Source organism: Telopea speciosissima, chromosome 6, assembly GCF_018873765.1.
Source record: "Telopea speciosissima isolate NSW1024214 ecotype Mountain lineage chromosome 6, Tspe_v1, whole genome shotgun sequence".
NCBI lineage: Eukaryota > Viridiplantae > Streptophyta > Magnoliopsida > Proteales > Proteaceae > Telopea > Telopea speciosissima.
The window spans coordinates 7719739-7791827 of NC_057921.1; the positions used below are offsets into that span (position 1 = coordinate 7719739).

The window sequence follows — 72089 nt, forward strand, 5'->3', positions numbered from 1 at the left end:
GTTACTATACATACTTAATTAAAAGAATTAAGTACATGTCTACAGGAATCTAAGTGACTACAATCAATAAAGATATAAATGGGTTGGCTCGAGGCATCTTAGCATCTAGGGTTTCAATAAAGATATGAACCAAGTGGTGTGATGTTATGCAAAATTGAACATAGATATTAAGTATGTTGTATTATGTATTTATGACATGTAGAGAATGTAGAATTACCCTACCTACAGCTAGGTCAACCAAGAATAGGATCTAATATTAGCACATAATAGGTGTTTATGTACACACTACTTTATATAGGCATAGACACATCTATCTATTAATATTTATTCATAAAAAAAAATTGCTAATCCCCAAGCATTTGCTATATTCCCCTAGATAGTTTATTAGGAATTATTTGGATTCATTTAATTAATTAAATTAAATGATCAATTATATATATATTTATATTTTTTTAATTCCTTTATTTGCATATTTTATAAAATTTCATGTTTTTTTTTTAATGTTTGTTGAAGTATTTTTGGCAAAATACTAAAGTTCCATAAGCTGTTATGCAAAAACAGCAGCAAATTAATCTCTGGACGATGTCTCTAGGCATTAGACGCATTGCCCAATGCTATCGCCTACAGAATCGGGGCTCAGATATATCAATCCGAGAGGGCCCCATTTCATTCTATTTTTTTTCCTAAACTCTTCTAAACACCTAGGGCAAACCTTTGGAGAGTAGTGTGACCTTTTCCACACCATTTCCTTGCAATTCCTCGGGTCTTCCGCGATCTTACATCACTTTGGGTAAGATTCTTTAACCTTATTCCCTATTTTAGGTTTTTTTTTTCTTTATTTTTTTCATTTTGGTTAGGGTTTTCCCACTTTCTCATGCCCTAACTATTCCTTTTCCTTTCTCTTTGCAGCCTAATGTCTACTAGGCACCAAACGGCACGAAAATTCGTAGCACGCAAGAGGCTACGGTCCGAGAGTGAACACTCTTTTTCATCTACGGCGCCACCTTCTTCTCCTAGGGATGATTCTTCATCGGAGGAGCCGGAGTTTGACCGGTTTCTTTTCTCTAGGTATGAGCACTCCAGGGATTGGGACAAGTTTAGGTCCCTAAAGATCGTCAATGGCCGGGTAGTACAGGTGGATGACTTCCATCAGTATAGTTTATTCACTAGGTTCAACACCTTGGGTTGGGCCTCTATGTTATCATCCACAGAACCATGTTATCCCAACTTGGTTCGATACTTTTACTGTAACCTGGTGCCATCTGGGGCACAGGAGTTTGGATTAGAGAGCAGAGTGAAGGGAGTGGATATTAGGTTGACCACTGCTACATTAGCAGGGATCCTGGGACTACCCAACACTGGGGTGAGATGTTACTAAAGCCCAGGGTTGACATTTCTGATATGTTCTCTTTGGAGACCAGGAGGAGGGTCTTCAAAGCACCGACGGGTTCTGAGAGCACACCCAGATTTGAGGCTTCCTACAAGCCCAGTGCTTGCATTATTAGTAGGTTTGTGTCTTACCACATCTACCCTAAAGGCGGAAACAAAGGTAGTATTGCCATGATGAGAGCTTATATTACTTATTGCCTACTGGGAGCAGGCAGAGGAGGTCTAGTTATAAACCTCCCATATTTATTACTTTAGGCCATGCTATATCACGCACAGAACCCTTCTGATGGGAACTTTCCATATGGGAAGTTCCTCACTTTGGTTTTCCAGCACTTCAAGGTTCCTCTAGATGGCGAGTACATGGAGAGAGACAGGTCTAGGCCCATCAACAAGACCTCAATTCTGAAGATGAAGGTACCAGGGGAGCTAGGGAGTGACCCAGAGGAGGGTGAGCAGATGGAGATGCAGGGTGATGATGAGTAGGGTGAGGAGCATGGAGAGGAGGGAGACATCCAGGGAGTTGAGCAGGGTGACCTTGAGGGGATAGGCACACAGTTCACAGATTTGCCTGCCTATGAGGCAACAGGTGCCACTAGCTCATATGTGCTAGAGCCATCTGAGTGGTCATAGATGATGTCATAGTTTTAGGGCCTCAGAACTCAGCTCACTGATATGGCGACTAGGATGGATCATGGCTTCTCATCTTTGGAGAGCAGAGTGGTATCTGTAGAGCAGTGCCTGGACTTTTGGGACAGATTCTACCATGTTGACTCTCGCCAGTCTCATCCTCCACCGAGTGACTTGCCATTGACTGAGTAGTACTCCCGACAGCTTCCACATGTGCAGCCTGACTTATTATGTAGTTCAAACCTTTCTTACTTTTTTTTTTTATAGTTTATGTAGTTTCCTTTGGGTGTGGTGAATATATGTTTCCTTTTTTTTTTTTTGTTCTTCTACTGATGTAAACTTGAAGGTAGTACCTTCAGTCAAACAGTTTGTAGTGGCTCGGCCACAGTTATCTTTAAACTAATGGAATTATTGCATCTTTGTCTTTTAATTACTTCTACCTCCCCTATAGCATTTACTTGATTACATGTTTTAATGTTGGTAGCTTATTATTCCTATTCTGCATCCCGTGAATGTAAGAAGAGCCTCTCGCTCTGATACCAAGCTCTGTCACACCCCAAACCACCCCTGGGAGGATTAGGTAGATGACCCAAATTGCATAACAACAATCCACCAAACCCCACGGATCTAGAAGCAGTTAATACATTCACAGTCCCACATTCATCACATTACTACAAGTAAGATCAGAGTACTGTAGATAAACTACATTTATAATGACAAAAGAGAAAGCGTAGCGATACGGGAATGATGGTGATATATATATACATACATATGTTCTGAAACATTCCCCAGTACAACCCACATCTAAAAAGTAAGACTGACATATACATAAGCAAAAGAAAAGTACATATATATACAAGGCAAGATAACTCAACCCCAAAAAGAAAGGAAAAGACTAAGACAGCACCAAGGACGGGGATAAACTCCTATCAAAAACAAAAAGGAGTCCCCAAGATAAAAACATCAAAAGTGCCCCTCACTAGTCTTCATCAATAACCACTGAGAACGTTCACATCATCGGTACGACCTCCATCGGGGTCCACACCAATATAATCATAATAACCAGGGCTCTCCTCCTCGTAATGAGCCGCCATGCCATAACGGCATCCACCTGTAGAATCATCTAGAAGAAAAACATGTATAACAGAGTGTGAGCCCCATCGAGCTCATGAGCAAAACATATCATCATGCATGCATATGCAACTACATTCCACATGATCCTACATGATATGCAAGTCCAGATTATTTATTAGCCACCTAATAATACAACTAAGTCAGGTTAGTGCTACTACAATCCCTAATACATGTATCCCTGGTGTGGGCTTTGTTACCCTTTCCCGTGATACACCCATTGAGTTGTCGGAGAGGACCAGCCGGCTCTAGTATCTCCCTACCCAGGTCAGCCCGATCGGCCCTCTGGATTGAACTAGTGAGGTAACTGACTCAATATCATCATTCCACCTTACCGGTGGATAATCTTTATATGTGGCATATAGCCAAAAAAATTCACCATTCGGTGCTTCCCAAGCTTGTAGCCCGAGGCTTCCCAACATATTTGCCCTAGGGCATCCCAGCTATGCTGAGGCTTCCCGGCGTAAACGCCTCTAGGGTTTTACGGTAGTCCTCACAATCATCGAACACCTTAACCCCTGTTGGCAAGGGTGCGTAGCATGGGTAATGAAACTCTAGTCCCATGTCTATAGAGCATCGTATGAGTCGGGCGGTGTCAACCGTATCCCATACTATGGGCTACCACTGGCCTCATTTCCAAGCCGACTACGACATCTAGTCTAACATTCACAATCATCATGTAAAAATCACAATGTTGATCAACAGACAATCAATGTATAATAATTTTGAGTAATTGAACAGAATTTAAATAACACAGCATTTATAATTTAAGAATTTAATTGCCGGTATAATAATAATACAGTTACACATATATACATGATATTATTTCACTCACCTGGGTCTGGTTCTAGAAATTTAGTTGTAGTTTTAGTTCCGGCTGCAGTCTGGCTGTAGGCCTCGAGCACGGGATCAAATCCTAGATATAAATAAAAAATTTGTCATTTAATATTCCGAACTTTTTTGGATGTCCTAAGGTTGATCTAAGCTCACTGGGTTGACTCAGTGTACAATTGATCATTTCTTGGAATTCTCTAGGCCTTGCACTGGGTCTTAGGCCTATGTCCCGGTGCATCATCCAGAGATAGTGGCCTAGGGCAGATTGGTCATTTTCCATAATGGTACATGCTTCTAGGTTATACTAGCCCATCGTGATGATGATGATGATGATGATGACAGTGATGATGTCTATGTTCCTGATGATATAGAGACTGAGCAAGAGGCTAGGGATTGGAGACGAGCACAGATGATGAGCAGAGCCAGTTATCATAAGGATCAGGAGAGAGTCGAGAGACAGAGAGTAGGTGGTAGTGGAGGAGCTAGTACCTCTAGAGCTGGTGCTAGTGGTAGTGGAGGAGCAGGTACAAGTGGAGGAGGTGGGTTGCCTAATCCCTTTAGGAGATCACAGAGTACGAGGGCAGCTCCCCCTCCGCCTCCACCACCACAAGATGACCCAGCACTTCACCAAGCACCTGGTGTTTATAGAAAGAAAGGCAACAAACAACCAAAAATCAAGGGAGCATGGAAAAATCTGAAGGGGATGGTGAAGGAATCTATAGCTAAGTGGATGTTATACCATACCATCCCAAAGAAACACAAAGACAAGGCCCCTTTTATCGACTATGATAGATTCCATTCCGAGGCTGGCCCAGGGTATAAGGGGCCCACCCCATATGAGATTATGAATGTGTATTTGCCCCAACAGAAGAGAGAGCTTGAAGACTACATCAATGAAATGAGGGGGTTGTGGGAGAACTATGGGGTGACCATAATCTGTGATGGTTGGACTGGTCCTACAAGAAAGTCCATCATCAACTTTATGGTGTATTGTGATGGGAGGACAGTCTTTCTGAAGTCTGTTGATGCATCCAAGGAGAAAAAGGATGCAAAGTATATCTACAAATTGCCGAAGGAAGTGGTAGAAGATGTAGGAGTGGGAACGTTGTCCAAATTGTAACGGACAACGGAAGCAACTACAAGAGTGCCGGTGAGAGGTTGATGCAAAACAATAAGTACCGGTTGTTTTGGACTCCATGTGCTGCCCATTGTATAGACCTCATGTTGAAGGACATGGGAAAGATCAAATTGGTACAACATGTTGTGGAAAAGGCAAGGCAAATGACCAACTTTGTCTACAACCATGGGTTTGCACTAAACCTCTTGAGGGAGAAGTGTGGGGGTGACTTAGTGAGGCCAGGCATAACTAGATTCGCCACCAACTACATTGCACTCAAGAGTATAGAAACCAAAAAGTCTGAACTGAGATCAATGTTTGCTTCTGAAGACTGGTTCAACTGGAATGGGTCCAATACCCATGGTGGTAGGGAAGCACAAGCTACAATTTTATCGAGATGACTTTTGGTCTAAGTTGCATAAAGTGGTACAACTTCCGGACCCGGTGGTCAAGGTTTTGCATATAGTTGATTCTCGCTATCAAGGGACCAACCATGCCACATCTATATGCTGCCATAGACTTGATGAATGAAGGTGTTTACAATGCAAATCCACGAGGTAGCAAACACTTTCTCAAAATTATCAAGGAGCTGGAAAATCAACTTATGCATCCACCTGCATAAGGTGGTGAGTGTACACTCTTTGTTTTTATACAATTACATCTTTTAAAGTTAATTTGAAGGATATATTACTAACTAGTCAATATGTAATGTCAATTTCAGCATATTATTTGAACCCCAAGTACCAATACAGTCATAGGCTTGGGTTGAATAATAGTCTTATTGACGCAGTCAAAGAAGTAGTTGCCAAGTTGGAGCCGAATAGTAAATTACAGGCGATATGCAACAATGAGGTGAGTCTTATAAGTTATAATTCATTTGGAATTACTCAATTCAATACTAAATAGTAACGAGCCATTACTAATTTTAAATATTTTTCAAATGATTATAGTTGAAGACTTTTAGGGATGCATTGGGAAGTTTTGGAACCGAAGCTGCACAGCAAGGCCGGAAATGCGGTGATGCCGGTACTCATTAGTCATTACTTCATTAGTCATTACTCAATTCAATATCTTATTCTTTTGAAATGAAGGTGACATGTTTCTTTTGTTGTAATGCAGCTGAATGGTGGGTGTTGTATGGGGGTTCGGCAAACAATTTAAGAAAAATAGCAATCAAGGTTCTCTCCCAGACATGTTCAGCATCTGGCTGTGAACGGAATTGGAGTACATTTTCTCTCATCCACTCCAAGAGGAGCAATAGATTGGGTTCTGAACGTCTCTCTGACTTAGTGTATGTGCATTATAATTTGAGGTTGAAGATGCAACACATACGCATGGGACAAGAGGGTATCAGGGAAAATATCGATCTCGCCGACATTTTCCAGGTGGAGTCAGATGACAAAGATCCTATTGTTGATTGGGTGAGAGATAGAGGTGAGCCCAGTGTTAGATCGCCCCAGAGGTAGACTCCGACCCATGATAGCCGAACACATAGAAGCCGATGTGGATGACTTCATGGCTACAGAGGGTGAGGTACATGCACGGGACGCGTCACCCATACCGTTCCAGTCTACTGGTGGTGTTGATGAGGAGGATGAAGATTGGTCTATGTCATCTGGTGGAGATGGTGGTGGTGGTCCTGGTGGAGATGGTGATGATGGAGGTGATGATGAAGGTAATGATGGACGTGATGATGATGGTGATGGTGTTCAAGCATATGAGGGAACTCGAGTCCCGTTTGTGGTACAAGAGCAAAGAAGAGGCAATCCGTGCCCCCACTGCCCCACACCGCCCACACGGCCCACATCGTCCACCTCGACCTACTCGAGAAAGTAGCGTGGCCAGTCCCGTCCTAGTGGTCGTCGTAGTGGTACTAGTAGGCAGGCTGAGCTTATGGACATTGATGCCCTATCTGGCTCTGTTGGTGGACTGAGTATTGGCGATAGAGACAGTAGATCGAGTGGGCATTTCCGTGCCCCATCTTTTCATGTAGACAACAGTCCATCTCCAGCACAATCAGAGCATGGTTCATCTCATTCACATCCATGTGGCGAAGGGCATTCTGGGCAAGACCTTGGGGGCAGGACCTATATCTTCTCGTGCATCCATTCCCGTTTTGAGTCTGACTCCCACTCACAAGGATATAGTGGATCGTCTTTTGTGCATGACTTCTTTTCCTACACTGGCTACCCAACCCACCAGCCGCAGCCGTACAACCCGTACATGCTCCCAGAGCCGTCATATGACTCATATCATAGTGGATCAGTGGGTAGTACTTCTTCACAGTTTGGTGACCTATATCCTAGGATAGGTTACCTTCAGCATGTTGATGATGCAGTTTACATGGCCACTGTGGATGACTACACTCGCTTCTTCTCCCAAACTATGACGTGGCATGCATTTGTCCTACAGTCGGAGAGCAATACACGTCGGCTCCAGCGGACCATGAGTGGGGTTGATCCTGGACGGCGGAGTAGTTATTATTAGCAAATTTGTAAACATTTGAGATGAATGATGACTAGTTGACTATTTGACTTATAACCTTGTAGGGGACAATTGGGGAAATTGACATATTGTGATTTGGAATGTTTGATATCATCTTCTTAAATCTTAACTCTTAAGTTGTTATTTGTTAACTTGTTATTGACTTGATGTCTTATGTACTTAATATTATGATTTATGACTTAACTTATGAGTCATTATGTTTCCAACTTAGTTCCAAGTCAATTTACTTGTTTAATGTACAATGTGTATGTGTAAATGTGTAATTAACTAAGTTATACACTTATACATTAGGGTTCGACCGTACGTTGCCAATCAATGGTGCACATTCAAAACACCATTTTGGGTGACTATTTTTGCAATTTGAACATTTAAATGTGTTTATATAGCCTAAAATAGGGTTTCCATGAAGTTTCAGGCCTTAACTTGGCCTAAAACCCACCGAAATGACCTATTGAAACATACCAGAAAAAATACAATATTTCGACCGAAATATCCAAAATTTTGAATATTTCGGTCAGCTCGAAATACCGAAACGAAACGAGTTCTCGAACTATGGGTTCAGCTAAGAACCACTCTACATTAGGATCGATGACAAGTTGCAGCAGAACATCAAAATAGCAATAAAATCAAAATTAGTAACTTAGATAAATAAAACCAAATCAACCAGCAGAACTTCACCAGATTGGGATCGAGTGAAGGAGTTGTGGAGGGTCTTTGCTCCAAATCGTGGCCTATTCTGACGGCTAACAACTGAGATATGAGATGGGGTCAAAATTAGAAGGTTGTAGCAGATCTTGCAAACCAGTGGAAACTGGGTCTTCAAACAATGGATCGAGTGGATCTCCAGTTTGTGTGATTCAACCCTCCAAACCTCTACTGAAACTGAGTTCAGGTTGCAGAGAAATTGAGGCTTGAAGTTTGCTGGAGAAATAAAGCAGAATAGCAAGCCGCAAGGTTGTCCAGGCCTCCTCTGGGATGTATGTCGTAGCAGCAGTGATGCAAATTCATCACCGAAATGGGCTTATTTCTTTAGAAATAAGTCTAGGGTTGGGTTATATGTATGTTGATCCTTTGATCCCATGGGTTTTCTATGTAATAAGCCACTTTTATGGGCCTAAAATATGGGTAATTAGGTTGCATACGGGATTAGCTGTTTTGATTCCTTAGTTTTGATTTTTATGTAATTATTGGTCATGTGATCACTTAAGTGATCATGTGGCTTGTTTAAGTGGTCATGTGACAACTTAAGTGGTCATGTGACGTAAATTGGGCTGGATTAGGATTTTATAAGTTCAGCCAGGTTTTAAGTCTATTTTTTTAAGTATTTTAGTTTCCTAGTCAGTTTAAGTTACCTAATAGGTTAGGGATTGGGTTAGGCCTTTCCTTTTTAAAGTAGAAGTCTATTTTTGAGTCTTTTATATAAGGTTGTAAGGGGGCAAAGCCTTGAACACGAAATTTGATTAATGAAAAGCTTTTGTTTGCTGCCATTGTTGCTGCCCTGCTCTGTTGAGTGTTGCTCCTTATGAGTGTGCATCCTTGTGGATCTCAAGGTGGAAAGGGACTAGTGGAATCTGGTTGACTCCTTACGCCGTGACGGCTGAGAGGATCTTCTTCAATTCGAAGGTGGTTCTATCCTTCACATCTGTTCAAGCTGCTGCCAATGGAATCTCTAGTAAGTTTGACACCCAATTTCTTCTTCTAGCCCTCTAATCCTTTCCCCCAATCGATCCCCTTCATTTTTTGTTTGAATCCCATAAACCCTAACTCCATTAAACCCTAGATCTTGCTGCCCAGTTTTACAGAATTTTCAAAACACTTAAAACTCTATAATACCTACATTATTAGAGTCCTATAAACCTGCCTAGCCATTCCCCCTAAGCCCCCCTTCCATTATCCTAACCTAAGCCCTAGATTTGACCTAAAACTGCAATTCTGTCCTATTGAAACTGCAAAACCAACAGCCCCTTTGTTCCTTGTTATTGGTCCTGGTTTAATTGGCTTCTAGTAGGGCTTTACCCTATCTAGAACTACATTATTTTGGTATCAGAGCTATGGCGGAGGGAAGCCCCAACCAAGCCTCGAAAGACCCACCTCCCTTCGTTTTCAAGACCCGAGTTCGTCTACCCAATGGGAGCACAGCCATATTAGTTGTTGATGAGAGGCGACGTAACAACATTATTTCACAATCGGTGGTGGATATGTTGTCCCAGTCAGGAGAGATTTGCATCATGCCTACAAGTCAAGTCTTCGTTGAATTTGAGTGTTCCTCATACTCTGACGGTGCTTGGTGTAAGCCGGTACCATCTCCAAGGAGCGTTATTGCAGTAGGTTGTAATTGGTTGGACGAGCGACAAGGTTGGATTGAACCTGAAAACAACTTGTGTGTCCTACCTGATCGACACCGTCTATACCATTTGTTTACTCTAAAAGGGTTACAACCAAAGATGACCACATCGACTGTACAGCCACAGGGACTGCCGAACATGTCAACTCAAATGCAAGTGGCATCGACTGTGTTTGAAGCTTCACCAACGGCTGATGCGCCAACAGAAGATTCTACTAAAGCAGTCAATGTTGAAGAAAACAAAGTAGACAAAGCTGAAACAGCAGAAGATGAAGAAGTGGTTGACAGCACTCCACGGGAAATCGTTGGCATTCAAGATGCTGTTCTTGAAGAGGTACAGCTTATGCCTCAACTTTTAGATGATAAGGTTATCAACGTTGAAGACTCTATGAACACGACATACATAGTTGATATTGATTCAAAGGTCGAACACATAGAGTTTGTTATGCCACTATGGGTCTTTGAAGACAAAGCTCCATGCCTTGAAGACTTCATCCCTAATGTTCCTGTATCACCAGAATTTTGTTTGGGAATGGTTGAAGCTGCTACGCATATGTTGTTTCCCCCTCATCACTGCAAAATTCAAAGACGAATTTTTTCAAGTTGGGGAGAGTTGATGCAGATTCATCACCGAAATGGGCTTATTTCTTTAGAAATAAGTCTAGGGTTGGGTTATATGTATGTTGGGCCTTTGATCCCATGGGTTTTCTATGTAATAGGCCACTTTTGTGGGCCTAAAATATGGGTAACTAGGTTGCATACGGGATTAGCTGTTTTAATTCCTTACTTTTGATTTTTATGTAATTAGTGGTCATGTGATCACTTAAGTGATCATGTGATTTGTTTAAGTGGTCATGTGACAGCTTAAGTGGTCATGTGATGTAAGTTGGGCTGGATTAGGATTCTATAAGTCCAGCCAGGTTTTGAGTCTATTTCTTTAAGTATTTTAGTTTCCTAGTCAGTTTAAGTTACCTGATAGGTTAGGGATTGGGTTAGGCCTTTCCTTTTTAAAGTAGGAAGTCTATTTTTGAGTCTTTTATATAAGGTTGTAAGGGGGCAAAGCCTTGAACACGAAATTTGATTAATGAAAAGCTTTTGTTTGCTGCCATTGTTGCTGCCCTGCTCTGTTGAGTGTTGCTCCTTGTGAGTGTGCATCCTTGTGGATCTCAAGGTGGAAAGGGACTGGTGGAATCTGGTTGATTCCTTACGCCGTGACGGCTGGGAGGATCTTCTTCAATTCGAAGGTGGTTCTATCCTTCACATCTGTTCAAGCTGCTGCCAGTGGAATCTCTAGTAAGTTTGACACCCAATTTCTTCTTCTAGCCCTCTAATCCTTTCCCCCAATCGATCCCCTTTATTTTTTGTTTGAATCCCATAAACCCTAACTCCATTAAACCCTAGATCTTGCTGCCCAGTTTTACAAAATTTTCAAAACACTTAAAACTCTATAATTCCTACATTATTAGAGTCCTATAAACCTGCCTAGCCGTACCCCCTAAGCTCCCCTTCCATTATCCTAACCTAAGCCCTAGATTTGACCTAAAACTGCAATTCTGTCCTATTGAAACTGCAGAACCAACAGCCCCTTTGTTCCTTGTTATTGGTCCTGGTTTAATTGGCTTCTAGAAGGGCTTTACCCTATCTAGAACTACATTAAGCAGTCCTTGAGGTGATTGGAGACTGATTCAGGCAGGCCTTCAAGGAGTCTTCACAGCAATTGTATTGAGCAACAGCACAAGGATCGATTGTAAGGGTAGAAAAATGGAAGGTAGGGGATAATTGGATTAGGCTCTCTCAGCCAGGTTCCTAATGGCCCTTCATGTCACTCATAAGGGGCAAGAAAATCTGTGTGTTGAATAATGTACACCAGAATACCCCTACGGTATTCTGGTCTTTTTACAGTTGTAATATTGTGTTTATGAACCTCCTACTTAAGTTAGCCAAACTAGGGGTATTTTAGACATTATGCTGTAATCTCTTTTATTATAAATACAAGGCTTGTTGATCACATTGATCATACAAGCAATACTCTGTAATTCAGATCTGTTAACACTTTGCATTCAAAGCAAACTTTTCATTCAACTCATAAAATCGTTCTAATGCTTATAAAAGCCTTTACCATAAATAAAGGGTTTATACTTGCACCTCAAGAAACTAACTTGGCTGGAAAATAGCAACTAAATTCTTGCAATATAAAAACAGAAACTAATTGAAAATAGCAACTACTAAGGCTTTATAGAATCAGCCCTCTAAACAAGCAAGGAAACAAAAATAGAAACAAAATGAAATTTGAAACTACCTAATATACTTTTTAAAACTGAAAATAGAACCTAAACTATGGCAGCATTAGGATAGAAACTTTCTCCACTTGATTTGGCCCACAGAATCTTCTAAAAAATATTTCCACACAAGGAAAATATGGGCTGTGACACTGTTCATGTGAACAGTAACGTGAACAGTGTTTTGGCCTCTTCTTCATGTGTTGTCATCCTATATCAACTCCCTTCTAATGGGTATCTTAGAATGTGTTGAATTGTAGTATGGGCCAGAATACCGTGGGGGTATTCTGGACATTTTCTTCTTTATATTATGTATACAGCCATGTCGGCTATGATAGGGAGCAAATATGTCCTTGTATTTTTGACTCATTATAAATACATTGCTTGGGGTCTACCTTAGACTAACCAAGCCTTATTCTAATTCTGAATCTGTTAACATGGCATTAGAGCAGGTTTCGAATTAGGGAATTCCCTCCCTTCGATTTTCAGCTTCTTCTTTCTCTTCTCTCTCTCGATCTCCTCTCCTCTTCTCTCTTTTCTTCTTTTGCTTTTTATTCTCCTATAGGGCAGCACTGATGAGGTGATCAATAGATCCAGCTGCTGCCCTTCATCACCTCTTTCAATGCTAAATAATTCTGCTCGATAGGATCCTGCACCCTGGCTGCGATACTTGAAGCTTCAATTTTTTGGATTGATTCCATATCAACTACAAGGAACCAATCTCCATTACTGAAGATCAAGAACTGCAGCAGGCTTTTTTTGGGATAAGATCCTATCTCCAACCTGTTTGAAGAACTCCTTAGATCGATTTCTTCTCCAAAATCAGGGTTTTCTCAAAACCCTGACAAATATCGATCTAGGAGCTACTGATATCTTTTGGTGCTGATATTTGGAAGAGTGCTCAGGCCCTTCTAGAACCACACTCAAGCCAAGTTTCAGCTCCATCCAGTGTTTTTTTTAAGGCTTCTCTCCCTACATCAATCTCAACACAATCAGGGTTTTTTCAAAACCCTGAAAAAATCGATCTAGGGGATTTGATTGTCTACTACTGCTGATTTTTGGGGACACCTATTATTATCATACCAAAGGTCTCTCCACCAATTTCTGGCCATACTATTGAAGTATTTATTGGGTTTCTACTCACAACAGCCCTTCTCTGCGATTTGGGTTTCTCTGTTGAAATATGGATGGCTCTAAAGTTTCTACTGGCACTTCTGCTGCCGATGGGTATGGTAGGAATGATACCCGTGACCTTCTTCCTAATCCTATCAAACTGGATGGAACCAATTATCTGATATGGTCTCGCTCTACATACTTTGCCATTGCTGGCTGTGGCCTTACTGGGCATATCGATGGTAGTGCTATTATGCCCACTGAACCTGGTCCTCTACTGAATAGGTGGATCTCCAATAATGGTGTCCTCATATCCTATTTAATTGGCTCAATGCAATCAGACCTTGCAAGTGATTTTCTTCTCCTTGAAACAGCCCATCAAATATGGTCTACTTGCAAGGAAACTTATGGACAGCTTGGTAATGATGCACAGGTGTATGAACTCCGGAAAAAGGCCAATCATACCACTCAGGGGAGTTGTCTGTCTCCAAGTACTATGCTACCTTGCGCAGCCTCTGGTAGCAATTGGACCATTTTTCTGATTACCACCCCACTACAGCTGCTGATATCACTGCATATAAGAAGCATCTAGACAAAACCCAGGTTTATTATTCTTTTGCTGGTTTGAACATGGAGTATGACCAGATTTGTGTTCAAGTGTTGGGTCATTCCCATTTTCCTACACTTGAACAATCTTACGTTGGCCTCCTTTGAAGAGAACCGTCGGGCTGCTATACTCCACCCTCCTGTTACGGACAGATCAACCCTCTAGATTGCTGCCCAGGCTACTCCTACACCTGTTGGACACGTCTCTCTTGGTGATTCTACTACAGGGACTGTTACTTGTGAGCATTGTCACAAGCCTTACCATACCAAAGAGAAATGCTGGAAGCTTCACAGGAAACCAGCTGACTTTGAGGCCAAACGGGCTGCCAAGAAGAAGAGAAAAATAAGGCAGATAATGGGGGGAGAGGAAAGGAAGAAAGAGAATCCAGGAGGAAATCAGAATTGCAAGGGGAAAAGAGGAGAAACCGTGAGAAGAAGAAGAAGAGGGAAAATCAGAAGAAAAAGCAGTAGAAGAAGAAGAAGAAGAGGGGGGGATCAGAGATCCAGGGAGACAAGAGAAGAAGAAGGAGAGGGGGAAGGAGGGTGCACACGCACACAGCCAGAAACTCAATTCATTCTTTGGTTATTCAATTTTGTTCTCATTCCTCTCAAAATACGTTCTTTTAAAAACTCAAAATCAAAAAAAGAAAAAGAAAATAACTCCCTAACAACTACTTCTACAGCAATAGCTGCCCCCTAATAACTATTTCTATAGCAATAACTGCCAAACAACTCGCAAAATAAAAGATAAAACAAGAATAAACTAAATGCAGGGCTGGTAGATCTTGGGCTTGGGCCTGAGATGGTACCTCTTGGAGTATCCAATTGGGCCTGGGCTAGGGCTAGTAGGAGCAGCTCCCAAATGTCCTGCATCAACTCTCCCTTGCTTTAAAAAAACTCGACCTCGAGTTTGGATAAAGGCAGGAAACCAGTCCATGTGATGCACATCCATGCCATTCAAAAGCTCCGGTAATTCACGAGAAGAGGAGATGAAATCTTGAAACAGCACGTCCTCTCGATATTGTTGAGTGGAATGTCGAAGTCATACGTCATTACTGTTGCAGCATCTCTGGTGTTGTTCTTCATTCCAACTTGGGATAAGATGGAATAATAAGGAACGATTGGTTGTTGCAATCGTGTGGTTAAAGGGGGTCAATGGATGTTATGGTAAAGAAGATAAGGTAGTGTATATGAGTATTTTGGAGTTCTGACTTGGGGTTCCAGAACAGGGAAGGGAACAAGATAAGAGAACTTAGATAGGAGAAGAAAGATAAGAGGGGAAGAGAGACTGAAAGGGAGAAGAATCTGAGAAAGAGAGATTCACCCAGGTTTAGGCTCTGATACCAGATAATGGGGGGAGAGGAAAGGAAGAAAGAGAATCCAGGAGGAAATCAAAATTGCAAGGGGGGGAAGAGAAGAAAAAGCAGTAGAAGAAGAAGAAGAAGAGGGGGGATCAGAGTTGCAGGGAGACAAGAGAAGAAGAAGGGGGGGGAAGGAAGGTGCACACGCACACAACCAGAAACTCAATTCATTCTTTGGTTATTCAATTCTGTTCTCATTCCTCTCAAAATACATTCTTTTAAAAACTCAAAATCAAAAAAAGAAGAAGAAAATAACTCCCTAACAACTACTTCTACAGCAATAACTGCCCCCTAATAACTATTTCTACAGCAATAACTGCCAAATAGCTCTAAAAATAAAAGATAAAACAAGAATAAACTTGTTAAAAAATTATTTATCCACCCGTGTCCCCCTTTGGATAGTCCGCCGTGTTTGAGCTCCTGTATGATATACATATTGTTTCCTCCCATTCCTATAAGGTCGGCCTTTTAGAGAAAGCGGTTTCTACATGGTATCAGAGCAGGCAAGGGTCACGGTATCGAGTCTCCCTGGGAGCGGGCAGGTGTTAAAAAATTATTTATCCACCCTTGTCCCCCTTTGGATAGTCCGCGGTGTTTGAGCTCTTGTATGATATACATATTGTTTCCTCCCTTTCCTACAAGGTCGGCCTTTTAGAGGAAGCGGTTCCTACAAAACTAAATGCAGGGCTGGTAGGTCTTGGGCTTGGGCCAAAGATGGTATCTCTTGGAGTATCCAATTGGGCATTTGGGCTTGGGCTAGGGTTAGTAGGAGCAGCCCCCAAATGTCCTGCATCATGGATACTCCAAGAGATACCATCTCAGGCCCAAGCCCAAGACTTACCAGCCCTGCATTTAGTTTATTCTTGTTTTATCTTTTTATTTTGAGAGTTATTTGGCAATTATTGCTGTAGAAATAGTTATTAGGGGGTAGTTATTGCTGTAGAAGTAGTTGTTAGGGAGTTATTTTCTTCTTCTTTTTTCGATTTTGAGTTTTAAAAGAATGTATTTTGAGAGGAATGAGAACAGAATTGAATAACCAAAGAATGAATTGAGTTTCTGGCTGTGTGCGTGTGCACCCTCCTCCCCCCCCCCCCCCCTCCTTCTCTTGTCTCCCTGCAACTCTGATCCCCCCCCTCTTCTTCTTCTTCTTCTTCTACTGCTTTTTCTTCTCTTTTCCCCCCCTGCAATTCTGATTTTCCCTGTTCTTCTTCTTCTTCTTCTTCTTCTACTGTTTCTTCCTCTCACGGTTTCTCCTCTTTTCCCCTACAATTCTGATTTCCTCCTGGATTCTCTTTCTTCCTTTCCTCTCCCCCCCATTACCTAGTATCAGAGCCCAAACCTGGGTGAATCTCTCTTTCTCAGATTCTTCTCCCTTTCGGTCTCTCTTCCCCTCTTATCTTTCTTCTCCTATCTAAGTTCCCTTATCTTATTCCCTTCCCTATTCTGGAAACCCCAAGCCAGAACTCCAAAATCCTCATATACACTACCTTATCTTCTCATAACATCCATTGACCCCCTTTAACCACACAATTGCAACAACCAATCGTTCCTTATTATTCCATCTTATCCCAAGTTGGAATGAAGAACAACACTAGAGATGCTACAACAGTAATGACGTATGACTTCGACATTCCACTCAACAATATTGAGAGGACGTGCTGTTTCAAGATTTCATCTCCTCTTCTCGTGAATTACCGGAGCGCTTTTGAACTGCACGGATGTGCATCACATGGACTGGTTCCTGCGTTTATCCAAACTGGAGGTTGAGTTTTTTTAAAGCAAGGGATAGTTGATGCAGGACATTTGGGGGCTGCTCCTACTAGCCCAGGCCCAAGCCCAATTGGATACTCCAAGAGATACCATCTCATGCCCAAGCCCAAGACCTACCAGCCCTGCATTTAGTTTATTCTTGTTTTATCTTTTATTTTTAGAGTTATTTGGCAGTTATTGCTGTGGGGAAAAGAGAAGAAAAAGCAGTAGACGAAGAAGAAGAGGGGGGGATCAGAGTTGCAGGGAGCAATAACTGCCAAATAACTCTAAAAATAAAAGATAAAACAAGAATAAACTAAATGCAGGGCTAGTAGGTCTTGGGCTTGGGCCTGAGATGGTATCTCTTGGAGTATCCAATTGGACTTGGGCTAGGGCTAGTAGGAGCAGCCCCCAAATGTCCTACATCAATTCAATTGGGCCTGGGCTAGGGCTAGTAGGAGCAGCCCCCAAATGTCCTGCATCAGCAAACCACACTGAGTCTGTTACTACAGCCCCGGCTACTGATACTGGTCTATCCCAGGATGATCTGCAGGCATTCCTACGTGTGCTAAGGTCTTCCGCTGCTGCTGCCTCTACTACATCAGCTACTGCCAACTCTTCTGCTCCTTCAGGTTCAAACTTTGCCCGGTCAGGTATTCCATTTAGTGGTCAATGTGCTTCTGTAGCTTCCCATCCTTGGATCATACATTCTGGAGCTACAGATCACATGACCAGTTCCTCTAGCCTATTCAATAGATATTCTCTCACTTCTAGGAAAGACAAGGTCAAAGTACCTGATGGTTCCCTTTCATCCATATCTGGAAAAAGAATCATCAACTGCACTTCCTCCCTTCCTTTGTCTTCTGTTTTGCACATTCCTAAGTTTACTACTAATCTTCTTTCTATTAGTAGTATTACTCGTGATCTTAATTACAAAGTAACATTTTTTCCTTTCCCTTGTGTTTTTCAGGATCTGGCATATGGGAAGACGATTGGATTGGGTAAAGTGCACAGTGTACTGTACCTAATTGATGATGGTCATCTCTCTCCAACAACATTACTTTCTCCACTACACCAAAACTCCTTGGTCTCTTTTGAACTTTACCAATGGCACTCTAGATTAGGTCACCCTCGATTAGGAATTTTAGCTCATTTATTTTCTACTTTGGTCACCAAATTTAATAAAGAGGATTTTTTTTGTGAGGCTTATGTTCTGGCCAAACAGACACGTTCAACTTATTCTCTATCAAATAAAAGGAATTCTTGTTTTCATTTGGTGCATTCTGATGTTTGGGGACCTAGTCGTAAAACTTCTCTTTCTGGCCACCATTTTAGTTCGTCTCCTTTATTGACTGTCATTCTCAAAACATAAGGGTATATCTTATGCATACAAAAAATCAGGTTTTTGCATGTTTTCAGCATTTTCATAAAATGATCCAAACTCAGTTCCAGGCTACTCTCAAAATTTTGAGAAGTGACAATGGAACTAAGTATAAGGAATCTCAATTTCAAAAATACTTTGCTAATCATGGGATTATACACCAGACTAGTTGTGTCGATACCTCGGCCCAAAATGGTGTGGCTGAAAGAAAGAACCACCACTTGTTGTAAGTGGCAAGAGCATTGATGTTCGCTCAGCAAGTTCCATCCCAATATTGAGGTGATGTTGTCCTAACTACAGCTTATCTCATTAATCGGTTACCTTCCCAAGTTCTTGATTCCCGTAGTCCAGCCGATGGTTTACTTGGGAATTCCTCCTTTGTGGTTACTCCCAAAGTGTTTGGCTATGTCTGTTATGCTAGGGATACCAAATCTCCTGGCAAACTTGAACCCCGTGGGTTACGGTGCATTTTTTTGGGTTATTCTCCTACCCAGAAAGGTTGTAAGTGTTACCATCCTCCTTCCCGTCGTACAATGGTTTGTATGGATGTCATTTTTCACAAAAACCTTTCCTATTATTCTTCCCCACCTCTTCAGGGGGAGAGTTCTAGTGAAGATGTCGTTCCTTCTCCTGAGATTCCCCCCCCCCTTTTTTGACCTCTGACTGATGACCAGCCTCCTATGGTTGCTGCCCAGCCTCCTATGGCTGCTGCCCAGCCTCTTTTGACTGTTGCCCCTTCAACCGAAGGAGATCCTTTACAAGGGGAGATCATGGAAACAAGTGGTGGTGATGTTCCTATTCAAGGGGAGCTGACTCTAGTACAGAGAACCATTAGTAAATTTCAGAAGGCCATTGACAATTCCAACATTCTCACTTATAAAAAAAGATGTTTTAGCAAAGGGCAGCTTCAATGCAATGTAGCACCAATACCTATCCAGTTACCGGTTCAGGATCTAGATCCTAATTCTCCTAGTGAGCCTTCCGCTTCCAACCTACCTATTGGCTATTGCACATCGCAAGGATACTCGGACTTGCACTCAACATCCCATATCTCGTTTTGTTTCTTATTTGTATCCTCTCTTTCTTCTGTTTCTATTCCTAAAAATTGGCAGGAAGCATCTACAGATGGAAAGTGGAAGGCAGCAACGTTGGAAGAAATGAGAGTACCGAGGAAAAATAATGCTTGGGATCTTGTGGCTCTTGCTCCAGGGAAAAAACCAGTGGGATGTAAATGGGTGTTTGTTGTCAAACAGAAGGCAGATGGAACTGTGGATCGATACAAGGCACGTCTGTGAATCTTGATGGGATCTTCATCAGTTGGATGTGAAGAATGTCTTCCTCTATGGAGAACTGGAGGAAGAGGTATATATGGACATTCTCCAGGTTTTTCGGGTATTACTACCAAGGGCAAGGTATGCAAATTGAAGCATGCTCTCTATGGGTTGAAGCAGTCACCTAAAGCTTGGTTCGGCAGGTTTAACAAGGCTATGGTTTCCCTGGGATACAAACAAAGCAATGTTGATCATACCTTGTTCATCAAAAAAGTTGGTGATAAGGTCACTATCCTCATAGTCTATCTTGATGACATTGTTGTAACCGGAAATGATGGTGATGAGATCAACAAATTGAAGCTCTTCCTTGGCCGTGAGTTTGAAATAAAAGATCTGGGAACTCTAAAATATATTCTAGGGATAGAGGTTGCCCGGTCTTCAAAGGGCATCTTTCTTTCTCAAAGAAAATCTATCCTAGATCTATTGTCTGAAACTGGGCTGCTAGGGTATCATCCTTTAGATACTCCCATGGAAGCTACTACAAGACTTAAGGAGAAAAAGGGTGAACCTATTGACAAAGGCCGTTATCAGTGATTGGTGGGCAAACTGATCTACCTCTCTTATACACGACCAGACATAGCCATTGTTGTAAGTTTAGTAAGCCAGTTTATGCATGGTCCTTATTCCTCTCATATGGAGGCAATCCTTCGCATCTTGTGATATTTGAAGTCTGCTCCAGGAAGAGGAATACTTTTATCTCCCAATGGTCATCTAAGGGTTGAAGCTTATACTGAAGCCGATTGGGCTGGCTCTACTGACAGGAAGTCCATTTCTGGCTATTGTTCTTTTATGGGTGGAAACCTTGTCGCATGGCATAGCAAGAAGCAGAATGTTGTAGCAAGGTCCACTGCTGAAGCAGAGTTCCGTGCGATGGCACAAGGAATTTGTGAACTTTTGTGGCTTAGAGGATTGTTGCAGGATATTGGTGCTGCTGTCCATCTTCCAATGATGCTACATTGTGATAATAAAGCTGCCATTAGCATTGCTCATAACCCTGTCCAGCATGATCGTACTAAGCATGTGGAAGTTGATCGACATTTCATCGAGGAGAAGCTTGAAGCCGGACTCATCTGGGTTCCCTTTGTGAAGTCTGCTAATTAGTTGACCGATGTATTCACTAAGGGATTGAGTGGCCAAGTGTTTCATCCTATTTTAGTCAAGTTGGGAATGCATGACATATATGTACCAACTTGAGGGGGAGTGTTGAATTATAGTATGGGCCAGAATACCGTGGGGGTATTCTGGACATTTTCTTCTTTATATTATGTGTACAGCCATGTCAGCTATGATAGGGGGCAAATATGTCCTTGTATTTTTGACTCCTTATTATAAATACATTTGTTGGGGCCTACCTTAGACTATCCAAGCCTTATTCTAATTCTGAATCTGTTAACAGAATGTGAGGCAGAAAAGCATCTCAACATGTCTAAATGCTGTATAATGTTTGCTCCTGAATCCAATTCCTATAGAGGATACAACAAAAGAAATGAAAACACACATGAAGGGAATGACAGTTCAGCAACCAAAAGTTACGAAATTTTGGCATGCCCACCACATTACTGTTCAAAACTTTTTCTTCCTTAAACAATGATTTTGAACACATCAATACAATTAACAAGACACCACCAAAGGGAACAAACCAATGCGCTTACAAGTTATAAACATGAAAAATAAATGAAAACAGCCAAGAGCCAAAAGTTTTACCTTGCTGATGAACTTCAGACCTGACTCCATGTTGCCCCCCAGATGCAGTTGTCCCATTTTCAGGAGGAACAACAAGTGCTCTGCATGTAGGGCAAGTATGTTGCCGCTCTAACCATGACCGGAGGCAATGCACATGAAAAAAGTGTCCACAAAGGAGCTTTTTTGCTGTCACCATCTCCTCACGACAAATAATGCATGTCACATCACCTCTGCAAATCGAACATACATATTTTCAGTCTGATTCAAGAAATAACATAATGAAAATATACGCATAAACAGCAAGTCAAATATATGACTCACGCATTCAGCTCTTCAGGTGTCGCATCTGGGAAACGGTCATTCATATTTGAAGTGATTTTACGATATCGAATATAATCAGAAACTCGAACCTTGAAGTTGCGGAAGGTCTCATAGAGTTCTCGAATTAAGTGCAATGGCACACCATAGTTCCTAAGAAACCATCCCCACAGTCAAACAAAAAGGTCACACAAGCAGACTGATAAGCATGTCGTGTAACAAGTAAAGACAAATCCAGGAAAACCACATGACCATGCATAGTTCTTTCTCAGAAGAAATTAGGATCACCATAAGATGCTGAGGAGAAATGAGATGATAATAAAGAACGCAAGACCAGCTACAAGCAATTATACTTTTCAAGATAGACAAGGAAATGCTATTACGTCATGGCAGCAGAAAAGCCTTCACCATCCCCCTCCCTCCTACTGGATCACCGCACACTCCATCTGCTCCATTTTCCATATGGCACAGAAACATTGGATGCGATTGAGGTCCTGTTGGTGTAGACTGGGCCAAGTGTAAAAATTAATTATTGAACTTCTAACCAGAGTAGCGGACCAACCCAAGGCATTTAACCAAGCAACCCCCTCCTCCAAAAAATAATCTAAATTAATAAAACCTAAACCTACTCAGGTTTTGTCAGTTTAAGTTTGCTTAGTTTGCTTTAGGTTAAATTTCTAGACCACCAAGTGAAGTCTTAGAAGGCTATCACATTAAATTCAATATGTCTTATAGTGGTGTAGATCACAACCCTTGGAAGAAGAATTTTACGGATTTGGGTTTGGTTCAGTTTTTGGGGTCAAGTTGAATATGTGGTTCAATAAGTTAGCCAAAATTTAAGTCCCCAGTTGGTTATATGTGTAATATTCCTAAATTTTGATTATAGAATTTTGATGTTTTTGTAGGAAACAGAAAAATTTAGAGATCATTCTTTTGTGATGGCCTTACGAGATTTGAGGAGACTCAATCGTCAAGGTATATTTTATATGTTCATATTTGGAGTTGGAGTTTATTTTAATGTTTAAATGGATGTTTGAATGACGTTTACTGCTTAATAATATGTGTTGGTAGAATCGTGGGCTTGAGAGAAGAAATAAAATAAAAGAATGGCTTAGAATGACTTGTATTAATGAGAGAAAGGCCGCTATATTTATAATAGAGGGAAGTTACAAATAAGATTAAGCTAGGTGATGTGGGACTAAACCCACATAGCCGATATAAGCTTAATACACTAAATAACATAAATAATACCCCAAAAAGACCAGAATACCCCCACGGTATTCTGGAGTACATTATTCTAACACTCCCCCTCAAGCTGGATTATACAAATACTAAAGGAAGAAGATCCAGCTTGAACTAAAGAAAAAAACTCTTAAAGAAAAAAAACTCTCTCCATAACAATGCTAACACTCCCCCTCAAGTTGGCGCATACAAGGTACTAATACCCAACTTGAATAAAATGGGAAAAATAAATTGTAACAGAATCCAGCTCCAAAATGAATGCAGCTCCCAAATAGATCTTCAAGAACTTGAAAAAAAGACCTTCAAACTTGGACAGACTTGATCAGCAAAACAGGACTGGAATGTTTTCCAAAAAGGCAACTTTCACCAATCTTCTATTGCTGTCCAGTGATGAATCTCTGAATTATAATCCTGAAGATAAGTAATTAGGGTAGCTGGCATATGAGTCAAGCAGCAATAAAGATCAAGCAGCGGAAACAAACAAACAACCAAACTCTAGAACCTCATACAGAATATCTTCAAACTTTAAGGCCAGGCAACCTCCCCCTTATGACAAATTTTAATCCAATAACTAAGTAGATACCCATTGGCAATGATTAAATTTCTGACCTTCTATGTTTTGCACCAAGTGTCCCTGCATGTTCTGCTCTCTGCAATGGCTACAGGTATACTGTAGGTATACCTGTATATATTCCCCCCCTCACATGTAGTGCACGTGGACATAAGAGAGATAGGGCAAAACATAACATTCTAGAATTCTACAATGGCTGCCAAGGGTAATGGAAAAAGAAGTAATGGTAAGGTAGAGAATACCAGTAACTTCCAAGGTGGTTATAGGGAATGCCAAAGATATGTTTTGGGAGGTGGTGAAGGAAAAACAGCAGTGGGATAATGATGTAGGAGTAAATTATACAACATATATAGTTCCAACCATCTTCCATCGATCAAACAAACACTTTTGATGGAAACCCCTGCAGGGGAGAAACTCCTAACTCCAATATTCAAATCTGAGAAGTATACAGATCTGATGTGAAGGAAGAAAAACACCATGCTTCAAGGCTTGAGCAATCTTCAAACAAGGTAGAACAAGTGTGCAAAACTCCAATGTATAAACTCCCACATGCGAAATAGGACTGACGAAGATATCCGGACAGTAATACAGTGAAGAAGCTTCAACAAACAGGTGGATCAGATCTGAATTAGTGAACAATGCTAGGACCAAGCTCCAAAGTAAGCTAGATATGAACCCGCAAGGCTTCACATAACTGAATAGGTTCGTAGGTGCAACCAATAATCGTGGAACACATTGTAGTACTCCCAAATTAGCTAATCTCCAGGGTAGCAGATTCGAGTCTTCCATAACGAAAGTAATTCAATCTCCAATAATAGGAAACACAGACACAATCATAGGGCAGCAGTATTCCACATAAAAGTAACAATAACACATCAGCCAGTCATGCGTACAGAAGCCAATCAATAACACCAGCCATGTAGGTAGTGAAGCTCAAAATAACCAGCAAATAGAAGATAAAGAACCAGACATATCCATAGGTAGTTGAAGCAGCCAGCCACATAGGAACCAATAAAAAAATAGATTGATAATTGAAGAAATCGAGCCATAAGTGTGAACCTGAATTTTTTCAGAAAAGAACTGATGAATGATGCTGAAATTCATGTTGAATACTCCTCTGATATGTATAAGACTCTCCTCAAAAAATTAACTTGATAGGACAACCCTAACCCTAAAATTGATTTTAGTCAGGGTTTTGGGAAACCCTGAAATTGGGATCGACATAGGGAAAGGGGGCTGTAATTGTTGATGTAGACTTGCAATAGATGCTCATCAAGGCTGCTAGACTGGAACCTCCAAGGTGAACAATCAATCTCCAGTAAGATTGAGACTTGATCTTCAAAGGGGAGAGTTTTCAAAAAATCGCAGAAACAAAGGGTAGCAACCATTGCAGGAAAAATAGACCTCCTTCAAGCCATGTATTGATGTAGGAGAGTGCTCATTTAATGGTAGAATCACCTCCAAAGCACTAGAACAGCAGCAAACATCCCTAGCCCAAATCGATTTTTATCAAGGTTTTGGAAAACCCTGAAAAGAAGAGATCGATTGGGGTAGGGGTCTTCAAAAAACTTGGATAGGTGCAATATTGAGGTCGATTGGTCCTTGAAGTGGGAGTAATCAGCCCTCCAAAAATTAGCAAAAACTGAAACCTGAAAGTTAGGGTTTTTGGCAGGTAATCAAATTAGCAGGTTAAGGAATTTTTGCTTTAGAAACAAATCCAGCCATCAGAAAGGGTCCAAACTTACGTCGAGTATGGCTTGTAGTAGTAGGGAATCACCCCCAAAAATTCAGCTGCATCAGAAAAGGGAAACCCTAAAATCAATAAAAGTCGTAAAAAACCCTGACAAGGTGAGATCGATTAGGGTTGGGGCTGGAATACTCAATAAAAGATGGAGAGAAAGAAAAAGGGAAGTTAGGGTAATAGAATAGGGTAGAAAGGGGCTGGAGAAGGGTGCATAGGGAGCTCCAATGGTGGAAGATCAGTTCTCCAAAAAATTCTGGACAGCTCCAATATCGCAGAGAAGGACTCCAGCAGGGTTTTTTAATAAAAATCGATAGAAAAGAAAGGGGGGCAGCAACTAAATCATCGATATTCTGTAGTTACCTCATTAGTGCTGCCCCTAAACAAGGTTTAAGAAAAAGAAAAAACAGAAAAAAAGAGGAAAAGCCGGGAAAAGGAGAAGGAGAGATCGATTGGAGGAAAAGAAGGGGTAAAATAGGGTTTTTCCTTCTCTCTAACCTAGATCAGACCAGCTCTGATACCATGTTGGTAGAATCGTGGGCTTGAGAGAAGAAATAAAATAAAAGAATGGCTTAGAATGACTTGTATTAATGAGAGAAAGGCCCCTCTATTTATAATAGAGGGAAGTTACAAATAAGATTAAGCTAGGCGATGTGGGACTAAACCCACATAGCCGATATAAGCTTAATACACTAAATAACATAAATAATACCCCAAAAAGACCAGAATACCCCCACGGTATTCTAGAGTACATTATTCTAACAATATGTGTATACTATTCCCCTTGCAAAACTATGTATATTTACGATATTACATTAATAATGGCATTCCCATAAATTTTGGTGTGTACTCCATATTATAAATAAGTGTTATAATGTACAAGATATTATTCTACTATTTATGGCATAGACCCTACTATTAATGGATTTATTTATAAGGTTATACACTGGTAATATGGTAGGATTAATACATAGACTTGTATAAGCATGTGCATCATATATGAATAGTGATATTTTAATTAAAGAGACATGTGCTCTAAGTTGGATAAGACTCATGTTAGCCTAGGGGTGAAACCAAGGGCTGAACCAAGTGTGCCAACTAGAGAACCAATGAGAGACTTAGTGGGGCTAGGGAGGTCCCATGTATAAAAGGAGAATGTTGTCATTTAGTTGAGAATATCTCAACATTGCGAATAGAAAAGAAAAGAGAGAAGAAGAGAAGAGGAGGAGTAATAGGATAGCTCATCCAAGCTAGAAAATCCTTGAAAGATCAAGGCGTTGAGTTAGATTTGTCAAGGGAAGGAGGTTTGGTTGACTTGGGGAGTGAAAAGAGCACATCTTCAATCATCTTGTGTTTGAAGAAGAGTTTGAGGTAAAACTACCTTAAAATCCATTTGGCTTTCAATTTAAGAGTTAAATGATGTTATGAATGGAGGTTTAGAGTAGTTTAGATGATAATGTTTGTGATCTTACATTCGAAAGATTTGAAAGGAGTGTGAGGTTTCCTCAAAAAAATGAGAGTGGTTTGAGTTTTACAAAGTGGACTTTCTTGATCTAAAGTTTGGATGATAGTTTCTTTGCATGATTTTACGTTTTTAATCATGTATTAGAGCAGACCTTGGTGCAACGGTTACATTGCTCCATTGTGGCCAAGGGGTCACGCGTTCGAGTCTCTGGAAACAGCCTCTCTGCAAAACAGGAGTAAGGTTGCGTACATTATGACCCTCCGTAGACCCCATATTGACGGGAGCCTTGTGCACTGGGTACATCCTTTTTTATTAGAGTGGATTTTGTTGATAGAATGGGTGAAAATCAAGTGCTTGAGGATTGGAAGTGAAAAACTCCCAAATTCCCCACTTTTCTTCAGCTCACCACTCTATCGAGTAGGCACTGTAGCACAACCGGCAAGCCAGCTGGCTCACTCGACGACCCAGCAAGGGATCCGGTTAATTCTGGAATTAATGTCTGTTTTCATATTTAAAACAGAGACAACTGGATCGACATCTGGTGAGTCCAGCATGGAGTCTAGTAGATAACCGGCAAGTCCGGATAGGCCATGTTAGCTTGTTTTGCTTGCTTTAGCGAGTTGAAGCAAATGGGATTGGAATCAAGGGTTCCTTGGAGTATTATAACACATGTTTGATATATTTTGACTACAGGTGAAGAGTAGCTGGACAAGCCCGAGTGTTCAAGCGTGACCAATCAATATTCTACTACATGACTGTGAGTGGGATTTACTTTGGAGCTTTCTCTCCATGTGGTGAAGGAATGCATGTGATTGATTGAATGGTTATGATTAAAGTATAATTATGTATAGTTGAATGTGAGCATTTTTTGCAACGTGACGGGTAAATTATGAATGTATTGTCGTGGTATTAAATGATGTGACATTCGAAAAATGAGATATATGAATATTGAGTTATTGCATGTATCATCATCATTGAGTGGTTTGAGTGGTGTGCACTTACTTGTGTGAATAATACTTGGGAGTACCTCACTTAGCAGGGGGAAGAGTGAGGGAATGAGATATGTGGTGAGTTATAGCGTACCTCACTTAGCAATTGAAGTTGGGGAACTTGGGAGAGGACCATTGGTGGTGTGCTACCACCTTCTCCACATCAAACTCAAGGTAGGTGGTCCATCCAATTCTGAAATTCCCAATTCCTCCTTTCTTCCTTGATTTCCAACTAAGCTTATGACTCAATCAACCTAAATCTCTTGAAATTAGTTAGATTGACCTATAAAGGCCCTAAAACCTAACTCAATTGGGGATCACCTCCAACCTCTTGTGCCTATTTGCCCTCTTTCTCAGATGGTTTGCCATGTTCATAGGGTTCTAAGAATCCTTTTGTTATTTTCTATGATTGGAACCCTTGACTTGATCATACATGCAATTGGATCAAAATGACCCTATGGCAGTACCCTTAGGTTCCCCTAAGTTAATTTGGCGAAATTGGGTTCCACGCCTGGCAAGATCCATGAGTTAGACCTCAAAAATCAAACACTATATCACCCACCGGATCCAGGCCTGTGACCCCTACGGCCAACCGGATTCAGGGCTGGTCTGAATCCGGTTGCCTCCTACTAACTCAGCTTGGATTCTAGATGGTTTAGGCTTATTCCTAGATTTATGTAGTATCTAATTCATGTTGTTTACTACCTGTTACGACTGTAATTTCCTGTTGGGTGAGGTTTATTTGGGAGTTATATCATCTACGGACTTGTACAGTCATCCAACTCCAAGTAAGGGATTTTTGACTTATTTTGAGAGTATTTCCTTACTTAATTTGCTATTTATGCTGGCTACCATTAACATGCATCAATATAGAAATATTAGTCATGTAGTTTTGTAGTTTTCTTTTGCATTAGATGAATGCATGATCATAGGTTATCATTTCATATTGCATTTGCATATCTTTACTGTGATCTATATTGATGTATTTGACGAATGATGCTAGAACTGCTTACTATACTATTTACTGTCTCATATATCATCCATGTTAGAAATGCATATGGTTAAGCTGTCATAAACCCAGTGCTACAACCATTGCAAACAAGGGTGAGGTATTGGTTAACCCATGGTAGGTCTGAAGGGTAATTCCGGAATACCATTCACTGTCCCAGGTCTGAAGAGTACTATCAAAATGAGAACAAACAGTAGGGTTACCATTGAGAGTCCGCTGGGATCCGATGTGTACATTCCGGAACTGGCGGATCTTCACCATGGTAAAGTGGTATTCTCGGGTGACGGATGTTTGGTTTACGTTTCCGGGACTGAGAATATAATACCTACTACAGTAGCACTTAAACCTCATGAGACCTAAATCTATTGTTAGTTGCATGCTTAGTTTAGGACATGCATCATAGACTATTTACATCTGCTTGTATGTTTTCCCTTACTGGGCTCAATGGAGCTCACCCCTATGGATATCCCTCTTTTTCAGATGGTATGGCTGATTCTGAGAAACCAGGAGTTGGATTTGATGCTGCTTCGGGCTTCCACACCGATGAGGGCCATGTGGTACAGGAGTTTGAAGTGCATGATGTGTCCTATGTATGCGATGCGTGTGTGTTCCTGTGATCTGGCCTGATGGAGCAGGCTATGTCCTTTTGTGTTTAGCTATTGTTTTTGTATAGTAAAGCTAATAATAGCTGGTTATACTTTTGACTTGTGTTACTTTTATAAGAACTGCATAGTTGTAATACAAGTTTCAATCTATATAAATATCAAGTTTATCACTCGGATCTTCTTATTTATTGTTGTTATAATTATTATTTATTCTCTTCCGTTGCTATTTGATTACTGTGTTATGATAAATTGTGAATGGGAGTATTGTGCTTGTGATCCTGGAGGTTGGTTGGGTGTCAGTTGGCATCCAATCACACCATGCCCTTATTAACCGGGCCGGGGTGTGACAGCCTAAGCGCTTAGGAAGGACCTCAAAACTCTTTGGAGCGCCTAGCGTGTTGACAACTATGATTCCATGTAATGAGTTACTTAGTTGTTAAGATAGATATTAAGTAGAAGTTTTTAATCTTGTTACTTTCTATTTTGCATGTAATCAATGGATCCTTTAGAAGGATTAAATCCTAAATTCTATTTTATTTGCTTTTTATTTTTCTCGTAATAGCTAACTGATGCAAGTGCACTATCTTGGACCGACCCAAACCCATTTGGGTATCCATGTAAAGATAAACCGGGTCCATGGGTTTTTTAGGTCCAGTAGGATATTTAATTTCTTTGGGTTTTTTATTAGTTGGGATTTTATCTTGTAATCTTTTATTTTAAATGGACTACTTAGTAGTAGTCCTTTCCATAATTTAGTTTTAATAGGCTAATTAATAGTAGAGTTGATTTAGGAATTTAATTTTTAGTTTTTAGTAAGCAATTAGGAGTTTATTTTCTGGGTTTTATAAATAGAGATGTAACCCAACGATGGAGAGAGATTTGAAAGGAAAAAGAAAAGAGTTTAGTTTTGTTACCAGATTGGTACAAATCATGGGTGTCACCATTCCCCCCCCCCCCCTCCCTCCTTTGTGCAATCTCTCTTTCTCTCTCTTCTTTTTCTTCTTTCATTCTTCCTATCATTTTCCCAATCTCAGGTTTTGTTCTAGCAGAATAGTGTATAACAGAGAGCTTGAGGAAACTCCTTCGGCAAAGCTGTGTCTGGTTCAATACCTTGATTGACAGAAGAGCTTTCAGAGGCGATCAGAACCCTGGAATTTCTCCCCCCAAACCCTTCTCTGTTGCGAGCAAGTAAACCAGTTGCAGATCTGGTTTCCCTTTTACCACCATATCCAGTTCTGGAGTTGGTCTTTGTGTTGGTGCTTACTTGATGATGTCTCTATGATCTGGATACAATATCGCTAAGGATTACAAACCCTTTCGTAGCTTTTGTGTGCAATCGGAGCTTGAGTTGCAGGCCTGAATCAATTGCACAGAACTTCCTTTGCCGCTGGTTCTGTTGTGCTCACAGGTTGAAGACGATCTCTATTTCCTTTGGCAAATAAACCACTTTATTTCACTTTTTCCCATTTTACCGTTTTCTTCTTCTAGTATGACTCATATCCATATTTTGTTTCTCCATTCCAAAACTACCCCTTTCACTCATAAGTTACGTTTCCTTTATTTGTTCTAGTCTTTTGTGTTTCTATTAATTACAAATCTGCCATCTCTCCTTTACAACTTCAGATTAATTACAATACTGCCACTCCAAATATAGCTTTCAGTTATTTACCATTTTGCCATTGCTCTTATAAAACCCTCAAGTTATTTATTATTTTGCCATCAACTTTGAATTTAAGTGCTCCTTTGCTTGAGTGGGTCCACAAGCAACCCAATAAAGGGTTATTCGAACCCGGGTCTGCATTATTGGATCCTTTCTAGAAGATTTCCTTTTTAGTGTTTGGTTAGCATCCAAGTAGCAAGGAGAGTTTCTATTCTTGTAATCAGTTCATTGGTTATTATAAATAGAGAGCAAAGGGCACACTAACCCACAGATTTAATGTTTTGGAAAAATAGCTCTCTGTGAGTGTGTCCACTGTAGTGAATCGGACACAACCCTTGTGGTGTGCTACAAGTGGCAACGCAAGGTGGTGAATACTTGGTTTGGGACTGTTGGTGAAGCCTTTCCCACAAACGATAGCTGGTGAAGCCTATGGTCATATTTCCTTCTTTTTTCCTTTTCTTTTCTTCCTCTTCCTTTACTGTTCTGCATAATTTCCAGCATGAATTCTTTCTCTACCGTGGCCTTCTCTTGAAAGATTTCTAACTTTTGTGTTTTATCTAATCCTTTATTGTTGTTCTTATAGTTTCCATCATCCTCCATTGCTAAGATACTGTTACAGGTCTTGCAATAGGATTTGTTTTCCTTTTGTAAGCCTGAAAATTTAGCCTGTGATTTCAGAGAATTTAACCATTAGATTACGCTGGATTTTGAATATGTGATTCTCTTCCCCTTCTACTCCATTCGAACCAAACTTGAGCACCATCGCACTGATGGATTGAGAGTTATGTTAGTTTTCGTTACTATTTTCTGCTTTATTTTACTCTCTATTTTCTGTCCACGTGTGTTTCTCCTAATCTAACCATCTCCTTGCTTTGATATTTTTAGCACATACTAACCCTATTAGTACCTCTAACATATGTTAGTTTCAGCCCATCAAATTTGTGGTTTAAAAGTTTTGATCACGTTCAGTTTCTGCCATATTCATTGTTTTCTGGTTCACTGCAATTCTGGTTTCTACTAGGTTTCTAGTGTTTTTTTTTTCTTTCAGCCTACCGAACTTCATCATTTGGTATCAGCCCTGCGTCCCTCTGAGATGGCCTATACCCAAAATATACTTAATCAACTCCTTAGGAGTTGAAGCAGCTAGATAAACAACTGAATCGAATTCAACTTTATACCGCCACAGGAAGAGAAGAGAGCAACAATCAAAGCACAGAAACCTGAAGTCGAGATTAAAGTTGATGAGCTTCCAACAACTGGTGATAACTAATGCAAGAGTCAACCTCGAACCAATGAGAGATAGATTGCAGCCAGGATCAACACGATAAGGATCTATTAATGGTGTGCAACAGCAGCAACAATTTGGGACAACAGCAGCAGCACTCAATTGACCTTCTGGGCAGAGAAGTGTCCATACAACAGCAGTAGCAGCAATAGTCTTGGGGGTCAATAGAAAGATGGATTCAGATCTTCAGATTGTGTTCTCAGTAGTTGTTGCAGTCACAGGTAGTAGCAACACTCAGAAGGTATAAGGGAATCTTAGTAGTCTTCAGTTGAGGTTTCCAGAAGCAGCAACAGTCATAAATAGCAATAGGCACCAACAGGGAATCAGGGAATCAAGCAGGGTAGTTTGCAGGAGCAGCAATGGAGATCAAACAGGGGTAGGGAAGAAGAGATGATAGAAGAAGGGGGTAGGGGGATGGGCCTCTCACATAGTACTAAAATTCATTAAAACTCAGTCAAGATCTCGAGAATTTCGAGTATCTCGACTAGTCCGAAACGAAACAATGGTTTGAAATGAAAAAATACAAAAACTCGGTCGATATTTCGATCATCTCGCGTTATCTCGAGACCAAAGTTACATCTCGTGAGATATCGAGATTCCTTTCAAATCTACTTTATACAAAAGACAGAAACTCACGAGGCTCGATCAAAATTTCGACCGAGACTTCACAAGCTCTGCTATTATGTGTTTTTTGCTCCTTTGTTCATCATCCTTTCACTTCTCTTTGCTGATTCTTGTACCGGTCTTCGAATCTTTGCCGCATCTACGCCAGAAGCACTTGGAGAACACAACATTCAACCTTCTTAGCACATTTGTGAAGCTTTTCCACTATTTAGGTAAAACAATTTTCTCCAAAAATGCTTTTTTGAAAGAAGCATGATCAATACTTGTTTGTTTGTAATGAAATTGATATATGTCAGAAACCGGAGGCCGATCTACAACCTCATGGTGTTTTCTGTATATATATTATTTTTTTATTTTTCTGCTTCAAAATTTTGATTTTCCAACAACAAAAATCTAAAAATAATAGGGGTTATGTACATTGTATGGTGATCAATTAAATATATGTTAGACACCATTGGCCGATCTACGGCCTCACAGTGTGAAAAATATTTTTCTGCCAATAATTAATTACTTTAATTTTTGAAAATTATGAAAATTATTTAAAAATTCAAAAAAAAAAGGAAAAAATAGGGGAAAATATGGGTTTTTATTTTAAATTAATGAAAAATATGAAAGTAAATTCTACATGTTTTTTTATTGCTGCCCATTGCATATCATAGTTTTGTTGTGCTAGGCCAATATTTATTTGAAAAATATTTTTTAAAATTGTTTTTAAATATGAGGAAAATATGAGGGTTAGGGGGAAAATACTAAATAGCTATAAACTCGTTTTAGTGCTCTCAAACTAAAAGAACTGATGTGCTTCAGTAATGAATGAATTGTCTTTTATTCATGCAACAGTAAACAAGTCTAGTTATGGCGGAACGTGATAAACGACAGAGCCAGAGGCAGGGTTCCGAGGCAAGGGGTACAGAGCCAGGCGGCCCAAGCCCAGGCCCGGGCCCAGAGGGAGCAGAGACCACCCAGGAGCACTAGGGGTGACATTGCATGGTTGCACGGCACTCCAATTGATGGGATAAAAGAAAAACACAATGCAATTACTGTCACCAGAAGTTTTTAAGAGGTGGGGCCATTAGACTCAAACAACATCTGGCTAGGAATTCTTCTGAAGTGGTCTCATGTCATATGGTCCCTGTTAAGGTATCTAGGGAAGGGAGGGAGTAAGAGGAAGGCTCAGAGGGAGAAGGCAAGGGTAGACCTTGAGGATGCAGTGAGGAGTACAGTGGGAGGCTACAATGATGTTGCTTATGATGATGATGATGGTGATAGTGATGATCCTGTCTATGTTCCTGATGATATAGAGACTGAGCAAAAAGCTAGGGATTGGAGACGGGTGACAAGGTTGAGCAGAGGCACTTATTACGAGGAGCAAGAAAGACAGAGAGTAGGTGGTAGTGGAGGAGTTGGTACCTCTAGAACGGGTGCTAGTGGTAGTAGAAGAGCAGGTACATCTAGAGCAAGTAGTAGGCAGCCTAGGTTACCTAATCCCTTTAGGAGATAAAAAAAAATATGAGGGCAGCTCCGCCTCCACCACCTCCAGTAGTACCACCACGAGTTGACCCCACACTCCAACAAGCACCTGGTGTTTACAGAAAGAAAGGCAACAAGCAACCAAAAATAAGGGAGCATGGAAAAATCTGAAGGGGATGGTGAAGGATAGAAGGAATCTGTAGCTAAGTGGATGTTATATAATACCATCCCAGCAAACAGTGCACAAGGCCCCTTTTATCAGACTATGATACATTCCATTGTTGAGGCTGGCCCAAGGTATAAGGGGCCCACCCCACATGAGATCATGAATATTTATTTGCCCCAACAGAAGAGAGAGCTTCAAGGCTATATCAATGAAATGAGGGGGATGTGGGAGAGCTCTGGGGTGACTATAATGTGTGATAGTTGGACTGGTCCTACAAGAAAGTCCATCATTAACTTTATGGTATATTGTAATGGGAAGACAGTCTTTCTCAAGTTTGTGGATGCATCCAAGGAGAAAAAGGATGCAAAGTATATCTGCAAACTGTTGAAGCACGTGGTAGGTGATGTAGGAGTAGGAAACATTGTCCAGATTGTAACGAACAACGGAAGCAACTACAAGAAGGCCGGTGAGAAGTTGATGAATAATAGTAAGTATCGGCTGTTTTAGACACTTCTGCCCATTGTATAGACCTCATGTTGAAAGATATGGAAAAGATCAAATTGGTACAACACATTGTGGAAAAGGCAAGACAAATGACCAACTTTGTCTACAACCATGGGTTTACATTAAACCACTTAAGGGACAAGTGTGGGGATGACTTAGTGAGGCTGGGCATAACTAGATTCGCCACCAACTACATTGCACTCAAGAGTATTGAGACCAAGAAGTCCGGACTTAGCTCTATGTCTGCTTCTGAAGACTGGTTTGACTGGAATGTGTCCAATACCCAAGGTGGTAGAGAAGCACAAGCTACCAATGCATCAAATGACTTTTAGTTAAAGTTGCATAAAGTGGTATAACTTTTGGACCCAGTGGTCAAGGTTTTGCATATAGTTGATTTTGCTCTCAAGGGACCAACCATGCCACATTTATATGCTGCCATAAACTTGATGAATGAAGGTATTTACAATGCGAATCCACGAGGTAGCAAACACTTTCTCAAAATTATAAAAGAGCACTGAGAAAATCAACTTATGCATCCACCGCATAAGGCTGGTGAGTATTTGTTTTTTTTTTATACAATTACATCTTTTAAAGTTAATTTGAAAGATATATTACTAACTATTAAGGCATTGAAAATATGTAATGTCAATTTTCAGCATACTATTTGAACCCCAAGTACCAATACAATCATAGGCTTTTAATGTTATTTACCGTAACTGAATATCTACTAAGATGTACAGCCCCAGAACCTCTATAAAAGGTCAAACCCATTAGAGGCATGGATTTTAAGGTGACATAAAAGATTGTTCTAATTAAAATTTTCACAAATCTAATGCCCAAAGACAATGCAGTTTGGAACTTTGCATCTATGTCAACCAAAAGCCTATCATCATGCTTCATGAGTAAGTCCAAATACTCAAGATGGTCCACAGTAGCATAATTCGAAATAGACAGTCGGCCATATCACTCTCATGAAGTGCAGGATTTAATGTAATTTATACAAATCTAGCATAACCAACCCCAAGGAGCAGCGCAGTTGGCAAGGGACGAAGCCTAAGGAAGCTGAAGGTCCTGAGTTCGACTTCGCCTCCCCCCTTGGGGCCACCCGCCTGAGAGGAAACTCCCTTGTGAACATGGGGGCCCTAGTAACTCCCGGCTGTTGCAGGGTCGTGCACAAGCCCTGGAGGATTTAGTCGGCCAAAGGCCTAATACCTCTTGTTCCAAAAAAAAAAAATCTAGCACAACCAAATCATGAATGTGTACATGCATACATGACAATTGTTAATGGGATATCAGAGGTAAATAAGTTACTTATATGAAAATCCCAAGGAAGAAGCACAGATACATAGACAAGGAAAACAAGTCACGAATAAGTTCCAAGTAGAACATATAGACAACCTTTCTCTAGTTACTTACATGAAAATCACAAGGAAGAAGCACAGATACATAGACAAGTGAAGCAAGTCACGAATAAGTTCCAAGTAGAACGTATAGACAGCCTTTCTCTCCCATTGTCCTTCCATCAACATGTCACTGACATAGAAAACATATTTCACAAATGTAGACACCGTTGTTGTTGCTAGTATCATGTACCTGAAATACAATTTTTAGTGACACATTACATGTAAGAACATCAAGTTGAAATAAACATCTCAAAACCAATATCCAAGCTTGAAGCTGGACTGTTTGCTCTAGTGATAAAATAAAAGGCTCAATCAAATATGGTTAGAATATCTAGATAACTCCAAACAGTAATAGAACAAAGCTCTTCTTTTCATTCCACATCAAAATTTTGACCATATGATCCTAATGGTACATCACCATTTCTTGTGAAACTTATATAATTATGTCATTACCCACCCAATTGCTAAAGATGTCTAGTTAGTTAGCTCCTTTTATGTGGTAGTTGTGCTTCTGTATCATTCATAGTTCGAAAACTCGTTTCATTTCGGTGTTTCGGGCTGACAGAAATATCCGATATATCCAAAAATTTCGGATATTTCAATCAAAATTTTGCATTTTTTCTGTTGTGTTTTGTAGGTCATTTCAGTGGGTTTTAGGCCAAGTTAAGACCTGAAACTTCATGGAAACCCTATTTTAGGCTATATAAACACATTTAAATGTTCAATTTGCAAAAATAGTCACCGAAAGTGGAGTTTTGGATTTGCACCATTGATTGGCAATGTACGGTCGAATTCTAATGTATAACTTAGTTAATTACACATATACATTGTTTTAGACTTTAAGTACTAGAGGACATAATAAATTAATCATTAATAAGCAACTTAAACAAGTAAATTAACTTGGAAGTTGGAAACATAAAGTGAATGACTCATAAGTCATAACTTAAGTACATTAAGTCAATAACAAGTTAACAACTTAAGAAGATGATATCAATATGACAATATCCCCAATAGTCCAATACAAGTCAAGTAGTCATCAAGTGACTAAAATGTTTACAAATTTTCTAATAATAATTACTCCGCCGTTCAGGATCAACCCCACTCATAGTCCGATAGAGTCAACATGTATTGTTCTCCGACTGTAGGACAAATGAATGCCACGTCATAGTCTGGGAGAAGAAACGATTGTAGTCATCCACAGTGGCCATGTAAATTACATCATCAACATGTTAAAAGTAACCTATCCTAGGATATGGGTCACCAAACTGTGAAGAAGTACTACCCACTAATCCACTATGATATGACGCCTTTCGGAGCATGTACGGCTGGTGGGTTGGGTAGGAAAAGATCTCATCCACAAAAGACGATCCACTACATCCCTATGAGTGGGAGTCATACTCAAAACTGAGAATGGATGGAGAAGATATATGCTCCCCCACCCCCAAGTCAACTGCCCTTCGCCATATGGATGTGAATGAGATGAACTATACTCTAATTGTGCTGGAGATGGACTGCTCTCTATATGAAAAGATGGGGCACGGAAATGCCCACTCAATCTGCTGTCCCTATCGCCAATACTTAATCCACCAACAGAGCCAGATAAGGTATCAATGTCCATAAGATCAGCTTGCCTACTAGTACCACGAGTACGGGACTGGCCACGACGCTATCTCGAGTAGGTTGAGGTGGCCGGTGTGGCCGGTGTGGAGGCACGTGCACCGTGGTCTGTATCTTGTGTGGCACGATCAAACTGTGTTTCTCCAGTAAATCAGAGTGCCTCTAGTTGCTCTTCTACCACATACGGGACTTGAATTCCCTCATATGCTTGACCACCATCATCGCCTCCATCATCACCATCTCCACCATCACCATCCCACCATCAATACCATCATCATCTCTACGAGTCTGAGTCTGAGTCCAAGTCCCACCACCACTACCGGAGGACACGGACCAATCTTCTTCTTCCTCATCAGCATTGCCACCAGTAGGCTGGAACAGTATGGGTGACGCGTCTCGTGCATGTACCTTACCCTCTTCAGCCATGAACTCATCCACATCAGCTTCTATATGTTCGACTATCATGGGGTCAGGCCTACCTCTAGGCTGATCTAACACTAGCTCACCTCTATCCCTCACCCAATCCACAATAGGATCATCATCTGACTCCACCTGGAAAATGACAGCGAGATCAATATTTTCCCTGATACCCTCTTATCCCATGTGTATGTGTTGCATCTTCAACCTCAAATTGTAATGCACATACACCAAGTCAGATAGACATTCGAAACCCAATCTATTTCTCCTCTTGGATTGGATGAGAGAAAATGTACTCCAATTCCAATTACAACCCGATGCGTAATATGTCTAGGAGAGAACCTTGATTGCTATTTTCCTTAAATTCTCTGCCAAACCCCCATACAATACCCACCATTCAGCTGCATTACAACAAAAGAGACATGTATATTCATTTCAAAAGTTTTAATACATACATAATTTAAAGAATATGATATTGAATTAAGTAATGACTAATGAGTACCGACATCAAAGTGTGTCCGGCTTTGCTCTGCAGCATCAGTTCCAAAACTCCCCAATGCATCCCTAAAAATCTTCAACTATAATCATTTGGAAAATATTTAAAATTAGTAATAACCCATTACTATTTAGTATTTACTAAAGTAATTCCAAATGAATTATAACTTATAAGACTCACCTCATTGTTGCATATAACTAGTAATATACTATTGGGCTCCAACTTAGCAACTACTTGTTTTACTGCTTCAATAAGGCTACTATTCAACCCAAGCCTATGATTGTATTGGTACTTAGGGTTCAAATAGTATGCTAAAATTGACATTACACATTGTAAATGCCTTAATAGTTAGTAATATATCTTTCAAATTAACTCTAAAAAATGTAATTGCATAAAAAACACAAACTACACTCACCAGCCTTATGCAGGGGATGCATAAGTTGATTTTCCCAGCGCTCCTTGATAATTTTGAGAAAGTGTTTGCTACTTCGTCGACTCGCATTGTAAACACCTTCATTCATCAAGTCCATGGCAGCATATATATGTGGCATGGTTGGTCCCTTGAGAGCAGAATCAACTATATGCAAAACCTTGACCACTGGGTCCAAAAGTTGTACCACTTTATGCAACTTTGACCAAAAGTCATCTAATGAAATGGTAGCTTATGCTTCCCTACCACCATGGGTATTGGACCTATTCCAATTAAACCAGTCTTCAGAAGCAACCATAGATCCAAGTCCGGACTTCTTGGTCTCTACACTCTTAAGTGCAATGTAGTTGGTGGCAAATCTAGTTATGCCCAGTCTCACTAAGTCACCCCCACACTTCTCCCTCAAGAGGTTTAATGCAAACCCATGGTTCTAGACAAAGTTGGTCATTTGTCTTGCCTTATCTACAACATGTTGTACCAATTTGATCTTTCCCATATCCTTCAACGTGAGGTCTATACAATGGGCAGCACAAGGAGTCCAAAACAGTAGGTACTTACTGTTTTGCATCAACTTCTCACCGGCACTCTTGTAGTTGATGCCGTTGTCCGTTACAATCTAGACAACGTTCCCCACTCATCATCTACCACTTCCTTCAATAGTTTGTAGATATACTTTGCATCCTTTTTCTCTTTGGATGCATCAACAGACTTGAGAAAGAATGTCCTCCCATCACAATACACCATAAAGTTGATGATGGACTTTCTTGTAGGACCAGTCCAACCATCACACATTATGGTCACCCTATAGCTCTCCCACATCCCCCTCATTTCATTGATATAGTCTTGAAGCTCTCTCTTCTATTGTGGTAAATACACATTCATAATCTCATGTGGGGTGGGCTCCTTATACCCTGGGCAAGTCTCAGAAATGGAATCTATTATAGTCTGATAAAAGGGGCCTTGTGCTGTGTTTGCTAGGATGGTATTGTATAACATCCACTTAGCTATAGATTCCTTCACTATCCTCTTCAGATTTTTCCATGCTCCCTTGATTTTTGGTTGCTTGTTGCCTTTCTTTCTGTAAACACCAGGTGTTTGGTGAAGTGCTGGGTCATCTCGTGGTGATACTACTGGAGGTGGTGGAGGCAGAGCTGCCCTCGTACACTGTGATCTCCTAAAGGGATTAGGCAACCCAGGCTGCCTACCACCTACTCTAGATGTACTTGCTCCTCCAATACCACTAGCACCAGCTCTAGAGGTACCAGATCCTCCACTACCACCTACTCTCTGTTTCTCCTGATGCTCATGATAAATGGCTTTGCTCATCATCCTTGCTCGTTTCCAATCCCTAGCCTCTCGCACAGTCTCTATATCATCAGGAACATAGATAGGATCATCACTGTCATCATCATCACCATAATCAACATCATCATAGCCTCCCACTGTACACCTCAATGCATCCTCAAGGTTTACCTTGCCTTCTCCCTCTGAGCCTTCCTCTTACTCCCTCCCTTCATGTACTCGATGACAGCCCTAGATACCTCAACAGGACCATATGACATGAGACCACTTCAGGAGAATTCCCAGGTAGATGTTGTTTGAGTCTAGTGGCACCACCTCCCAAAAACTTCTGGTGATAGTAATTGCATTGCGTTTTTCTTTTCTCTCCATCAATTGGAGTGTCGTGCAAACATGCAATGTCACCCCTAGTGCGCATGGGTGTTCTCTCCTCCCCCTGAGCCTGGGCCGCTTGCCTCTGGCTCTATCGTTTACCACGGTCCGCCATAATCGGACTTGTTTACTGTTGGTTGTTGCATGAACAAAAGACAATTCATTAATCACTAAAGCACATCAATTCTTTTAGTTTGAGAGCACTAAAACAAGTATATAGTTATTTAGTATTTTTCCCCAAACCGACCAACCCTCATATTTTTCTCATATTTAAAAATAATTTTTTAAAATATTTTTCAAATAAATATTGGCCTAGCACAACAAAACCATAATTATATGCAAATGGGCAGCAATTAGAAAACATGTACAATTTTCTTTTATATTTTTCATTAATTTTAAAACAAAAACCTAATATTTTTCCCTATTTTTTCCAATTTTTTTGAATTGTTTCAATATTTTTTATAATTTCTGAATAATTATTTACAAAAAAATATTTTCGACACCGTGAGGCCGTAGATCGGCCAATGGTGTCTAACATATATTTAATTGATAACCATACAATGTATATAATCCCTATTATTTTTAGATTTTTGTTGTAGGAAAATCAAATTTTTGAAGCAGAAAAATAAAAAAAAAATAATATATATACCGAAAAAATATTTTGACACGGTGAAGTTGTAGATCGGCCTCCGATGTCTGACATATATTATTTTCATCACAAACAAACAAATATTGATCATGCATTTTCGGAAAAAAAAAAATTTAAGAAGACGGTTTTACCTGGAATAGTGGAAAGGTTTCACAAATGTGCTATTGGTGTGTTCTCCGGCATAGATGCGGCGAAGATTTGAAGGCCAGTGCAAGAATCAGCAAGGAGAAGTGAAAGGATGAAGAACAAGGAGAAAAAAACCCAAAAAACCAGAGCTTGTTAAGTCTCGATCAAAATTTCGATCGAGACTAACGAGATTTGGTATTTATAAAAGGAACTTTTGAAAAGGTATCTCGATATCTCGTGAGATTTTGTTTGTCTCGAGATTTCGCGAGATAGTCGAAATTTCGACCGAGATTTTGCATTTTTTTTATTCGAACTGATGTTTCGTTTCGGTCGAAATATTCGAGATTTTGCAAGATTTAGTACTGTGGTATCATTTGATCATCTTTAGGTGATTCTAAGTGTTCATCCTCTTAAGTCTTCAGCATGTTGATGCAGTTGAGATTGTCCAATTGGGTCAATTGGATCTCAGAAGACTTTATTTTGGCCCATGGTTGGGTTCTATAGACCTTGGGCTTCTTTTTTTAGGTTTATTGATGTAATGGATTTAATATATAATTTATAAGCTCAAAAAGTGGGGATAATGTTAGAATGTTAGTACACGGGATTAGTAGTTAAATTGACTGTTTGGGTTAGATTACGATACGTAAGAGCTAGATAGGATTCTGTTTTGAGTTTATTTACTTTAATGAATGTATTAGTGATGCACGACAAACCCTAGAAGCTAAGGTATCCCGCAATAGGATAGGACCACAAGTTATAACACCCTAATATGGACTTGAAACAAGGGCTGAAATTTGCACAACACCACATTCAGCATTAGAAATAATTAACAGAATTTACTAATAGCAACTATCACCATAAATTAAATGAATAAACACCATAGGCTTTAAGAAACAATGCTAGCAACAAGTATGGTTAGCATAGTTCAAAATCTCGCGAAATCTCGATCGAGATTTCGAGAATTTCGACCCCCTCGAAACGAAATGACCCCTCGAATCAAAAAAATACTAAATTTCGATCGAAATTCTCGAGATTTCGAGATATTTCGAGATTTTTTCAAAATCTCGCGAGATTTCAAAAATCTCGAGAAAATGCTTTATATAAAATACCATGTTTCGATAGTCTCGGTCGAAATTTCGACCGAGACTGAGAAACAGAGAGCATTTTTCCTCTTTTGCTTGGTTTTTGAAGGTTTTTGCTTATTTCTTCTTCAATCTTCCACTTCCCACTTGAATCCTTGCCGCATCTACGCCGGAATCACTTGGAGAACAAACTTCTTAGCACATCTGTGAAGCCTTTCCACTATTTCAGGTAAAACCATATTCTCAAAATTGATTTTTTTTAGGGAAATGCTTGATCAACATGTTTGTTTGTGATGAAATAAATATATGCTTGAACATTTAAATGTGTTTATATAGCCTAAAATAGGGTTTCCATGAAGTTTCAGGCCTTAACTTGGCCTAAAACCCACCGAAATGACCTATCGAAACATACCAGAAAAAATACAATATTTCAACCGAAATATCCAAATTTTCGAATATTTCGGATATTTCGGTCAGCTCGAAATACCGAAACGAAACGAGTTCTCGAACTATGATGGTTAGTTCCTCAAAGCTAGGTAAGAAGATTCAGGGCATTGCATTCAAAGAATCATTAAGCATGCATGACAGTCCACATTGATTAATAAACCACTAATTAAAAAAATTAAGAATATAAACCAATTTCAAGACAATGCCATTAATTCAAAAAAAGGGTCCTGCCCGTTGTGTTTCTATTTCTGACCATTAATGGTTTTTTTTCCTTCATTGATTGCGTTACTAGGACCACTTGGGTATACATTATGCAACATAAAAGTGAGGTGTTTCGATGTTTCCATCGTATGATTCAGACCCAATTCAATGCCACATTAAAAATTCTGCGGAGTGACAATGGCAAAGAATACATGGAAGGCCAGTTCCAATCCTATCTAGCTGAGAATGGCATCCTCCATCAAACCAGCTGTGTGGACACCCCTACCCAGAATGGAGTCGCCGAAAGAAAAAATCAGCACCTTTTAGAAGTGGTTCGGGCCATTATGTTTGCCTGGCAGATTCCTCCTCAATACTGGAATGATACTATTCTCACTGCTGCCTACCTCATCAACCGTATGCCTACCCTTATCCTTGATGGTCGTACCCCTGTTGACCTCCTTCAAGGTTCTTCTTCTTTTGTGGTTCCCCAAAAAATCCTTGGTTGTGTCTACTATGCTCGTAATCATCATCTTTATGGTAACCTTGATCCTCGGAGCATTTGATGCATCTTTTTAGGCTACTCTCCTACCCAGAAAGAATACAAATGTTATCATCCACCTTCTCATCGTACATTTTTTACCATGGATGTTGTCTTCCATGAATCCCTGGCATACTACTCTCAGCCACCTCTTCAGGGGGAGCATGACCTAGTATTTGAAGATATGCCTGATCTTTTACCAACTTCTATTCAGGGGGAGCCTTCTTCTACCCTTCCGGCTCCTATTCAGGATAAGCCAACTTCAGCCTCTCGGTCACTTCCTACTCAAGGGAAGCGCAGACCTATAAGTCAAATTCTTGTTGATCAAATCTACACCAGGAAGCACAAAGAGCAGGTTGAGACTACCACTACATTACCTGGTAAGGATCCCTCTCTTGATTTACCTATTGCTGTCCGTAAAGGCATTAGATCTTGCACCCAACATCCCATCACCAATTTTGTTTTCTATAATGCTTTGTCTCCTTCCTATCGTGCATTTGTATCCTCTCTTTCCTCTGTTTCTATTCCTCAGAAATGGCAGGAGGCAATGGAAGATCCAAAGTGGAAAGCACACCATGTTGGAAGAAATGATGGCCTTATCCAAGAATGAGACATGGGAACGGGTAGCTCTTCCTTTGGACAAGAAAACAGTGGACTGCAAATGGGTGTTTGTTGTCAAGCAGAAACTTGATGGGACGGTGGACAAATATAAGGCTAGACTGGTGGCCGAGGGATTTACCCAAACCTATGGGATTGATTATCAGGAAACATTTACCCCCAAGGGCAAAGTTGAACACCGTTCGGGTCTTGCTATCATATGCTGTCAATCTTGGCTGGCATTTGCAGCAATTGGATGTTAAAAATGTTTTCCTTCATGCAGAGCTGGAGGAGGAAGTCTATATGGAGATCCCTCCAGGTTTTTCTTGTGACAGGACTTATGGGAAGGTTTGCAGACTGAAGAGGGCGTTATATGGGCTGAAGCAATCTCCTCGGGCTTGGTTTGGCAGGTTCCATAAGGCAATGATCACTGTGAGGTACAAACAGAGCAATGCTGATCATACCTTGTTCATCAAGCGGAATGGAGATAAGGTTACTCTTGTCATAGTCTATGTCGACGACATAGTGGTGACTGGCAATGATGCAGATGAAGTCTCTCACCTAAAGACTTTTTTGGGACGAGAATTTGAAATCAAAGATCTAGGACAACTCAGGTATTTTCTTGGGATTGAAGTCGCTCGTTCCCCCAAAGGCATTTTTCTCGCCCAAAGGAAATATGTTTTAGATTTACTTTCAGAGACTGGCTTGATAGGATGTCACTCATGTGACACCCCTTTGGAGGCTACTACTCGTCTACAAGTGAAGGATGGTGATCCTGTTGATAAGGGGTGCTATCAAAGGTTGGTGGGAAAACTAATCTATCTCTCCTACTGTCACACCCTGGCCCGATTTATAAGGGCCAAGTGTGACTGGATGTCTCAGACATCCAACCAACCCACCAGGATCGCAAGTGCAGTATTCTATTCGCAATTTCATTTACAATAATCAAAATTTAAATGCAGCGGAAGCAATTAAATAAGGCAGTAAGACAGTAATAAAGGAACAACTAGCGATAACTTTTATATATATATGAACATTTAAGTACAACTGAGTTACATCGGTAGACTACAAAAGAAGTAACTCAACCACCAAAAGACTATATACAATATTTACTACAAAAAAGGTAAAGATAGCCTGATCAATCAGGAAGATCAGAAGAAGGCGCAGTTGTCACATGAGCATGAAGCTTCGTGCTCCACCAGTAGAGGAGTATCAACTCCATGAGCAGTAGGAGGGTCCTGAGTAAAAGGAGTCCCCACAGGTACCAGAAACACCGAGAGTAGTCTCATCTGAAAAATAAGGTATACCACAGGGGTGAACTCTCAACTGAGTCCAGTAAGGAAATGCATGCAAAACACAACACAATAATTCATAATGAATGTCCTAAACTAGCATGCTCCTAACATGGAATCTAAGTCAAATGAGGTATAAGTACTACTGTAATAGATGCTAACCTCGGTCCCGAAAACACATAACCAAACGTCAGTCACCCGAGTGAAACCATTCTACTACGGTGAGGACCCACCAGTTCAGGCATGACACCAGGCAGCCCCTAGCAGACCCCTAAAGACCAACCCTACTGTTTATTCCCACAGCAGAGTACACACGCTAACATGGGACAGTGAATGGTACCCCGGCATACCCTTCGGCTGTACCACGGATTGTCCAACACCTCTTCCCCTGTTGGTAAGGGACGTAGTACTGGGTGATGATATACAACCTAGCCCAATGCAATCTATTCATGATGGCACATGTATGGATAGTTGAATTATAAAAGTACAGTACTTCATCAATAAATTCACAATAACAATAAATATCAATGCAATGCAAGATGCCAATGCAGCCTAGTTCACATGCAGATTCTAGTGCAATAAATACAAGTTAAGAAACTATATGTATCTGAGTAGTTTTGATGATGCATAACATGGCAATCAGAACAGCAGCAAATTAAGGTCATAAACACACCGAAATTAAAGTCAAATTCCCTTACCTGAAGTGTTAGGCTAGCCTAGGCAACAAGATCCCAGCAGGTCAGACAACAACAGGAGAAAAAACAGTAGAGATAGTCCTCAAATAGTAGACAAAGAGCAAGCATTAAGGTCCAGCATAGGTCTAGGTCAGTATCCAACCATTGGAGGGCAAAATGGGCATAAAAAGGGTGAACCGGATTCAGACCCAGGCTGAACTGGTCTACCGGTTCAATCTCCGATTTTGCATCCGGTTCAAATTCTAAAATTGGGGGTTTTCTTTGTGCTTCAATTTCATCTTTTGGACCTATTTTAAGATGGGTCAATATAATTTAGTTGTTAATTTTAAGATTTAATTCTAAAGTCTAATTTAAATTAGGGATTTGAACAATTAACCCCAAATTAATCAAATTAGGGTTCTAAATTAACCAATTCAGTTAGGAATTGGGGGTCTCCATAGGTTGTAGCCCAAGCTGAACCATAGTTTGGCTCAAAACAGTAATTAATTAGGTCCAATTTGACCATCCAAGCTTGGTTTGCAAGCATTAATGGCAGCCAGCAGCTTAGGCTGCAATTAGAGTGAATTTAGAGAAGAGATTAGGGAAGAGATAGATGGGAGCAGTAAGGATTGAAGCTTACCTATATGTACAGCAGCAGAGATAGAAGATGCAGCCTTAAATTTCTGCTCCAAGATCTCTAATGGAGGTTTCTAAGCTTCCAAATCAAGGTCAAGATCGAATTTCCCAAGGTAAGTTCTCTTCTCCCTTCTTTCCTTCTCTTTTCTCCATTTCCTCTCCAAATTTCTAAGTCTAAAATTCGGTTCTCTTAGTTAGGAATGAATGAATAGTGAATTGAGAAATGTATTTATAGTGCTTTAATCATTAAAGGTTGTTTGGTCCATTTAAGTAAAAATCAGTTTTAAAACTAATTCCTAAAATTGTTTTTAACCAGAATTTCGTATTTGTTATTCTATTCTAACCATAGAATGATATCATATGACATCAGGGGTAATCCAAATACGGGTAAATGTTAGGAACAGGATTCCCCACTGGGGATGTGAGTCCCATAGAGGTAATTTGACTAAAATACCCCTATAACTCTATTTGGTCATACAAAACACTATATAAATACATTTAAATTATACTTACATCGAGTTTAATTAAGGGAGAGGTTCTGCATAGCCTCCAGGCAGCAAATCCGACACAGGTAACTTCAGTGCGGGTTTCCACAGGGTTCCTCTGACTCCAGAAGGGCAAGCTGGGAAGAATCCCTGGAATCTTCCATAGGAGTGTCGAGTATTTCATCTGTGTCCTCGACCGATGCAACCCATAGCATCGATGCCACCATAGACTCAAAGCTGGAACCTGAGAATCTGAGATCACACAAGTTCCAAAAAGTTTAAATTTGTTGCGGTTTTCACACCTACACCAGACCAGACATTACATTTGTTGTTAGTCTGGTCAGCCAGTTCATGCATGATCCCTACTCCTCCCATATGGTTGTTGTTCTTCGTATTCTCCACTATTTGAAGTCAACTCCAGGGAAAGGGATTCTCCTGTCTCCACATGATCACCTTTGCATTGAGGCGTACAGATGCTGATTGGGATAGTAATCCAGACAGAAAATCTACTTCAAGCTATTGTACCTTTATAGGACCTTGTCACATGGCAAAGTAAAAAGCAAAATGTGGTGGCTAGGTCTAGCGCTGAAGCAGAATTTCGTGCCATGGCCCAGGGCGAGAAACCGAGACCTCGGTCGAGATAAGGTATTATTTCTGTATCGCATGCAATCTCGTCTCGAGATGCTATGAAACCGAGATCCTTGCGGAAATCTTGAACTATGTTTGGGATGATTCAAGCTCACTGTTGTTGAAGAATTTCTTGGACAGCAGCTACCTTGAATGAAGATCCTTGAAGAAAAACCAGAACTTGAACTTGAACTTGAATGTAGAGCTTCAAAAGAACCACACAGGCTTCACACCGCAAGGTGTCAATTGGATCAACACCAATTCCACTAGTCTTGATCATACACAAGACAATCTTTAGCAGTGAAGAATAAGTTACAAAGCAGCAGCTTGGGAAAGATTTTTCAAAATTCAAAGGTGAGAAAATCCTCCCCACCCCCCATGAATTGTCTTTATTTATAATGGCCAAAGGCCTTCCTAACCAGCCTTGGAGAAGGAAATACCACCCCCTAGCTGAGCTCTATTAAATCACCACTAAAAGGTCATGTGACTAACTTAAGTTGGTCACATACTCACATGACTATTAAAACACTTAAATAAAACACTAATTAAATTGAACCACTGGTTCAACCAGTTTTGGTCCGGTTCAACTTATTACATCAAAATAAAACTAAGTATGGAAACTAAGTAACTAACTACTAACACTAACACTAACATTACTTGGACAGCTTTGACAACTTCTTTCAAACACAAGTCTTCAAACCTGCATCGAGTGAGAAAGTAATTGCAAAGATGGTGCAGGAGAATTTTTTTTTGGGCTAAGATTCCGCATTCATCCAATTCACCCCCCTTTTGGGTTGCCTACACAGTCCTACACAAATGTATCTTCAATTCATCCTTGCTGCTGCTCTCATTGCTAGTTGCTTCCTATATCAGGTGGGCAGCTCACGTACTCCTTGTACTAAAATTTTGTTTCAATAAATACCTCTAATCGTTGGTTTAGAGGTAGCAAGGAGAAGATCAAAAACTTTTGTTTTGTCTTATAATTTGGCATCTCCTTTTTCGCCACTGGTTTAAGTTGTCACAGCTTAATGACTGTCACTAGGCTTGAAACCTTGATGAAGATGTTTGTTTGATTAAAGGGTATCAGTAAAGGTCTCATTAGATGTGATCAAATATAAAACAAAAGCATGAGGACTATAAGAACTTGAATATTAGTTCTCTTACTAGCCTTCTTCCTCTTCAGATGAATTTGTTGATTAAAGAACGGTGGATATTTCAGAAGAACTGAAGAATGTAGTTTCGCAAGGAATTTGTAAATTTATAAGCAGTTTTTCTAATTAAATGAGGGATCCTTCTCCCCCAATCATGTGTACAATCACCTTAATACAAACTTCTGTTACCAAAACAAGGACAACAGTGTTCAAAAAATAAAAAATACAATAAAAGACTACTCAACATAGTATGCGACAGTAAAAAGTATGTTCTGAACCAAACTCCAAAGAATCCAGAAGCATAAGCATAGGCGACTTACTCAAACGCAAAGAAGAGTGAAACAGAAGATTGCCATGTCTGTATCAAATACTTTAAGGAACTGTACAGGAAGAGACTATCCAGAAGGAGAAGAAACCCCAAAAAAGAAACGATCCGAATGTGAGAAAGCATGGGAACCGATGGGGTTGTCTCAATGTACTCAACCCTCTTTTGAGCCAACCAGTGCAAAGCCTTAATCAACAGGAGAGCAGTGACCATTGCAAGAAAAGTAACAGAAAAATCCTGTCGAAAGATTGTGATAGCAAAGAGGATTTCCATAACCTCCCTCCAAGACTGTTCATTCAGCCTCTCAACCTCCGCTTCCCGGAGTGAACCAAGGAACACCTTTTTAGTTAACTGCCACAAGATGCACATGATGACCAGACCCATGTTCAGGAGAAGAACCAGACTGATCTTGGAGGTCGATAAATACGCCATTGCTGGGTAAAATTGGCCTCTGGTATTAAAAGCATGATAAATAATCGCTAGTGCACCAACTAAACTCAGTCCCGCGTATGTTTGCAGCCTCATCATTTCTTCTAAGAGCTGCAGCAAAACACAACATCCATTCAGATAACGTACAACAAACAAATTCAAATCCAGTTCCAACTCCACAAAATCTTCAACCCCTAAGTTTCATTTTTTGTTTTTTTTCCTTCCTTCTAAAACATATCGAACAAGCAGCATAAAACTCCAAAATAAATAAATCTGCTTCTGCTTTGAAACTCAGAAGAACTGCAAACATCACTCACTGAAGAGTTCCAGGGAACTACAAAGGTACAAACTTCCTTACTCCACTATCTTTTTGTTTCTGGAGACTAAACTGAATCCGACTTTGATTACACTAAACCATCGGAATTGGACCTTAAACAGAGAAAACATCGAAGCTACAATAGAAAACAATTAAATAAAAACACTGCAGAAACTGAAGCAGAAGATCTCCCACCAACTTTGACGAAAAAGGGTTTGGAGAGACTAAACTTGTTTCTCAATTCAAAGCGCCCCCCCCCCCCCCCCCAAATAGAATTAGTTACTTCTGATAAAATGAAACGGGAAGAATTTGAAGTCCTCAACAAAAGGATAAACCTATAGAATGTATAATCGAAAGCTGAAATTACATGTTAAGATATCGAAACAGATTTGAACGTACTTTAAGGGATTTCGTTGTCGTCTGTAAGATCTCCGTTGATTAAAAAAAAAAATGCCGTAAGAGAAGGAAGAAAAGGAATGAGGATAAAACCGCAGAACCGGTCCGCTCCACGCCAGCTGCAGCGTCATCTCATGGAAAGTTAGCCAATGATTGGCTAACACGTGTCTGTCTCTTTCTTTTTTTTTTCCGATGGTGTCTCTTTTTTTGTTTCATGTTATTGAATTTTTACGGGGACTACCAAGTTTTTACCCCCAAAAAAAACCGTCTTCAGGAGATGTCTCTACTAGGTTGGGATAAAGATCCTCTCCAATTCTTTAATCTCGCAATTCCCGGCAATGCCACCTTTCATGCTTGACACATGGCGTAAAGAAATTCTATAGTGGAGATTACTTAGCCTCATTTCATGAACCACAATCCGATTTGGCAACCAGGTATGCTAAACTGAGCAGCACCCAAACTCAAAACAGAGGAAATTAAAAAGAAAAAAAATAAAAAAGGCAGAATGGGGGAGGTTTTGGATTTCCTCCATGCTTTTATCAGAGCAAGAGGAGCTTTAGATGTGGAGTAGTGGCCATGGCTGTCAAACCCTGCCCCTAACTGAGTGGACTTTTGATTGAAGAACAGGAACCCCTGACCATGCAACCAGGATCACTGTGGAGCATCACTCCAGTGACATGGATCAATGAAGAAACCCTGTGCATGTCCTCCTTTATGCCAGTGAGAAGATGGACAGTGGACCCCTGCTCTTGCATAGCTCACAGTCTAATGTATGGCCTGAATCCCTGGTAATCTCTCTCCTCCCTATTACTTTGGGACCCACTTATGAAAAATGTGCCAAAAACCCCTAATGGGCATGTGGGGACAATAACCTGACTTAGGGTCAAACCCTATGCAAGCCCCATTGAATTTCAGCTTGTTGGAATTCTCTGGGCGATGGCACTGGGCGATGCAGCAAGGCTCAGAGACATCGCCCAGTGACTAATTTTGAATATTTTAATGAATTCTATTTGTGGGGACCACCCAATATGGACATGGGTACCCTCCACTGATAGAGGGAAGTCTGAGGGACCACCTCATGCCCTCAGTTCATTGTGGACCCCACCAATGTGCCCAAAATCAGTCAGTATTAGTTCTAAAACTGATTTTTAAAAGAAGCCTTAGTGACCAAATAGACCTTAGTTGGTCTTGGGCCTATAAATAGGCAAGTCTTGGGCTCATTTAGAGCCCTTGGCAGATCTGAAATCCGTAGGAGAGAAAGGACAGAAAGAAGAGAGAGAAGAGGAAGGAGAAGAAGGAAGAAGAAGGAAGGAGAAGGAGGAAGGAGGGAGCTGCTGCAGCTCATCCCAGCCTGCAATCGAGCCTCTTCTCAGGCTATTTCAGGTATAAATCATGCCCCTATACCTGCTGTCCCTTTTCCCTCTCTATAGTCCCTGTGTTTTTGCTCCCTGGGCAGCCCAAAACATCTAGGGTATGCCCAGATCTTGTCCAGATCTGACATGCAAACCTTGTGCATGGAAGATCTGAAATTTTTATGCATTTTAAACATTCAGTTGTGCTGCTCCTTGGGGCTGTGCCCACTTGCACTGCCAATTGACCCTGTTGCCCTAAGGATTGGAACCCTAGGCATGAGCCAAGGCTGCAAAGACCAAACCCTAGGTGGTTGCAGCCTTGAACCATTATTTTTCACACATTTTCAGCCTTGCATGTGGCTGGGATCATGGTACAAAATTTTGCGAAAATATCGCCGAAATTTCGGTAAATTTTGGTAATTTCAACACTACCGAGACAAGATGGGCTTCCGAAATGAAAAAAGTTCAAATTTCAGCGAAATTTCGGTATATTTCGTAGAAATACTATGTATTGAGCAGTATATTTCGGTAAATTTCGTAGCAATACTTTGTGTATTGAGTATTGAACTATTGACTATTATGAAATTTATGAGTTATGACTTATGCACTTATGACTTTATGAGTTTAAACTTTAAAGTTTAAACTAAAGGCTATATTTGCCTTTATTTTTGTTTCATTACTTTGTTTAAATTTCTTATTATGTCTTTTAGCACTTAAACAATATGTATTTAACTATTTTATACAACAGGTCCGACCGTATACAGTCAATCAAGGGTGCAAACCCAAAACACCACTTTGAGTTCATTTTTTTTGAAATATGAAGGTTTAAATGTGTTTATTTAGCCTAAATAAGGGTGTCCATGAAGTATCAGGCCTAGATATGGCCAAATACCCATCGAGATGGACTCCCGAAATATTGCAGAAAAAATACAACATTTCGGCGAAATTTCGCCAAATTTCAGATATTTCAGATATCTCGGTAGGTCCGAGATACCGATATATCGCGAGATATAGTGCTATGGCTGGGATTGAATTCCATGAATGAGAAAAACCCTGTGATACTATTCTCTAGGACTGTCTGGGCAGCCATTGGCAGCCTGATGATGGATCTGATGGAGGATCCAATTGGACCAATAGGTGGGCCATCTCAGGGGCTACCAAACCCCCCTGACATGCAGAAGATCAGGTCTGATCAGAGCCTTGTAAGCCCCACCTTGGAAACTCAGCCTACATCGATTCTATAGCTACTGGGCGATGTGCTAGGTGATGCAGACATCGCCCAGAGCCAACGCCCAGTGAAGGGAAATTGGCTGGATTGATGGACAAAATTGGGGGATCTCACCCTTTGACCCCTAGACATTGTGGGAAGTCTGGAAAATTACCAAAAAGCCCTTCCTCACATCTGTCCTTTATTGGAAATGTTTTCGAACCCTAGTGGGCCCCGCAGGGGGAAGAAACCCTGCTGTGCTTGGTCCTACAGCACAGACAAGCTGTGGACAGCAGCATAAACATATTCTGACCTAGGGTGAGGTACAACCCTGGAAATGACCATTTTGCCCTTTGAGCCACTGACACTGGTTGATGCACCGGGACATGACCTAAAGCTCTGTGCAAGGCCTAGTGTTTCCAAGTGAGAGTTAACTGAACCCCGGGTCAACCCAGTAAGTTTAGGGTAACCCTAGGACTTCCAGTGACAGACTGACAACTTAACATGACAACTTTTGATTTACATCTAGGATTTGATCCCGTGCTCAAGGACCACCATCAAACTACTGTGGGAATTAAGTTTACAACTAAGGTCTTAGAACCTAACTCAGGTGAGTGAATAATACTATCATATGTGTATATGTAATTATGATCTGATGCCGGCTAATAAGAATTGAATATAATTGCTGTGTTAATTACTTCTGTTCAAATTACTCAAATCACTGCATAATGACTGTCTGTTATTCAACACTGCGATTTCTTCTATGATGATTGTGAATGATAGACTAGATGTCGTAGTCGGCATGGAAATGAGGCCCGTGGTAGCCTGTAGTATGGGATGCGATTGACACCACCTGACTCATACGATGCCATATAGACATGGGGCTAGAGTTTCATCACCCGTGCTACTCACCCTTGCCAACAGGGGTTAAGCTGTTGGATGCCTATGGGGGCAACCATCAGAAAATGAGAAAAGAGAAAAAGAAATGAATAAAACACCGAAATGGTGCATATGGGCTACAAGCCAGAAAAGTAAATAAATGGATTGTCCCACAGGTTAATCACAGAGGGCTGGTCGAGCTAACCTTGGTGAACGAATGCGGGAGCTAGCTGGTCCTCTCCGACAACTCAATGGGTGTATCGTGGAAAGGGGTTAGAAGCCCGCACCAGGGATACATGTATTGGGGATTATAGTAGCACAGACCTGACTTAGTTGTATTGCTAAGTGGCTAATAATTAAACTAGACTTGCATATCATGTAGGATCATATGAATTGTGAATTGTGATTGCATATGCATGCATGATTGATGTTGCTTGTTCACGAGCTCAATGGGGCTCACACTCTGTTATATATGTTTTTCCTTAGATGATTTTGCAGGTGGATGCCGCTGTGGCATGGTGGGCTATCTCGAGGAGGAGAGTCCTGGTTGTTACGACGATGTTGGTGTGGACCACAACGGAGGTTATACCGATTCTGCACACATTTTCGGTGGTTGTTGATGAAGATCATTGAAGTGTGTTCGTGACAGCTTTTTGGCTGGGGAACTCCTTTTGGGTTATCTGGAGTTATCACCGTTCTGACTTGGTTGTAGTAGTTTTTACCTTTTTCCTTTTTGGGGTTGAGTATGTTCGCCCTGTACATGTTTTTGTATGTAGTACTGTACTTATCAGCTTTGTTTCTTTGTTTTCTTTCTATGTGGGTTGATGGGAAATGTAAAACTTTTTTATGTATATATTATCACTGTTTCCCCGTATCGCTATGCTTCCTTTTGATTATCAAATTGTAGTTATCTGCGACACTCTGATCTTACCTATGGTAAAGAGTTGGTTGTCGTTCCATGATCGTAAGCACTGCTTCTAGATCCGTGGGATTTGGCGAATTGCTGTTATGCAATTCGGGTCACCTACCCAATCCTCCAGGGGGTGGTTTGGGGTGTGACCATGGCTGCCCCTGGCTGAAGGATGGTAGGCTATTCTTAGAGAAATACCGCTTCGAGAATGGATTTCCTTCATTGATTGAGACGATGACGTTGAAGCGAAGAGAGGAGAAATGAGAAGAGGGACGGAATTATGCTAACACTTTGCAATGTTTACGAGAGAGCAGCGGCCATTCTTTTCTGTGCTGCCGATGAGGCTGCTCTTTGCAGTTCTTATGACGAGAAGGTATACCTACCTTGATGCCCTCCTATCATTTCTTATCTCCTGCTTCTTCTTGTGTTCATTGTTTTGAATTTTGGGTTTTACTTTAGGGCCACCAGAATTCACATTTTCCCTTTTGATTATGTGGGGTTGTTGGGTTAATATGGCTAGGGGAAAGAAAACTAGGATTTGACTGATTGCAATTTATCTCTGCAGGTTTCATTCATGTGATCCAAATTTATTTGTTTCTCAATCAATCCCTCTCTATCTGCTCTGCAATCTAGGAAAAGAAGCAGATGACCAAACCCTTCTTAGCTTCGGTCTTCTTACAATTCAGACTTCAGATACACACACAGAGATCTCTAGCTCCAACGTGCTGGTTCATCATGGATCGTCACGGCAGTAAAGGAGGAAGGGGAGTTAAAATTTTCAGGTTAAGAGGTTAGGGTCTCTAAGGTTTTAGTTTCTGAATGAAGAGGTTAAAGCGTTTTCGAGACAGTTTTGGGATTTTGAAGCTCTCCAATAGTGGGAAGGAGGGAAGGAGATGAACCGAAAGAGAGGGAGAGGGAAAGTCTCGATGAAAGTGTTTCCCTTTTTTTGTTCGTTTTTGGGTTTACAACCCACTCGGGTTAGCATAGCCCGGTTGCCAAATTGGGTTGTGGGTTCATGAAATGGGGCAAACAAATCTCTACCATAGGATCTCTTTAAGCCACGTGTCACACAGAGAAGGTGGCATTGCCAGGAGTTGTCAGATTAAAGAATTGTAGAGGATTTTTGTTGACCAGGTTGAGATCTTGGCTAAATAGTGCATTTTTTTTGGAAAAATTACATCCCCTCCCCTATACTTTGTCATAATTGTACTTTTCTTCCCTTGATTTTGCCTAATTATATACGATTCTCCTATAGTTTAAGAAAAATACTAAGACCTCCCCTACCGTTAACATCTGTCTGTTAAGTGCTGATGTAACATAGTTACTTTTTTTATAATGCCCAAACTAACCCTAGGCCATTGCAAGATGACCCATTTGCCCTTTCTTCTATCTCCCAACTTCATCTTCAACCTCTGAACAGCAAAATGCCGGCGATTATACCCCTACCAGGTTTAAAAACGTTGGGATGAGATCCTTAGAGTCTAAGAGGGTCAAATCTTATTCAATAATGATCCATATAAAATGAGAGAAAAAATGAGAATGCTTTGTCAATATTCTGAACAACTCAGCTATCTGCAGAATCTAAAAACTATGTGTGAAATTGGTCTGTCTCATTTGGGGCAGGTTTGATATCTTTACCTCTTTGTTTGCAGAGATTAATCACTCTTGCTTGATTTTGATTATATCATCTGTTCATGTGATGCAATTGTTTTCTTAGGAAAAGGTTTAGAGGATGGTTATACAATGTACGAACAGCCACCTATCTAGACCATATAGAGAGCTGTTGTGGCCATTCTGGTTTGCTGGAATGTCTATATCTCAAATTTTATGGTCCATTGGGTGTATTGTCCCCCCACCCTTTTTCGGGTGTGATTTCAGTTGTCAAAAGTTTGGATTTTTTGTTTTTAAGAGAAAACAAGGAAAAAGTTGCAATGCGATTATGAAAAGGTCTAAAATATTCTTTGTAATCAAATCTCTTTGGCCAACGTGTCCTGAGTTATCATAGGCAATAACACAGAAAAAGAATGTCAAGACATCCCTTTCCTAGTGTTTGCGGCCCAAACCACCCGGTTCTGGCCAGGCTGAAGTACTCGGCGTTGGGCCAAAGTCGAGAGAGGACGCCGGAACGTGGCTGCACCTTGGCGGTTAGGGGCTGGCCCACGTGGCAGGAACAAAGGCAGTGTTGAGCACGGAACCGTGCCTCGTGAAGGGCGTGGGTAGAGAAGAGCGAAGGTGGGTCCCACCACTGCTGCAATGGTTGGAGGAAGAGCAGGGTTGGTGGCTTGCGTGGCAGCACCTGAATAGAGCGTGGGAGATATGGACCGAAGAGGATGGCCTTGGAGGGAGCGGTTGCACAGGCTGATAACTGCCAAGGCTTGTCTTATATAAGGGGGAGGGCTTATCCGAGAGAAGACACACAAAAAACACCAGACAACTAGCATTTGTTTTATTCTCTTTACGTTTTGCCTTTACTTGTTTTGCTCTACATTTCTTTATTGCTATTCTTGTTGTCATTTGAGGATGAAGGGAATGTTCGGTCACATACTAGGGACAGCAGGGGTGTATGCGCAAGGCTCACACTTGTATCTGGTATGATTGGTTAATGCATTTACTATTTCAGTTCATTATTGTTTGTGTCTCAAAGTTCTTTCCTTTCAGTTTGAGCAATAGCAACTCGGGTTGTAGTCCGTAGTTGTTGGCTTAATCCAAAAGATCTTAGAGCTACTCCGGCAGGAGGGAAACCTACTAGCCTGGTAAGGAGTCAGATTAGGCTACTCTCGGCCTCGTTTGAACCTGCACAAAGGTTCTGGCATGCCCACACTATTCACACCACGTGCGTACCCCCGCATGTGAGTGTTCGGGATTTGTATAACCAACACATTTTGGCACGCCTGGTGGGACCCTCATAAGCCAACAACTACTATGGTCAAGCAAAAGAAAGGACCAGGGTGTCCTCGTATCCAAAAGGAAAATATGGTGGATGAAGAAATGGAGAATCCCACATCGGCTGAATTTGTAGACCAAGCCGAGGACGAACCATGTGGTTCATATGGCAGTAATGCCAGCCATGACTCAGCACATTAGCTGGCGGTCATGGTGCATGACGCTGTAGACCCCCTCACGGGCAGTATACAGTAGCTTGTGGACATCTTTAGACCCATTTTCGATGACCTACGCCACATGGCGGCTACGATTGATAAGTCCGTGTCCAGTCAGCAAAGTCAGTTTGAAGAGTTCTATGAAACCCTTGTTGCCTTGAGGCAGCAGGTCACGTCAGGGGCAAGACATGCTGCAGACTAACCCGATTGGGAGTTTGAAGAGTTCCGTGAAACCCTTGTTGCCTTGAGCTGCCACCATACATGGCCACGGTCATGCCACCCAATGGGGCTGTTGTGGGGGCTAAAGGTAGAGGACTTGAGGTAGGCCGAATGGGCTCGCCGGCCCAGGCCATGTATGGTGGCAGCTCGAGCCAAAATCCCATTGTTGGGGACAGGCCATGGGTCAATCTGTCGGCAAAAACTTTCATCAACCCCCTGTATCAGGCCGTCCCGCCCGATATCCCTAACCCGATTGGGAGCTATGCGGTCAACAGCCCTCTCACAAGCGTCCCAGGGAGCACCAATCAAGTGGCAACCTTAGGGGCAGGCCAGGCGCCCATAGCTGTTATTCTAGCGGAGTTGCAGTGGCCACGGACTGCAAGTGCTGCCTAGGCAGGGGGCACTAGGCCCATCCCGGGGTCTAGTAACATGGTTGCCTTAGGGCCAAACGTTGTGCCCTTAGGGGGATATCCCCCTTCAGGATGGGGCAGTTCGACCACCGGAGTACCTGGGTACAGTCCCATACAAGCGAACACCAGGGAGACTGTGCCCGGATTAGAGCCAAGACCGAAAGCGTTCCCAAACCTACAGCCTGGCTTGGCCTACCCCGGTAACCCATGGCCGCCAGATGCGGGGGGTATCCTGCTGCTCAAGGGGCACCATTGATAGTTGAAAGGGGTGAATCGGCCAGGATTATCCAGGATAGCATTAACCCTTTCTACAGGATGACCCCACGTCCTGCATATAGGAAGCCCTACCCTGAGTACTTTGATGCAGTGGACCTCAGAAGGAATCCTACGATCCCAGAGTTCACCAAGTTCTCAGGCGAGGACAAGGTGTCCACTATTGAACACATAGCCCGCTTCACAGTCTAGTGTGGTAATTTGGGCGGATTGGAAGCGACCAAGCTCAGGTTGTTCCCTAACTCCCTTACGGGATCGGCCTTCACTTGGTACTTCAATTTACCAGCCAATTCGGTCCAGAGTTGATAGGAAATGGAGGAACTCTTTCACACTCAATTCTACTGGACTGAGCTCGAAATCACCATAGGAGACTTGGCCAAAATGACCCAGGAGCCAGGTGAGGCTGTCGAGAGGTTCATTACCCAATTTAAGACGGCCAAGTACAAGTGCCCAACCACTTTGCCCGAGGCCGAATATGCAAGGATGGCCTTGGGGGGACTCAGTTTTGAGCTCCGAAAAAGGTTTGCTGGTCAATACTTTGCTGACCTCGGTCAGTTGGTGTCACAGGCCACGTCCTACGAGCAGCTCTTAAAGGAAGAGGGTCAGCGGAAAGCGGCCTGTATTGGAACATATTATAAGGATGCATCTAGTCACGCCTTCCCGTTGTTGGGAAACACTGAGCAAAAATAGGTTGACTATGTGGAGTTTGAGGTAGACGCTGTGGAAATCACAGAGGGAAAGCCCTATATATGTAAGGCTCTGGCCAGGCCAAGTGATCAGGCCGAGCCAGCCAAGACTTGACCTCAGAGGACCTTTGATTCGAAGGTGACGTACTCCTTCGACATTTCAAAAGTCAAATTGATCTTTGACCAGTTGCTCAGGGATAAGCAAATTAAATTGCAACTAGGACACCAGATACTGCCCAGTCACGAGCTAAGAGACCAAAAATACTGTAAGTGGCACAACACTCACACCCATGCTACTACTAACTGTGTGGTTTTACATAATGCCTTGCAGAAAGCAATTACAGCTGGACGGTTGCAGTTCCCTGGAAAGGAAAAGGGGGTCATGATGGTCGATGAAGACCCTTTCCTAGTCAACATGGTTAGCGCCGACTTTTCAAGGATGGCCGGACCAAGAGAGGGGATAGTGCCTACTATGAAGATCGGGCAGGGGAGCTATGTACCCAAGCCAAATTCAACGGCGTGGTCATCACAGTCCCGTTTGAACCCATGGGCCACTCCTTTCTGCACCCAGGCCAATAGTGGCCGGGCAGTTAGCAATCTGGGAGATGCAACGAGCAAAATGATGCAGGCGTGCCAGGCCCCACCTGATTGACCCAGGGCACCTATCATGGGCCAGTCCAGTAATGTACCAGCCCAGTCTGTGGAGCAGGTCAAGGTCCAGAAACGATGAAGGAGGGGCAAACGGCTCACGTTAAACCCATGCCATGAGTTTAGTCTACAAGGAGAAGCAGGGGGGCTAGCAGAACTTGGGACTGGCACACCTAGGTTGAGCGAGGCACCAAGGCTCCACTAGGAAGTCTGTCCTAGTTGCAGTCATCCAATCGAGGGATGATGGAACAGAAATACAGCTTGGTCAGGCCAAGTGTCGTCTAGTCAGGGCACGCGGCCTTCCCTTGGGGTTCAAGAGGAGATTGTAGATAGAAGGCCGGTTCCTCATCACGCAACACACACTTCCAGGCCGTCCGCCAAAGATCGGCTTGGGAGGGTTTCGGTAAGAAGGCCCTTGACGTATGAGTAGTACGGGCTAGGCTACTCACATTCAGAATACTTTGGATGGGAGGCCACTCGGTACCAAGAGGACCACAGGCCAAGGATGGTTGTTCCCAAGGCAGATGGAGAAGAGTGGAAGGTTGCACGACATCCAAAGTTTTTGGCCAGCCCTGATCCAGCCCGCCTATCCAGAGCACAGAAGAGAAGGTGACAGAGGAAGAGGGCGGGCCAAAGACGGCACCAGCAAGCCCAGATCAATGAAGGTTGCGCCAGGGGGCCCCCAGGTCCAAGCCGAGGAAGGCATAAGCTCCAGGGAACAGAGCCAGGCGATCAAAGGGGCATCAGGGGTAAAAGACCCAGACGCTGCCGTAGGAGATGAAGGAGCTCTGGAGCCAGAAGTGTTAGACTACAAGACCAAAGATAGTGATCCTGAAGTCTTTGGAGACATAGTGACAGGTACCAGCCCAAGAGTTAACAGTACGGACAACAGTGGCCCCATCCACTCACCAGATATCGACTTCGATGGGTTGGCTGAGATGATGTTTGGCACCATCCTGACTCAGGTACATATCTCAATGGTGTATGTCTTGCCAAAGACATTCCAGTATCAACCTGGCCAGGCAATGCAGCTAGAAGGAGACGAAGATTAAGGGGGCTCGCATCCAGAAATAGGCGCCCACTCAGGAATTGACCGCAAAGAAGGTGGACTGCAGTGAGCTAGACCAGCAGGGCCCCAAAGACAATGTTAGGATGGTCATCACCAGAGAAACAGAGTACACCTTTGATAATCCAGTACCACGGGAGAAGGCGGCCGACATATTCGAGGAGCCAACTCGTAAGATGATGCGACATCTGAAGTCATTGTACATTCAGTCTCATATGGACGACAAATTGGTAACCAGGGTTTTGGTCGACAATTGAAATGTCTCGGCAGAGACAAGGCCGATTTGCTACCCTCCGATGTGTCAGTTACAAATTTCTTGGGTGGCTCCACTAAGCCAAGATGAGTGCTCTCGATCGACCTGAAAGTGGGAAATCATATGTCCTTGACAGCCTTCTTTGTCATGGATTCCATGGCCAATTACAATGCCCTCCTGGGACGAGACTGGATCCACACGAATTCATGCATTCCGTTGTCTTTACACCAGTTCCTGGTACTATGGCAAAAAGGGAAGATTGAGTTGGTGATGGCCGATAACCAGCCGTTCATGGTCGACGCCAGCCATGCGGAGGCCATTTTGTACGATGGATGCATTGGCCATATCATAGACGAGCATGGGAGGCCTACGTCCTTGATTACCTCATTGACGGTCCTAGAAGAGGTGTTCCAGTTGAAGGGACCGTAGACAAAAGCCCTACTGAATCTCGGAGAACGGCGGAGGAAGACTGACGAAGACTACCTATGAAGACAAGCCAGAAGGTTGTAGCAGACATAATGCGTCGGCTGACAGTTGCCAGCCTAGAGCAGAAGGTGTCTCACGAAATAGGACTGGTGGCTGAGGTCTCGGCCAAGGAGCAAGCTATAGCTGACCCTGAAGTCAGGCTGCAAGATTTGCCACCTGCACCGCCAAAGATGGAGGAAACATTGGCGGAGGTCCAGGATCCACTGATAGAGGTAGACTTAGGAATGGTCGAAGACCACTGGCCTATCTATGTTAGTGGTCTACTCCCACCCAAGTTAAAGGGGGATATTGTAAGTCTTTTGAAGGAATTTAAAGATTGTTTCGCTAGGGCCTATTCTGAGATGCCTGGTTTAGACCGAAAGTTGGTAGAGCATTGGCTGCCCATCAAAGGTAATCACTGACCGATAAAACAACTACCCAGACGAAAGGCGTCGGATGTCGTCCTAAAAATTAAGGACCAAATCTAACGGTTGCTTAAGGCAGGTTTCATTAGGATCGCCAGGTATGTGGAGTGGGTGTCAAACATAGTGCCGGTCATGAAGAAGAATGGAAAGCTAAGGGTGTGCATCGACTTTAGAGACCTGAACAAGGCCACCCCCAAAGATGAGTATCCAATGCCAGTGGCCGACATGCTGGTTGATGCGGCCCCAAAAAACTACATCATGTCCTTTATGGATGGCCACGCCAGATATAATTAGATCTTCATTGCGGAGGAGGATGTCCCAAAAATAGCTTTCCGGTGCCCAGGCGCATTAGGGACGTATGAATGGCTAGTCATGCAGTTTGGGTTAAAGAACGGCAGTGCTACTTACAAATGGGGGATGAACATAATTTTCCATGACATGATAGGCACCTTTGTGGAAGTATACATTGATGACGTTGTGGTTAAGTCAAAGCATGATCACGAACACCTTGAGCACTTGAGGAGGGTGTTTTCTAGAATGAGGATGCATGGCTTAAAGATGAACCCATTGAAATGTGCCTTCGGAGTGGCGGCCAGCATTTTCCTCGGGTTCTTGGTTCATCAGAAGGGAATTGAGGTAGATAAAAACAAGGCCAAGGCCATCTAAGAGGCAAGGCCGCCTTTAAACAAGAAGGAGTTACAAAAATTCCTAGGACAAGTGAACTTCCTCAGGCGCTTCATTTCCAACTCAGCAGGATGAACCAAGGTGTTTTTTGCGTTGTTAAAATTGAAGGTTGGCGAGGACTTCAAATGGGACGACCTCCATCAGGAGGCGTTCGATCAGATAAAGGCCTACCTAACAAGGCCCCCGATTCTAATGCCTCCAAGAAAAGGGGTACCCTTAAAGTTGTACGTGTCCACAGCGGAAGGTTCAATAGAGAGCCTACTCGCACAAGACAACGAGGCCAGGAAGGAACATGCTGTGTTTTACCTAAGCCGAGCCCTGACGGAGGTGGAATGGAAGTATCTGACAATTGAGAAACTCTGTTTGGCACTATTTTTCTCTTGCAGCAAACTTAGATACTATCTCTTGCTAGCAACAGTGGACGTGGTCTGCCAGACCGATGTCATTAAGTACATGCTTACGCGCCTTATTTCTAGGGGGAGGATTGGAAAGTGGACTCTCGCCCTCACCGAGTTCGCCCTCCAATACGTGCCCCAGAAAGCAGTCAAGGGACAGGCATTGGCAGATTTCCTTACCGATCATCCTCCCGTGGAAACCACCAGGGAGGCGATGGAGCTCTCTCTGGTTGGCCTAACGCCATGGAAACTTTTCTTCGATGGGTCCAAGATCGAGCAGGCTGCTGGGGCAGGAGTTATCTTGCGGCCACCAGACAGAATTGAGACTCAGGTGGTGTTCCAGCTTGACTTCCCTTGTTCAAAATGCCAGGCCGAGTATGAGGCTCTCATACTAGGGTTGGACCTGCTTCTCGGCCTTAAGGCTGACACCGTGGAGATCATCGAGGACTCACAGCTGGTGGTCAAGCAGTTGGCCTGGGAATACCGGTGCGAGAGTGAATGCTTGGTGGACTATCTTACGTAGGCCAAGAAGCTAATAGAGAGATTCTAGGACATAGTAGTTCGCCACGTTCTACGATCAAGGAATCAGGCCACGAATGGGTTAGCACAGGCGGTGTCTGGAATCAGTCTACCAGAAGGTAGTACCGAAAAAACCATTGTCATCAGGAGGCAGGTGCAGTCAGCGGTCTATGAAGGTAGCGGTTTGGAGGTCAATCACATCGAAGACACGCAGCCTGATTGGCAAATGCCGATTGCCTAATACTTGAGTAATCCTAGGCCAAGGTTTGATCGAAGGATCAAAGATAGGGCCACGTGGTATGTATTGACTGGGGAAAACCTTTACAAAAAGGGGAAGGATGACCTATTGCTCAAATGCATCAGCTTGAATGAGGCAACGCTGGCCATGGCCGAAGTCCTTGAAGGCATATGTGGAGTGCACCAGGCTGGTCCTAAGATGAGGTGGTTGGTTTGGCGCCATGGGTATTACTGGCCAACTATGATGACAGACTGTGTCAAGTACGCCAGGGGATGTTGGGCATGTCAGACCCATGGACCGATACAGCGGTTACCAGCAACAGAGTTTAATCCAATGGTCAAGCCGTGGCCTTTCAGGGGATGGGCTATAGACCTCATAGGAAAGATTACCCTGCTAGCTACACGGGGGCACTGCTTCATTATCGTGGCCACATATTATTTCACCAAGTGGGTCAAGGCCGTGCCAATGAAGGGAGTCAGTCAAGCCGAGGTCATCCAGTTCCTCAAAAGTCACATCATTCATAGGTTTGGGCTTTCAGAGACTGTCACCTGCAACAATGGGAGCGTTTTCGTTGGGGATGATGTGGTGGCATTCTCAGCTGAGTTGGAAATAAAATTCACCCATTCCACCCCATACTATGCACAAGGCAACGGTCAGGCCGAGGCAAGTAACAAGATTCTCAAGGGGTGTTTAGCGAAGGTTGTGGATGACAACCCACGAAGATGGGCAGACATGCTCTCTGAGGTATTCTGGGCATTCAGGACATCACAGTGGACCAAGACAGCCACTATGCCCCTTGCGTTGACATATGGTAATGATGCAGTATTACCCGTTGAGGTTAGCGTAAGATCAGCATGGGTAGCATTCCAACAAGGACTCACGCCAATAGCCTACAGCGAGGCCATGATGGCTAAGCTCGATGACCTGGAAGAAGAGCGCATGGCCGCACTGGACAGGATGCAGGTTCAAAAGAACAAGGTAGCAGCCATTTACAACAAAAGAATATCCCCAAAGCACTTCCATGAAGGGGACATTATTTTGAAGGCCATACTCCCGGTTGGGGCAAAGGACCCCAGACTGGGCAAGTGGTCCCCAACATGGGAAGGACCCTTTACGGTCTCCCATGTGCTCCGGGGTGGGGCCTACAGGCTGCGTGACTTGGAAGGATGCATCCAGATCAGGCCGATCAACGGTAAGTTCCTTAAGGCTTTTCATCCTACGATCTAGGACTTGGGTTGAACAACACAAGGGACCACACCGGGGGAGTGAGGCCACGAATCAAAGGAAAGTGGGCTTTACTCCTAAAGAAGTCCAAACACGGCCTGGCTAGACCAAACACAACAAAAGCTAAAAGAAAAATAAAGTATCATTGTTCTTTTGGCAAGGGAAGGGAAGGCACGCAGGCCTACTTTAGGAAGTCCTGAGGGGTGGTTTCTTGCAGTTCACTCCACTTCTTTTCCATCATGGACAGGCGCTCATTGGCCACGGCCAAGCTAGCTTCACGGCTTGGCCTCAATGCTTTCAGTTGCTTGACCTGGACCTTGGCAGAGGCGGCCTTGGCGTACACGGCTTGTGAACCAAGAAGCTTCTAATTAACCTCTTGGTCTAAGGCGGCCCTATCAAACTGAAGAGCCATGATCTGGGCTTCTAAGCCTGCTATGTTTTGATCCATCTGGGCCAGCCGATTTTGTCCTTCTTTCACCTCGTCCACAGTCATCTGAAGGTCATCTCATAGCTTCCGTAAGCTCTCATCCATGACGTCACTCTCTTTAAGAAGGGCCTCGTATTTTTGGACATTTTGGAGGGTAAGAGGGGCCGAGGTGGTCATATCAAACATGAAAGCGATGGCCCCATCTAACCACTACTTGATCGGGATGGGAAGGTCTGGCAATGACAACAGTGTGCAAAGCGCTTCGGCAATAGACGTCAGGTTACCAGCACCCACGGCCTCGCAAAAAGGGGACTGAAAGAAGGATTGCAGGAGCACCTTCACTTTGGTCGCCTGTGTAGGGATGAAGTCGGGGCCCGAGGCGTTGCCAGTCTCTTTGTCATCCTCAGAAGAACTCAACTCGGCTAGAAGTACCTCAAGGCCGCTAACCTGTAAGGGGGAAAGTGTTAGCATCAGCAGGATGGGGAAGATAGCGATGGAGCTAAGGCATACATACTGTAGGGGTCACTACAGGAATGACATGGCTCGGAGGAGGTGGAGAGGCTGGACCATAGACTGGGGTCTTGGACCCGTTGGGCTCAGCCGCATCGTAAGTACCAGGCGCATCAGCATTGGTCTCTTCTTCTTATTTAGAACTGCTTTCAGATGCGTCGTTTGATTGAGAGAAGGATTCAGATTCTGAGGAACTGGTGACAATAACTTGAGTGGACTTTGTGGTGACAATCTATTTCAGTCGGGCACTAGATCGAGTATGCTCTTTCACTGAGTGGGATGTTACATAAAGAGAGGCTGCGGTGGAGGCATGAGGCCTAGTGCTTGCGGGCTGACTTCCTTGAAACATGCTTGGGAGGAGGGCTTGGCGTATGGCAGACTTCATCGGGCTAATGCTTTTTGGCCTCTTACTTACTGGGGGGAGTCATCTTCAATGCCTTCATCATCTTCCAAAGTGGACCCATGGTCACTTGGGACTAACTAGGCGGAGGATGTCGGGCTGGCGGAGGATTTGGCCGAGGTCACAGAAGAATCGATCAGTAAAGGACGGACAGAGTTGCAAAATGAGAAAAAAGGGTTAATGCGTACCAGTAATTTGCTTAGAGACTGATGCTTTTTTCCACTTCGAGGCGGCGGTTTGATGAATGGTGGTGCCTGAAGAAGAGGGAGGGTGCTTGCTGCTTTTGTGACAAGGCCGAAGAGGGAAAAGGGACTTGAAGTATGTACCTCACCAAGCCATGAAATCTTCAGTTTCTGAAGGCTCCTTGACAAAGAACTGCAACTCAAACTGTGAGAGGACTAAGGCGTTCATGGCCGATACATGGAGTATGTCGGCCACATTCGAGTAGATCATCCGGTCCAGCATGCAGTCTATGATTGAATAGTAGTTGGGGTAGGGGATTGCCTGAAGGAGACCAAACTGGCGCACACAGAAATGAGGGTTGTACATCTCAAAGCCGTAAGTGTTTTTACCTGAGGGCTCTAAGGTAACCCCTACATGAAGGTCTCGAAAGACTAGGAACTTCCCCCATAGGGCTGGTTAAGAGGTGGGACAGTCAATGGCTAACAAGAGCCACTCAGGGATGGCCTTTCTCGTCTGATAGGGGAGGAAGAAAGTGCCACTTGGGTCGGGCTCAAACGAAGAGAAGAAGTCATAATACTCTCGCAAGGTCTTTAGGTCGTGATGAGGGGATAATGCAAACAGATAACAGGCCACAGGGCAGACCGGGAGCGGCAATGGGATGGTGAAATGAGCACGAAGCCACATCTGGAGAAGCAAGAAAGGGCCTCCGCCGTAGTCAAAGTCAGACTCAGTGATGTCGTTGCAACCCCGAAAGAGGGGGGCTAGGACGAAAGAGGCTAGATCAACCACGCGGCCTTGCCTCAGGGCATTGGCCAGGCGAAGATAGGTCTTGGAGATCTTATTTGACCGAATACAAGCAACATAACGATAGATCCAGAACAAGAAGAAAGCTGTGAGCTCCTTAGGGGAAACAGAGCCATGGGTCTCTCGGTAGGTCCGTAGGTAGAAACTATAACTGGCAGACTTGGTGAATTTGAGGCCATATTGTACCTCAACCTCACGAGCATCGGTCAGGCCGGGGGAGGAGCCATTGAACTCTTCACCTTTGGCTTTCAGGCCGGTGATAGCCCCAACGTCCAAGAGGGTGGGGGCTGCCATTCCGAAACAAAAATGGAAGGTGTTGGTAGACCGTGACCAAAACTAGAGCGCAGCCTGCAGTAGAAGTCGGTCAAGGGGAACAGAGGTGGTTGAAAGTTGAAGGGCGTAGAGGATGCCGAGTTGGATCAACAACTCAGAGCGGTCGCAAACTACTCTGTCAACCCAGGTCTTCCAGTCTGGAAGGTAATGGGGCCACAAGCGCGCAAAGGCCTTATCCTTGAGTTGCAGAAGATCTGGCGATTGGGCGAGCAGTTGTTCCCGGTCGTATTTCGGGAAGTTAGACAGGCCATGAGCTGAGAGGCGAAGGCTGGGCCTAATCTAAAAATAGAGGGCTTAGAGCAAGGGATTTGTACCTTGGTCAGGACTGACGAAGGCAAGAGTGAGCGCTTTCGCGCCAAGAGGTCTTCTGCTTCTTCTGCCGCCGCTGGTTCTTTTTTCTTGGCCATGGCTTCAGGATAGGGGATTGAGCAGAGGCGAGAAAGAAAGAATAGAGAAGAAGATGGGCAAAGGGCGATATGAGGAGCCAGGCAGGGAGCTTCTCCGTTGAAGGCTCTCGGTAATCAGCAGGGGTCTTAATGATGGGCTGGAACTTGCGCCATCATTATGGCGAGGGGTTTGAAATTCAAAATCCCTAATGGCCCGAGAAGATGAAGTGGTAGGGGAGTCTGTGCGCGATGGATCAACTGGAGGTGACTATCGTTTTAGCCATAACCTCCTTTAAGCTTGGGCCACGTGGCATCGCTCAGGGAGGTTGTGAGGGGCATTGTTTGCGGCCCAAACCACCCGATTTTGGCCAGGCTGGACTGGAAGAGAACCAAGGCTGGGTACTCGGCATTGGGCCAAAGTCGAGAGAGGACGCTAGAACATGGCTGCACCTTGGCGGTTAGGGGCTAGCCCACGTGGCAGGAATGAAGGCAGTGCTGAGCACGAAACCGTGTCTCATGAAGGGCGTGGGTAGAGAAGAGCGAAGGTGGGTCCCACCACTGCTGCAGCGGTTGGAGGAAGAGCAGGGTTAGTGGCTTGCATGGCAGCACCTGATTAGAGCTTGGGAGATATGGACTGAAGAGGATGGCCTTGGAGGGAGCGATTGCACAAGCTGATAACTACCAAGGCTTATCTTATATAAGGGGAGGGCTTATCCGAGAGAAGACACACAAAAAACACCAGACAACTAGCATTTGTTTTATTCTCTTTACATTTTGCCTTTACTTGTTTTACTCTGCATTTCTTTATTGCTATTCTTATTGTCATTTGAGGCTGAAGGGAATGTACGGTCACATACTAGGGACAGCAGGGGTGTATGCGCAAGGCTCACACTTGTATCTGGTATGATTGGTTAATGCATTTACTATTTCAGTTCATTATTGTTTGTGTCTCAAAGTTCTTTCCATTCAGTTTGAGCAATAGCATCTAGGGCCGTAGTCCGTAGTTGTTGGCTTAACCCAAAAGACCTTAGAGGGCTACTCAGGCAAGAAGGAAACCTACTACCCTGGTAAGGAGTCAGATTAGGCTATTCTCGACCTCGTTTGAACCTGCGCAAAGGTTCTGGCACGCCCGCACTAGTCGCACCACGTGCGTACCCCCACGTGCGAGTGTTCGGGATTTCTATCACCAACACCTAGTGATGCAGCTGGCATGTAGAGAGGAGAAAATTGGTTGATCGATACCCTGTACTTTTTGGTCTTTTCCAACAATAGCAATCTTCTAATAGAATTCTAGCAACAACATTTGCTAGTTTCAAATTTGGTTTTGTAATTTACTTATAATTGTTTTTCTTCTACAAGGTTGATTAAAGGTTAGAGTAGGTGTTAGACGACGCATAGAATCTTCTGTTATTATTCTGAAAAAGTTTGATCACAGGTTAGAGTAGCTATTAGACTACTCTCTAGTAGATTCACTAGACTATCCAAGGGAGGATTTCTTCCTATTTATTTACTTCTATTATTCCAAGTTCTCTGCAAATTCTTGTTCCTAAATCTGTTCTTGTCTGTTGCTTCTTTTTTTGGTGAAGCTGTCTGTTGCTTCTTAAATCCTTATTTCTGGATATTAATTCCAGCCCTATTACGAAACCTATGGATACCTGGGATTGAGCCCTAATTTTCATGTGAAAGTCATATTGCACTATGGAGAGGACCAAATGAACAAACAAGGAGCAATTGACCTTCGCCAAAGAAGGAGTGCCCGCTTGATCACCTTACTAGAAACAGTTTTTGGTGTTTTTCCATTCTGAGAAATGGAAAAACACCTAAAAAGTGCTTGATAAACAGTGTTCCATAGAAATTGTTCTTGGGTGGATAAATCAAAATTTATGCTCCCTGGAAGGCTTTTGACAGAACATGTCCAACATGTTCTGTCGTTTCTCAGCACAAACTTGACAAGTTGTTCCCGATAAAACTTGACAAGGGAGTTGAAAGCACCTTGAGACCGAAGGCTCTGCAACTCTCTCTCTCTCTCTCTCTCTCTCTCTCTCTCTCTCTCTCTCAGTAATCCCTCTCTCCTCTCTCTCTCGCTTCCTCTCTCGCAGGCACTGCAACTCTCTCTCTCGCAGGCTCTATAACTCTCTCTCTCTCTCTCGCAGCAATTGTTTCCCCTTTTTGTTTTTCTTTCTTTTTTATAGGAAGAATCAACACAAGAAGGTGGTGCGTCAAGTACCGGCAGAGGGTGTATCTCCAGAAGTGTGGGCATGGCGTAAATATGGCCAAAAACCCATCAAAGGCTCACCTTATCCTAGGTAGAGGAATAGATCGATCTTTTTTGGTTATCTTTTTCTTTTAACTTCAATGTTTAATCTCTTGAACTTGCTCTATATATTAGTATCGATTGTCTCTTATTAAATCAATCTTTTCTGTTTTGATTTATGTTTCAACAATTGGGGTTACTACAGATGTAGCAGCTCAAAAGGGTGTTTAGCGAGGAAACAAGTTGAGCGGAGCCGCTTAGATCCAAGAATAATGATCATCACCTACACGAACGAGCACAATCACCCAGTCCCTGCCCATCGGAACTTCCTCGCCAGCAGTACTCGCCATAAGTTCCCAACACCTCAGCGATCCACTGGTGATGAACCCGGAACACCCACCAATAAACCTTCATGTTCTTCCCCTGGCTCTGCAACTTGTGTTCAAAGCTTAACCCTTTTCTTCTCTTTCTCTCTGTTCAGTGTATTTCTATTTGAAATCTACTTTTCATCATTTCGTCTCTCCATCTCGTTTCCATTGGCTTTTTGAATTTCGAGGGAGAGAGAAGGAAGACAAAGGTTAGACTCTGGTTTGGGTTACTGCTGTTGCTCGTGTTAGGTCTCGCAAGAATGGTGAGTTGCAGAGAGGGATTGTTGCGAGAGAGAGAGAGAGAGAGAGAGAGTTGCATAAGAGGGATTTTTCCTATGATGATTTTGGCATAAGATGATTTTTTATCAA

The 72089-nt window shown here is 42.4% G+C and overlaps 2 protein-coding genes across 2 annotated transcripts; one reads left to right on the forward strand and one right to left on the reverse strand.

Moving 5' to 3' along the window:
- Positions 1-21400: 21400 nt before the first annotated feature.
- On the reverse strand, positions 21401-50541 carry LOC122663717 (ERAD-associated E3 ubiquitin-protein ligase HRD1A-like). The gene is made up of 4 exons (XM_043859348.1): positions 49959-50541; positions 36516-36692; positions 21772-21921; positions 21401-21680 (listed from the first exon to the last, which is right to left on the reverse strand). The coding sequence occupies exons 1-4, from the start codon at positions 50489-50491 to the stop codon at positions 21416-21418; spliced, it is 1125 nt and encodes a 374-aa protein (XP_043715283.1). The 5' UTR covers positions 50492-50541; the 3' UTR covers positions 21401-21415.
- A 14437-nt stretch (positions 50542-64978) lies between these two features.
- Positions 64979-66058, forward strand: LOC122665420. The gene has a single exon (XM_043861568.1). The coding sequence runs from the start codon at positions 64979-64981 to the stop codon at positions 66056-66058; it is 1080 nt and encodes a 359-aa protein (XP_043717503.1).
- Positions 66059-72089: the final 6031 nt, after the last annotated feature.

Bases quoted from the DNA above. Each gene is read 5' to 3' on its own strand.
- LOC122663717 (XM_043859348.1), bottom strand. From the start codon at position 50,491: ATGATGAGGCTGCAAACATACGCGGGACTGAGTTTAGTTGGTGCACTA. The intron at 36,693-49,958 runs GTAAGTCGCCTA...ATTGTATTTCAG, and splicing joins TCACTCTTCTTTGCGTTTGA to GTACATGATACTAGCAACAA. The intron at 21,681-21,771 runs GTGAGTCATATA...TTCGATTTGCAG, and splicing joins ACACCTGAAGAGCTGAATGC to AGGTGATGTGACATGCATTA.
- LOC122665420 (XM_043861568.1), top strand. From the start codon at position 64,979: ATGGCCGAAGTCCTTGAAGGCATATGTGGAGTGCACCAGGCTGGTCCT.